Here is a 60,948-nt window from a genome sequence, read left to right on the forward strand (position 1 = left end):
TTTGGGAGGTGATTGAGTTTAGATGAAGTCATGCAGGTGGACCTTCTATGATGGGATTAGTGCCCTTATAAGAAGAAGAAGAGTCCCCAGAACTTGTTCTCTCTGCCATGAGAGCCACAGCAAGAAAACAACTATCTGCAGTCCAGGAAGGGAGACCTCACCAGAACTCAACCCTGATGGCACCATCTTGGGACTTCCAGTGTCCAGAACTGTGTGAAATAAATTCCTGTTGTTTAAGGCACCTGGTCTATGGTATTTTGTTATGGCAGCCCAAGCAGACTAAAACCATGATATTCTACTACTTCTGAAGCTCCACCAGGCAGTTTTTTGATATTAAGCACTATTAAAAATTACTGTGTCCACATCACCAGATCCCAACACTTTTTTATACAAAAGGGAAAACCAAATTAAAATGACTACTTAGGATACCCTTAAAAGAGAAAAAGCATCCTAAAAGGACACTGTGCAATTGAGGACTTTGGTTTGGTGACAGGCAAAGAAACTGACATTGACAATCATTATCTACCAAGGGTACATTTTCTTAATACTATTTGGAGCTACCTATTGTGTCATTGAAGCTCCTATCAGGAAATTAGACAAAATTGAGGAAGGTTTAGTACATTATTTACCTTAATGTACAGCACCCTGAGATTCTTACCTTTCCTAGGCCCCCTAAAATGAGGATGTGGCATGTTTAGTGCAATTCAGAAGTCCAACTTGAGACAAGCCATGACCATCAGCACAGAAACTCAAACATCTAGAGGGAAACCTATAAAGAGGGATATACTCCATGCAGCTCAGCCTCCCTTGGATTGGGAGTGAGGAATAGTAGACACATCTTTTTTTTTCCCCCTCCTTTAGATTGCCTGTCTGAGGCCCTACCAAGATTAAAATGTGTGTTCCAGTCTACAGAATATAGGGACCACAGTCAGCCTAATACTTACACAAGTTCCCTTTCCCAATATGTTTAGAGTTGACTTTAGATCAAAGTATTTCCAATCGCAGTGGAAAGAGGAAAAGTAGGAGGCAGAAACAGTGCTAATCTGGCTTAATCTTTGACCACTACAAAGTCCCTGAAATTCCAAAGAAGCAGTAAGGACTATAAAGAGAAGGGGGTCTTCATCCAATGACTCGAGTATCGTCAATCCTGTAACAAATACAATCTTTGTGATAATTGATCAAGTTACTCAATCTCTTTGAGCCTCAGTTTCTTTATCTATAAAATTAGGATGATTGGAGGAGGAGTCAAGATGGCGGAGAAGTATCAGGCTGAGACTACATCAGGTAGCAGGAGATCAGCTAGACAGTTTATCTAAAGATTGCAAACACCTACAAATCCAATGGGAGATTGAAGAGAAGAAGAACTGCAATTATGGAAACAGAAAATCAACCACTTTCTGAAAGGTAGGACTGGCGGAGAAGTGAATCCAAAGCAACAGGAAGATAGACCCCAGGGGGAAGGGCCGGCTCCCGTCAAGCAGTGGAGCAACGGAGCACAAAATCAGGACTTTTAAAAGTCTGTTCCACTGAGGGACATCACTCCAGAGGCTAAACCGGGGTGAAGCCCACGCGGGGTCAGCGTGGCCCCAGGTCCCACAGGGTCACAGAAGGACCGAGGGTGTCTGAGTGTCACAGAGCTTGCAGGTTTTAGAACGGGGAAGCTGGCTACAGAGACAGAGCCTCAGAGTGAGCTCTCAGCTCGGGGTTACCTTGAACCGGTGGCAGGCTCGGTGAGCTTGGAGCGCGATCAGAGGCCAGGGACACAGGATTAATTGGGCGCTATTCTCTGAGGGGGCACTGAGGAGTGGAGCCCCGAGCTCTCGGCTCCTCCGGGCTGGAGACCAGGAGGCTGCCATTTTCATTCCCGTCCTCTGGAACTATACTGAAAGCATTCAGGGAACAAAAGCTCCTGAAAGCGAACCCAAGCTGATTATTCAGACTAGCCCCTAGTAAGGGCGGTGCAATTCTGCCTGGGGCAAAGACACTTGAGAATCACTACAACAGGCCCCTCCCCCAGAAGATCAACAAGAAATCCAGCCAGGACAAAGTTCACCTACCAAGGAATGCAGGTTCAATACCAAGGAGAGCAGCAGGACTCCAGAAGAGGAGAAAGCAAAGCACGGAACTTATGGCTTTCTCCCCATGATTCTTTTTTTTTTTCATTTTTTTTCTTCTTCTGCTAATTTTTTTTAACTTTTACCCTTTTCTAAAGATTTTTAACTAGTTTATCTAATATATATATATTTTTTCTTTTATATATTTTTCTTTATTCGTTTTCTTTTTTTAATTGTTTCTTTTTTTTTCCTGAACCTCTTTTTATCCCCTTTCTCCCCCCCACAATTTGGGATCTCTTCTGATTTGGTTAGAGTGTATTTTCCAGGGGTCTTTGCCACCCTTTTAGTATTTTACTTGTTCCTTCATATACTCTTATCTGGACAAAATGACAAGGTGGAAAAATTCACCACAAAAAAAAAGAACAAGAGGCAGTACCGAAGGCTAGGGACCTAATCAATACAGACATTGGTAATATGTCAGATCTAGAATTCAGAATGATGATTCTCAAGGTTCCAGCTAGGCTCGAAAAAGGCATGGAAGATATTAGAGAAACCCTCTCAGGAGATATAAAAGCCCTTTCTGGAGAAATTAAAGAACTAAACTCTAACCAAGTTGAAATTTAAGAAGCTATTACTGAGGTGCAATCAAAAATGGAGGCTCTCACTGCTAGGATAAATGAGGCAGAAGAAAGAATTAGCGATATAGAAGACCAAAAGACAGAGAATAAAGAAGCTGAGCAAAAGAGGGACAAACAGCTACTGGACCATGAGGGGAGAATTCAAGAGATAAGTGACACCATAAGACAAAACAACATTAGAATAATTGGGATTCCAGAAGAAGAAGAAAGAGAGAGGGGGAGCAGAAGGTATATTGGAGAGAATTACTGGAGAGAATTTCCCTAATATGGCAAAGGGAACAAGCATCAAAATCCAGGAGGCGCAGAGAACCCCCCTCAAAATCAACAAGAATAGGACCACACCTTGTCACCTAATAGTAAAATTTATAAGTCTTAGTGACAAAGAGAAAATTCTGAAAGCAGCCCGGGAAAAGAAGTCTGTAACATACAATGGTAAAAATATTAGACTGGCAGCAGACTTACCCACAGAGACCTGGCAGGCCAGAAAGAGCTGGCATGATATATTCAGAGCACTAAATGAGAAAAACATGCAGCCAAGAATACTATATCCAGCTAGGCTATCATTGAAAATAGAAGGAGAGATAAAAAGCTTCCAGGACAAACAAAAACTGAAAGAATTTGCAAACACCAAACCAGCTCTACAGGAAATATTGAAAGGGGTTTGCTAAGCAAAGAGAGAGCCTAAAAGTAGTAGATCAGAAAGGAACAGAGACAATATACAGTAACAGTCACCTTACAGGCAATACAATGGCACTAAATTCATATCTCTCAATAGTTACCCTGAATGTTAATGAGCTAAATGCCCCAATCAAAAGACACAGGGTATCAGAATGGATAAAAAATGGATAAAAAAACAAAACCCATCTATATTTTGCCTACAAGAAACTAATTTAGACCCGAAGACTCCAGATTTAAAGTGAGGGGCTGGAAAACAATTTACCATGCCAATGGACATCAGAATAAAGCAGGGGTGGCAATCCTTATATCAGATCAATTAGATTTTAAGCCAAAGACTATAATAAGAGATGACGAAGGACACTATATCATACTCAAAGGATCTTTCCAACAAGAAGATCTAACAATTTTAAATATCTATGCACCTAACATGGGAGCAGCCAACTATATAAACCAATTAATAACAAAAAACAATCTGAGGGGTTTGAAGTGGCGGGGGGGTGGGAGGTTGGGGTACCAGGTGGTGGGTATTATAGAGGGCACGGATTGCATGGAGCACTGGGTGTGGTGAAAAAATAATGAATAATGTTTTTCTGAAAATAAATAAATTGAAAAAAAAATCAAAGAAACACATCAACAATAATACAATAATAGTAGGGGACTTTAACACTCCCCTCACTGAAATGGACAGATCATCCAAGCAAAAGATCATCCAAGGAAATAAAGGCCTTAAATGACACACTGGACCAGATGGACATCACAGATATATTCAGAACATTTCATCCCAAAGCAACAGAATACACATTCTTCTCTAGTGCACATGGAACTTTCTCCAGAATAGATCATATCCTGGGTCCTAAATCAGGTCTCAACCGGTATCAAAAGATTGGGATCATTCCCTGCATATTTTTAGACCACATGCTCTGAAGCTAGAACTCAATCACAAGAGGAAATTTGGAAAGAACCCAAATACATTTAGACCAAACAGCATCCTTTTAAAGAATGAATGGGTCAACCGGGAAATTAAAGAAGAATTGAAAAAATTCATGGAAACAAATGATCATAAAAACACAACGGTTCAAAATCTGTGGGATACAGCAAAGGCAGCCCTGAGAGGAAAATATATAGTGGTACAAGCCTTTCTCAAGAAACAATAAAGGTCTCAAGTACACAACCTAACCCTACATCTAAAGGAGCTGGAGAAAGAACAAGAAAGAAAGCCTAAACACAGCAGGAGAAGAGAAATCATAAAGATCAGAGCAGAAGGCAATGAAATAGAAACAAAAAAAAAAAAGCAAATCAACGAAACTAGGAGCTGGTTCTATGAAAGAATTAATAACATTGATAAACCCCTGGCCAGACTTATCAAAAATAAAAGAGAAAGGACCCAAATAAATAAAATCATGAATGAAAGAGGAGAGATCACAACTAACACCAAAGAAATACAAACAATTACAAAAACATACTATGAGCAACTTTACGCAAACAAATTTGACAATCTAGAAGAAATAGATGCATTGCTGGAGACATATAAACTACCACAACTGAACCAGGAAGAAATAGAAAGCCTGAACAGACCCATAACCAGTAAGGAGATTGAAACAGTCATCAAAAATCTCCAAACAAACAAAAGCCCAGGGCCAGACAGCTTCCCAGGGGAATTCTACCAAACATTTAAAGAAGAATTAATTCCTATTCTCCTGAAACTGTTCCAAGAAAACAGAAATGGAAGGAAAACTTCCAAACTCATTTTATGAGGTCAGCATCACCTTGATCCCAAAACCAGACAAGGATCCCATCAAAAAAGAGAATTACAAACCAATATCCTTGATGAACACAGATGTGAAAATTCTCACCAGAATACTAGCGAATAGGATTCAACAGTACATTAAAAGGATTATTCACCATGACCAAATGGGATTTATTCCAGGGCTGCAACTTTGGTTCAACATCCGCAAATCAATCAATGTGATACAACACATTAATAAAAGAAAGAACAAGAACCATATGATGCTCTCAATAGATGTTGAAAAAGCATTTGACAAAGTACAGCATCCCTTCCTGATCAAAACTCTTCAAAGTGTAGAGATAGAGGGCACATACCTCAATATTATCAAAGCCATCTATGAAAAACCCACCGCAAATACCATTCTCAATGGAGAAAAACTGAAAGCTTTTCCGCTAAGGTCAGGAACATGGCAGGGATGTCCATTATCACCACTGCTATTCAACACAGCACTAGAAGTCCTAGCCTCAGCAATCAGACAACAAAAGGAAATTAAAGGCATCCAAATTGGCAAAGAAGAAGTCAAACTATCACTCTTCACAGATAATATGATACTATATGTGGAAAACTCAAAAGACTCCACTCCAAAACTGCTAAAACTTGTACAGGAATTTAGTAAAGTGTCAGAATATAAAATCAATGCACAGAAATCAGTTGCATTTCTCTACACCAACAACAAGACAGAAGAAAGAGAAATTAAGGAGTCAATCCCATTTACAATTGCACCCAAAATTATAAGATACCTAGGAATAAACCTAACCAAAGAGGCTAAAAATCTATACTGAGAAAACTATAAAGTACTCATGAAAGAAATTGAGGAAGACACAAAGAAATGGAAAAATGTTCCATGCTCCTGGATTGGGAGAACAAATATTGTGAAAATGTCTATGCTACCTAAAGCAATCTACACATTTAATGCAATTCCTATCAAAATACCATCCATTTTTTTTTCAAAGAAATGGAACAAATAATCCTAAAATTTATATGTAACCAGAAAAGACCTCGAATAGCCAAAGGAATATTGAAAAAGAAAGCCAAAGTTGGTGGCATCACAATTCCAGACTTCAAGCTCTATTACAAAGCTGTCATCATCAAGACAGCATGGTACTGGCACAAAAACAGACACATAGATCAATGGAACAGAATAGAGAGCCCAGAAATAGACCCTCAAGTCTATGGTCAACTAATCTTCAACAAAGCAGAAAAGAATGTCCAATGGAAAAAAGACAGCCTCTTTAATAAATGGTGTTGGGAAAACTGGACAGCCACATGCAGAAAAATGAAATTGGACCATTTCCTTACACCACACACGAAAATAGACTCAAAATGGATGAAGGACCTCAATATGAGAAAGGAATCCATCAAAATCCTTGAGAAGAACACAGGCAGCAACCTCTTCGACCTCAGTCGCAGCAACATCTTCCTAGGAACATTGCCAAAGGCAAGGGAAGCAAGGGCAAAAATGAACTATTGGGATTTCATCAAGATCAAAAGCTTTTGGGCCAGCTTTTGCACAGCAAAGGAAACAGTTAACAAAACCAAAAGACAACTAACAGAATGGGAGAAGATATTTGCAAATGACATATCAGATAAAGGGCTAATGTCCAAAATCTATAAAGAACTTAGCAAACTCAACACCCAAAGAACAAATAATCCAATCAAGAAATGGGCAGAGGACATGAACAGACATTTCTGCAAAGAAGACATCCAGATGGCCAACAGACACATGAAAAAGTGCTCCACATCACTCGGCTTCAGGGAAATACAAATCAAAACCACAATGAGATATCACCTCACACCAGTCAGAATGGCTAAAATTAACAAGTCAGGAAATGACAGATGCTGGCGAGGATGCGGAGAAAGGGGAACCCTCCTACACTGTTGGTGGGAATGCAGGCTTGTGCAACCACTCTGAAAAACAGCATGGAGGTTCCTCAAAATGTTGAAAATAGAACTACGATCCAGCAATTTCACTACTGGGAATTTACCCTAAAGATACAAACATAGTGATCCAAAGGGGCATGTGCTCCTGAATGTTTATAGAAGCAATGTCTACAATAGCCAAACTGTGGAAAGAACCTAGATGTCCATCCACAGATGAATGGTTAAAGAAGATGTGGTATATATACACAATGGAATACTATGCAGCCATCAAAAGAAATGAAATCTTGCCATTTGCGATGACGTGGATGGAACTAGAGGGTATCATGCTTAGCGAAATAAGTCAATCAGAGAAAGACAACTATCATATGATCTCCATGATATGAGGAAGTGGAGATGCAACATGGGGGGTTAAGGGGGTAGGAGAAGAATAAATGAAACAAGATGGGATTGGGAGGGAGACAAACCATAAGTGACTCTTAATCTCACAAAACAAACTGAGGGTTGCTGAGGGGAGGGGGGTTGGGAGAGGGGGGTGGGGTTATGAACATTGGGGATGGTATGTGCTATGGTGAGTGCTGTGAAGTGTGTAAACCTGGCGATTCACAGACCTGTACCCCTGGGGATAAAAATATATTATATGTTTTTAAAAAATAAAAAATTAAAAAATATATATAATAAATGAACAAAGTACACTAAAAAAATTTAGGATGATTATAGTACTTGATTAGCATTATTATAAAATTATTGGGAGAATGAAAAAATATATACGTAAAAGAACATTATAACATGCAGAGAGCCATAATGCTTTCCATAAGCTCTGAGAGATACAAGCTCAAACGTACTTAGTTACACCCGCTTTAGGAGGAAAAAAGGAAAAGGCACAAACATATATTGAGAGTCCACTGTGCCTCAGACATTACTAAACGCTTAACATATATTATCTCACTTAATTCTTTGAACACCAACTATAAAACTAATGTTAATATTACTATTTTAACATCAATATTACATTGATAGTAATATTAATATTTCTAATTAATATTAATAATGATGTCAATATTATTAACATTAATCTTTTAGCATTAATATTACTATTTCTTACCTATTTTGTATGTAAGAAACTGAGGCTCAAAGACATCAAATAATTGGTTCTGGATCACACATCTTGTAAGCAGCAAGGCCTGGATTTATACTGAAGCCACATGAAGCTCAACCCAATGCATTGTGTTTGTTTTTTCCTCCACATCATCAATCCTACCTAACCCTACACCAAGAATACAGAAAAACTGTATTCTTCAGAGTTCACCTGGGCATGAAGAAGCAGCTGATCCCCACCTGCCTCTCCATCTCTGTCTGCGGTCTGGAAACTGCAGACACTGCACTGGGTAGCAGCTAGGTCTGGGGCCCCTCTGCCTAGCCCAAGCTTCTCACTGCTGGATTCAACATGAAACGGTGTTCTGCCCTGAGCTTTAAAGTCCAATACTCCTGCTCATGTGGGAGCAGGCAAAAGTACAACCTGGATCTCTGCCTTCCCACCTCAGGGCCATGAAGTCCCACACCTAGAGCTTAGGCCCTCTCCTGGGAACCGTAAGGATCATCACCCTGTGCCTCACCAAATGCCATTTGTTTCCAGAAAGCGAGTGGAGTAAATAGCCCTTTGATGTGTTACTTCTCAGCTTCTTCAGAAAGCTCTCCTGAGACTAACTCAGGTGTGTCTAACACACACAGGGTAGATGGATGGCAGATCAGGATGGTAAACATCTGGTTGTATTTTGGTCTGGTGGGGTTGCAGGGGCTCAGCAGAAGGTTAATTCATGTAGATGAACTAGGCATGAGTTCTCTAAAGGGGGATCATTTTGCTAAGTGCAGTAGTGACATGTTGGGTCAGGGAACTCAGAGCAGAGCATCAGTAATGGCGCAATGACTAAACCGGACGACCCTTTAGGCATGCCCAGAATCAATACTGGCCAGGTTACCTCCATTGTACACATCAGATCTTATAGTCAGGGATAAGTATTATTTGCCCTGATGTCTTTGCATGAAGAGTTTTGGCCAGCCCAATATCATAGCTTTTCCTCTCCCACAAGGATGTGAAATTTTCTAATTGCTTTTCCTCAGTTTCAGAATGGTAGTGGGCTCAGCACAATGGAGAATTTCATGAATTTAAGGACTCTATCTGTCCCTCACTATGGAACTCACTATGCATGGCATATAGAAGGTCATCAGTAAACTTCTGTTAAACAAGTGAACTAATCACACCTGTGATTTCACCTCTCATCCAAACTGGCAGATTACTATGTGTTAAGTGCTTTACATTCAGTTCCAGACCAACTTATGTGGGAGATATAAATCACTTCCAAACATATCAGTGGCTTAAAACAACAAAGATTTATTTCAGATGAGCAGGAGCTCAGCACCACACCACCCTCCCTTTAGGTCCCCAGTGGATGGAGAGGCTACCATGTGAAATACTGATGTTACTGAAGCAGACAATGAATAGGTAAAGCTACAATAGCTGTAAAGGCTTCCTCCCAGAAATAACATGTTCATATCTCACTGGCCAAAGTCAGTTACTTGCACTATAAAAGGGGAGAATGACACCCTACTTAAAAGGGGAAGAGAGTGACAGTATTTTGCACGTCTCTATGACTGTCGTCCCTGCGGTAGTTCATTTAAACCTTATTCAACTAGATATTATTATTGGTCCCACTTTAGGGATCCTATTAAAGGATCTTGAGGCTTTGGGTTATTAACTGAGTTGATCAAGGAAATCAGACAGTGGAACCTGAACTCAGCTTGAGTCACTTGACCAATATATTAAATGTTGCTATCATCAGTCTGGTAAGTTCTGTAATGGGAGACAGGGTAAAGTCACAAGGTATCTAGGACCAGATTCTGTGCTTGAAATTATGCAAACCCCATAGACCTGAGACTATGCAGGCAGTGCATAGATTCTGCTCTCCAATTCATCCTTCCTCTCTACTGGAAGAACTTGCTATTCCTTAGGCAGGATGATAGCTATTATTTAAGGCATCATACATCTGCCATCATCCTGTCTATGGCTATTTTCAAAAGCTAACCAACAAAGACAAATTTCCTTATTTGCCGGTGGTAGATAATACTCATGGAAATTATTATGAAATTCATATTTATAACAAAACTATTCTTTCCATAACAAATTTTAGTAGTTCAGACATCAGAAGATTGCAAATGCAGTCTGTGGCTCACATTTTTCTTTCCACATAGAGAAAAATATTTCCCAAATGTCGAGATTAGGATGTGGACTTAGCTTGTTGGGGACAAAACATCACTTGGTTAATGACCTGCAAACTATTTCTGTGGAGTAAAATGAGCTTGCTAAAAATAAATTGTTGGTCTGAAACACCATCACAAAACTTGGGTGTCATCAGAGGACACTATCAATTGACGATTTAAATAATTTACTAGAGTGGCCATAATAGCCAGAGGAATACTCTTGCCAATTTGCATAAACAAAGGAATTTATCATCAGGACCTGAGTGGTTCAAAAAATCAAAAGAAAAGCAAATTACTAAACCTCTGGACAAAATGGAAACAGGACAGCTCTGGGGATCAGGTGAACCACCATCAGAATTCATCAGCTTCAAACATCTTCCTTCTGGTGGGGCGGGGAGTGTCGTGGGCGGTCTCTGCACTGCACATTCTAATTCGCAGGGTCCTAGAGAAAGGTTCTGAAAGGCATGGCGGGACTTATATGCTTCCTGTTAATGGTGTCTGACAGATGTTAGCAGCTCAACAAATTGTTGTCGAATCAGTGAATAAATGAATGACCAAGCTTTTTGGGCCTGCTGGAAATAATACCATCCTTAATTATCCAAGCCTGTAATTTCTGGATGTCATTTTATGGTACCTTAGGGTTTTATCGACACCATTAAAAGGGACTCTGGCATTCTCAATGCTAATATAATTACTTAATTAAAATATGGGCTCAACATTTATAATACCACAGATCTGAAATAAAAATCCTGTTTTGGATCTCAGGTTTTTAATGTTCTATCTATGAAACAAAACTCCTTTATTTATAATCATTCATGTTTTCATTTTTTAGATCAGACATACTATTTAACTAGGCTGAGCCTTTGAGCAGCCTGAGATAACATCAGTCGACACTATTTGAACAAACACTTCATGCCAGTCTATCGGCAAATACGTTATCAGTTTTCATCTTATATGTAATACATAATTTAAGCCCCAAAATTACTGCCAGGATCATTATTATATGCATTGTAAGAAAAATGAAGGAAGGTCTACAGTGACTACTTAATTTGATGCAGGACACACCACGGAGCAGAAATAGAATCCGGGGAGTTGGTCTCCCATTAGCCATTGTCCTAATGTCAATTCCCAGGACAGCCATAGTGGTTAGCTATCATGATAATCAGATGCAAGGGCTGGCTAGGCAAACTTCATTTTTCTTTCTATTTCTTCCTTTTTGTCTCTTTTTCTTTCTTTCTGGTAGGTAAATTTATGATTTGAACAGACTACGAGTTCGAGCCAGACCTGTACATCAGAATAACTCAAAGAATTGTTTCCAGATGGTTTGCCAGGCCCAACCATAGAGATTCTGATTCAGTGCACCGGGGCAAGTAGACCCCCATGTGAATTAAAGGCTCTCTGTGTAACTCTAGCACAGACTCCTGAGAAAGAACCACTGCACTAGGGTATTTTTTGATGCCGAAAGAAGAGCAGAGATTGCATCGTTACCTTCAAGGACTTGGAAGAATCTAGGAAATCCAAGGGATGGTAGAAAGTTGATCAACCAAAAGCATACCACAACTCCAAAGAGATTGTGAATCCTGGCTAGTTGGGAAGAAAAATGTACAGCAAAAGTGTGGTACCTGACTTGACATATCACAGCAAACACGAAGAAATGAGAAACATTTAATATTTTATTTATTTATTTGACAGACAGAGATCACAAGCAGGCAGAGAGCCAGGCATGGGGCGGTGGGGGAAGCAAGCTCCCTGCTGAGCAGAGAGCTCCATGCGGGACTCGACCCCAGGACCCTGAGATCGTGACCCAATCTGAAGGCAGAGGCTTAACCCATTGAGCCATCCAGGTGCCCCAGAAATGAGAAATATTTAAAGATGAAGCAGCTGCCTTGGGTTCTGTGTGGTTCTTTTCCCTGTGTTAGGCTAGGCCTTCGCATCCGTGAGAGGCTGGGCTGGAGTGAAGCAAAAGAACTGAACTCCAGATGGGGGAAATAAAACAAAACAAAACAAAACCCAAAGTATATTGTGGTTAGAGTTAAATAGACTCAGTCATTTAAAAATGGAGCAATCTCTTCCAAGAAAGATCAATGGGAAATAACCCCATATCTTTTATTCATGTCTAATGCTTTCCAGTCTCTAGGCCAGCTCTCACTATTTTGCAAAAGGGTTTAACAGACTCAAAAAGAAATGCGAGAAGTCATTTCAAAGGATCAGTGTGCTGTGACGGACTCATGCTAATTTTGAAGTCTCTCTGTATGTCTTCATATAAATTATTTAAAATAATTCACACTCCTTTAACAGGATGACTTGGGTCTTCTTTTGGTCTCTATGTCATATTCTTTCTTGTTGTTGTTGCTCTAGTCCGAAGACAACTTTTTGGCTTTCTGCTTTGTTTGTACTTATGAGAAAGGCAAAGGAAGTTTTTAAAATGTGTTAATGTCTGCTTGTTTATATAGTCAATATTTTTTAAATGGACTAATTTCGTGCCCTCTTCTTCCTTGTTGTGAGTTTCCATGTGTAATCAAGAGACACTAAGTACTTTATTAGGACAGAACTGGATTTTTTTCCATAGCCCTGGGGCCATGTTACACTCTGTTTTCTTCTTTTCATTAGGATTCTACACATGGTGTTTTCGGTAAACTTTTATTTCCTAAGATCTGGTCTTTTTCCATCGAACTCGGGTTCTTCTCTGATTTGCTTTTAGATTATATAACTGTTGCCAAATTCGACAAGGTTTTATAAAAACCACCACTACCTCTCCTGATGTTGAACTAATATTTCAGTTTATCCACCCAGGAGAAATACCAACAGTCACCCATTCAAGAAACAAATTAATTTTTTTTCTCATCCAGCCATGGACTGGAAAGAATAACTAATTTTACTATTCACTTGCTTGACCTGTCATTGATTTTCCATTCCCATGACAATGATCCCATAATCAACAAATATCAACTGAATGCCTACAATTCAGACAGCAATGGACTATGCCAGGGCCTGAGCATGAGATCCATTAATAACTCCACACTCCTTCTTTTCCTGTTTTGAAGATGGTGTTGAAAGCTGACCCAGCACCATTTATCACCTTCCTGCTTCACACATACACTCCTCCTAGCAGACAGAATCTGCCATTCAACATGGAGACTGCAAATGTCAGGTACATACTTTCCCAGCTTCCCTTATAGTTGGTGCATGGACTCATGGCCTGCCATGACCACTGGGACCTGAAGGGAACTCGACTGAGACTGGGGTGAGAAATAGGGCAAGAAGAACATGGTTCTTCTCTTTAATAAAAAGGATTTGGAGTACAATTTTCCCTTTCGGCCTTTTTTTGTACAGTTATTTAAAATAATATGCCAAGTGATTTGGCAGCCATCTTGCAGTCATGAGGGGGAAAAGTTAAGAACAAAAACCAACATTCTGAGGAAGACAGAGCAGAAGGTAGAAGAGCTTGAGTCTTCAATGACATTCTGAGCCATTGAACTAAACCTGGAATATCTCTGCCTCTGTATTTTATGTTATGTAGACTAACGATTGCATTTCTTACAAAATCCATCTTTAGTTGGGTAGTCTATTTTACAACTGAAGGTTAATATATAAGGTAATTAGCCAACTAATATGCCTCCTTAATTATTATTCTTACTTTAAAATCTGAGACATTAATGGCCTCTAAATTTTCCTCAATAGTGTCTTTGACAACGCCCAGACCAGCACTCCCACTCATCCTCTGCCAGGTAGAACAAAGCAACCTTTACTTTCAATTCCCATGTTACCCTGGCATACGGTCACTTATTTTCCTACAAACAACTTAGGTTCTCAAAGCTCCCTCTCACCGAACAGCTCTCAAATCCAAAGCAACAGTGTCTAGTTAATGTGACCACTTGCCCCACCTGTTGGTGGCATGCAAGTTAAGTGCCTTTACTAAGAGGGGGACTTTGCTCATACCTGGAAAGGCAATAATAGTGGTTTAAAGTTCAAAAACAGAGGGAATTCTATGCTGCATTATACTGAAGTCATCAATGTATCAGTCTCCTCCTCAAGGTCATAAACCCTTTAAATGAACGGATTGTGCCTTTTTCCACTCCTTTCATCTCAATTCCTCAAGTGCTCTGCAGAGACATTAGCTGCCTAGCTAATAGTAGCTCCTCAGTAACTGTTAAAATGGGCTGGTAACAATAGAATTGAAATGTTAAAGCTTAATAAGGCTTTAGAGATCTTCTAATGTAAACTCTTACTTTTACAGGTAAAGGTGCTGAGGTCAGCAGAGTTTACATACCTTCTCCGTTATGGAAAGTAGGAGCAAGGCTAGAACTACCACCTAGGTTTACTGTCTCTTAATCCAGTGCCCTCTCTATTCAACCAGAGGATGGATATATTTGTAATCTAGGAGAACAGAAAGGATCCCTGCAAAAATATAATATAAAAAAGTACATTATATTACATATAATATATATATTATATTATATATATTACAAATAATATAAAAAAGTACATTGCTGATGCACTAAGTGCCATCCATTGTTGCAAGAGGGGAGAAAAGGTTTTGAACTGGGATGGTCAAGATTAGCTATTACATGTGGCTCAGACGGTTAAGCCGCTGCCTTCGGCTCAGGTTATGATCTCAGGGTCCTGGGATCGAGTCCCGCATCGGGCTCTCTGCTCGGCAGGGAGCCTGCTTCCCTGTCTCTCTCTCTCTGCCTGCCTCTCTGTGTACTTGTGATCTCTCTCTGTCAAATAAATAAATAAAATCTTAAAAAAAAAAAAAGATTAGCTATTACATGTGTCAGATTTCACATCAATCTTCATTCTTGACTTTATTGCTTTCACCCTTCTGACATCAGCTTGGAGAGGGTGTCTCTGAGTTTCCAGTCTAAATTTGGAAAGCACCCCATATTTTCTTTCCAAGCACCTTCAACATTTTCACTTCTCTCAATCCCTCACTTCACATTGCACATTTATTTGTGTCATTGTTTGTTTGTTTGTTTCATTTGAATCTCTTGCTGGAGGGCAAGGGCCATGTCTATTTCATTCCCTATTCTATAGCAAGCACCTCACACAGCTATGGATACAGGGTTGACACTCAACATCTAATCGGCCATTAATTAATTCAACAACATTTCAGGGGATGGGAGTACAGAGATAAAAAAGGCAGACAAAAGTCCTCTTCTCTTAGAGTTTATAGTCTGCTGGAGGAAGACAGAAGGTAAGCAATATAACATAAGCACAATACTGCATATTTAAGGAATTTCAGATGGCATCAGCGTGAAGATGCGCTGTTACTTTTATGTCTAAACAAAGAAGAAGATGTCACAAACTTTACCATGCTCTTGATGAGTCGATGCATAATAACTTCAGAGATATAAAAATATGAATGAAGGGGATCTCAGAAATGACAAAATATAGTATATTGTATGTTAGATAATGACAAGGGTTTTAGTAAAAATAAAGGCATGCAAGATGTGTTGAGAGAGATTTCCTTGAAGTGATGGATGAATTAGGTTGGAATTAGATATACAGGGACAGTGGGATATCAGAGGAGCAGGTAGCCATAAACAATTGATACATTAATTTAGAACCAACCTTGTATGTACACAGTAGGTGGGTAATAACTTCAGTGGTAGATATATCTTAACCCCAGCCCTAGCAATCATTTGTTATGTGGGTTTGAGTCAATATTTTGAGTCTCGGTTCCTAATTTGGAAAATGGGTATTATAAATGTGATAATTGAGATAATGTATGTAAAAGAACTTGAATTTCATGGATACCTAATAGATTATAGTTTGTAATACTTTTATCATTTTATTCAGTAACTTCTGAATTGAATTCTAGTCGATTTCCTGTTTGTTCTTTATTTGTTTATTTGTTTTAACTGTTGGATCCTTGTCTTGTCTTGCAGGGCTGGGCTTTCCCCCCTCCACTAACACCGTGTTTGTCTTTACACATTCTGTTTCAACTTGTCCCTTGTCTGTCTTCCCTACTGGAGTATAAATTCCTTGAACAAGTGAACCCTGATTTATTCATATCTGTGATATCTAGAATAGAGGGCTTGGCAACTAGAAGGTTCTTATAATATTTCTTGACTGAATGTAGGAATAAATGTGTTGGGTAATGGTCCTTCCAGACAAAGGGAAAATTTCCAGTAAAGCCCTGGTGATGAATGCACGGAGCATCCATCCGTCACTCAAAAAACTTCTTTTGAGAACAACTCACAATAGTTTCAGAGGACACTACTACTCCTTGGACTACATAGGAATATTCCATGGACTATATAGGCCAGTACTCACTCATCTAGGGCTTTCCCCATCACACTAGTTAATCTCTACCACAGGCAATTACTCCTTTCAGTTTGATTTGTATGAGCCTTTCCAGCAGTTCCTTCCCATGGTCAGTCAGCTATTAACTTTACACGGCTCTAAAGAGATTTCAAATGTTTCTCAACAATTCTGTATGGGTGTCAGAGCTTACATCCACCACTGCTCCGTGGGAGGCTTCCCTTTTAGGAAATGCAAAACAACAGGGGGATGATTGGCTTCCTTGCATCATTTAGACGACTACGCCCTGGACAGCACGGCCTCAGCTGTCAGCCCATAAGGTGACATGCCAACTGCCAAGTCACTTCTTTGAAAATGGCTTAGCTTTTCTCATTTCTTAAGAAGCGAATAGGACATTAGAAAACGTGTAAAACCAAACTCCCCATTGAAATGTTGAGGTCTCCAAGCAAAAACAACCTTCTTCTGGCTTCGTAGGTCAAGAAACCATTAGAAAGAAATTATCTCAGCTGCCCGAGGACAGTCTCAAGTCCAGCCACGGAGGCGCCAAAACCAACACCACTTTGACAAAGACGGGTATTTAGCCAGAAAAGGTTGAGTTTCAGTGTCAGATTCTCTCTGCTTCTCCAGCCTGGGAGTGAGTGAAGGGAGTGGAAGACAGGAGGAGAGGAATGTGGGCTGGAGAACAACAAAATGCAGCAGATCTTACGGTCAAGTCAGCAGGCAGAGTTCTTTAAAGCTATCAAACAGCCTTTGCACCCTGTAGAGAGCCAGCCCTCATATCGGATGAGCCACTTGTAGTCTTCCATCCTGGCACCTGTGCACAGGCCTCAAAAAAATAGGAAAGAAAGAATTCTATTATTAGTTGAGAATCACCTTTAGTCTACAGAAGCTTACTGTCAAACGATGAAATTGAGTTACACAGAAACAGTTGGCAAAAGAATGTGATGTAGGGGTGCCTGAGTAGCTCAGTTGGTTAAGCATCTGCCTTTGGCTCAAGGTCATGATTTCAGGGTCCTGGGATCAAGCTCCCTGCCTGGGGAGCAGGGTCTCTGCTCAGTGGGGAGTCTGCTTCTCCTTCTCCCTCTTTGCCCACCACCCTCACTCCACCACTCTCTCTCTCTAATAAACATATAAAATCTTAAAAAAAATAATGTAATGTACATCCATATCAAATCATTACGTTGTATACCTGAAATAAATACGGTATCGCATGTCAATGACTCTTCAGCAAAAAGTAATAAAAATATGATGGAGTATGCCAGTTTTGAGGGTAATCTGGAGGTCAAGCTCTTTTTTATATTTTTATGTATTTGTTTATTTGAGAGCAAGAGAGCACAAGCAGGGGGAGCCACAGAGGGAGAAAGAGAAGCAGACTTGCCACTGAGCAGGGAGCCCAATGTGGGGCTCAACCTCAGGACCCTGAGATCATGACCTGAGCCGAAGGCAGCCGAAGAATTCAAGCTCTTGATTTAATTTTTAGCCAATTTCTTGTTAACTGGACTGGTCACTAGTCCTCTCCGTGCTACTTTCCTCATTATTGACTAAACTACAGTCCTAGTTTAGCCAATCTACCTGTCAATTACTGACAAAATGACTAATACTATTATAATTAAAAATTTAAATATTGGGGCGCCTGGGTGGCTCAGTGGGTTGGGCCGCTGCCTTCGGCTCAGGTCATGATCTCGGGGTCCTGGGATCGAGTCCCGCATCGGGCTTTCTGCTCAGCAGGGAGCCTGCTTCCTCCTCCTTCTCTCTCTGCCTGCCTCTCTGCCTACTTGTGATCTCTCTCTGTCAAATAAATTAAAAAAAAATATTTAAAAAAAATTTAAATATTAATGATTAATCATTATTGACTAGATGATCTACTGATGTTTTGTTGACTTAGAAACAGTGTATACATGTTGGTTTTGGTCTTACGGCTTAAATGATACAATGACAGAGTATATTTCAAGGTACAGTGACAGTATCGATATCCTTTATGAATAAGAACACCACCCCTATTTCAACTTTGACACAGTTTGAAACAAAAGCAGATTCTGTTTCCAAAAGGGTCACTTGGCCAAGTGGTCCCCGGGCGGTCCCCATCGTTTCTTCACCTTCTGCCTAATCTTCATCTGGGTGCGGACAGGACAATCTCTGGAATGTCTGCATTATTTGCAATGTGTGCAGCATGGCTAGGCAGATATGAGGCAAATAATGGCTCTCTTACATATTGCACTGGCTTATGTTAAGTATTAAATGAAATAAAGGATGTAAAGTACTTTGAAAAAAATAAAGTGGCTTACAAATGAGGTCTTCAGCGATATCTCAGAAAGCCTGAGCTTCCACTGCTCATAAAGCAAGAACAGCACCGGGCATTCAAAATCACCCACATTTCTCCTTGAGCCCCTCCTTCCCTGCAGCATCAGCGCCCATGACAAGGTCCTCTCCCAGCTGTGCGGCTCACCTTCCCCCTGCTGGGACCAGGCACCCTGCAGCGCTGGTCGTCCACCACCAACACGCAACAGCCCTGCCTGTCCCTGGGTCTTCAATAGCGTGGTGTTTCCTGCCTGGAATCCGCTTCCTTCTCCTATCTGCCTCCAAAAGTCCTGCTAATCTTTCAAAGCCCGTCTCTTTCGGGAAGCCATTCCAGGTGTCCTGGCAACACACATCCCCAATCCAATTTCAAGTGCATCCTTCATATCCCCCAGCCCCTAAAGACTCATCCCGTGTTTATATCACTACGCCTTCTGACCTCCTGCACCACCTCCTTCTTGTAACTTTTTTTAAAAATCACGGGTTTGATTAAGAGACCAAGTTATCCACTCCTCGAAGACACAGGGACATCTGCCCCTGGTCGGGTTTCCTGGTGCTCCGTGCACCGCTGAACACACCATAGGCACCGCTGGACTCGGGTTTCAGAGGTTGCCCCAAGACTGTCTATTTGGGGGGCACCTGGGTGGCTCAGTGGGTTAAGCCTCTGCCTTCGGCTCAGGTCTTGATCTCAAGGTCCAGGAATCGAGTCCCACATCTGTCTCTCTGCTCAGCAGGGAGCCTGCCTGCCCTCCCCCCGCCGCCTGCCTCTCTGCCTACTTGTGATCTCTGTCTGTCAAATAAATGAATAAAATCTCTTAAAAAAAAAAAGACTGTCTATTTTGACTATCTATGCTTTTAAACAGGGAAGACCAATACTCTTTGGTACTATAAAATCTCTTCATTCAATGGCCTCCACAGCCATGATACCCAGCCCAAGTGCAGTTATTCTAAAGCAGTCCATGCACGGATTTGATTGTAGGAAAGTGCTGACGTTTGTGGAGAGCTCCCTGCTTGCCAGGCATTGTTCTAAGCGCCTTGCACATATTTGTCCACTTAATAGTCAGAACCATTCTAAGAAGTAAATAATATTATTAGCCTCCCCGTCGTATAGGTGGAGAAACCGAGATGCAGAGAAATCTAAGCACGTTGAGCAAGGCGGCAGGTTCTCAAATACAAGAAGTCCGGCTTCAGAGCCAGAGCAGTCCTCGGCTATTTTTCTTTTCATCTAAAAGGGCCCCAGATGACTTGACCACATTCGTTACTAAAAACTGCCTTCATCCTACACTAGCTGAACCTTATCTTACAGGTTTTGTTTTGTTTTTTTAAAGGTGACCAAAACCCCCTCTTCCACACTTCTCACTGGGCCTGCCCCTTGGGACTTCTGCTTTTGTGTTCTTTTCTACCCCCCTACATGACCAACCATGAAAGGAACAGCAGAGTTTCCTTCAAATGTAAACTGTGGTAAGTACCAGGCTGTTTGGGAATCAAGGAGCTAGTGAGTCAGTCGCTGTCTGCAGCTCCCTCTAACAAATATCTCTTTGAGATTCTAAGATGACTCAGCTACACATTCCGCATGGGCCAAGCAGAATCAGCTGCCCCGTGATCTACGCTGCTCTGAGTGGACACGATCTCCAAAGGAGAGTCAGTAAAATTCTGTCCTAGGGAGGAGAAAACAACCGTCATTTATTTAAAATTGAAAATTCAGGATCAGTATCTTAGACAAGCGCTCAGCAAACATAAATGTTGAAATACTACAAATGATAATACAACAGTATTGTGAGTAACCAAGGTACCAACATCTCTTCATAACTGGGCAGCAAAGAGTTTCATCATACTCCAAATCAGTCTCCCTCCTGGAGTCAGAGACCAAAAAGCTTCTAAAATTCAATGAAAAGTTTACATGAACCGATATATGGTTCTTGGGGCCAGAAAGCCCACAGCTTTCATGAACTTGAAAGTCCCCAGATGAGACTAGCTTATGAGAGCTTAAGAGAGCATCCCTGGAGGGCACTGGCCGGAGTGAGAACCACTAAGACATCATACCTAGGTCTGGCTTTTGGTCCCACTGTGCAAAATCCTCCCAGTTGGTCTGGTTGCGAAGTGTAAGGGAGCCTTGGGCTCTACTGGAATTCCTCCCAACAGGAGCAATCCGCCTCTTGAGAGAAGAGATCAGAGCACAGAAAATGGCCTTCCCACTGGGACCCAGAAGGTGACCTTAACTGTTCCCTGTTCCACTACTCCCACCCGCCTAATTCCCACTGACTGCCACTGTGGCGCCTACAGAAATAGGAACCATCAAAGGCCATTTCACGAACCTGAGGGCAAATGGTAGTGACAGGATTTGGGCTGCTTTTCATTCACACGTTGTTTATATTCCTCCAGAGCCAAACCCTATCCTTTCTCTCCTGTGTTCTGAGCTACTCCCTGCACAGGACTCTTCCCTCTGCCTACTCCCTTTTTCTGGGTTCTTGTTATTACGTCTGTAACTTATTTTAAACTATATCTGCGCTGTATGATGTTATACACGTTAGTCAGGTTAACGTAGTCTCTACAGGTAGACAGCTGACTTAACCAGGATTCCCACTTTCCAGGAGGTAAGCTAGCATTTCACGAGAAGGTCATGTTGCAGGAATTCGGCCCTATCCGTGTCCTGGCACCATCAGACTTTGTTACTTAGCATGATGGTGGTATAATGCGCTCTTATTTGGTGAAATTATGGGTATTCAAGGCACTGGTTGGCTAAAGCATACATTCTTAGCTGGAGCAATATATTCCACGGGGGGTACAATTTGTTACAGGGGGTGGGGTGAAAAAAGTCTGGGGTATTGCAAGGTTTTTATGTTTCTCAAAAGCACACCACTCCCTGAAAAAATCATGCTTCAGTATCTAATTTCTGTCTCTAATTTGAATTAATTTAACTTAAACTTTTCTCCTTTGGGGGCAATAATGAAAAAATAAGTGGAGAAATCCTGGGCTAAAGTATTTTAATGCCCTCTCTACCCTTGTAGGAATACAGAATACGGCCAGTTCTTTGTCCTTTCTTTTTAGAATTGGTGAGTACAATGATAGCTTATGTTGAGATCCTTTCCTTCTATGCCTAATGTGTTGAGAGTTTTTTTTTTTAATCATGAAAAGATGCTGAATTTTGTCAAATGCTGTTTCTGCATCTATTAAAGGATCATATGGTTTTTATTCTCCTCTCTGTTAATGTGGCTTATTGAGTTGCATAAGTTGAGACATTCAGGCGTTCCAGGGATGAATCCCACTTGATCATGGTGTAGGATCATTTTAATATGCTGTTGAATTCGATTTGCTAATATTTTGTTGAGGATTCTTGCATCGGTTTTTATTAGGAATATTGGTCTATACTTTTCTTTTCTTGTACCATCCTTTTTGGCTTTAGTATCAGGGTAATGCTGGCCTCCCTAATGAGTTTGGAAGTATTCCTTCCTCTTCAATTTTTTGGAAGTCCTTGACAAGGATTGGTATTGATTCTTCTTTTAATGTTTGGTATAATTGACCCGCGAAGCCTCCTGGTTCTGGGCTTGTATTTGTTGGGAGATTTTTTTTTTTTTTTAATCACTGATTTGATCTACTTATCAGCAATTGATCTATTTAGACTTTCAATTTCTTCCTGATTCAGTCTCAGCTGATTGTATGTTTCTAAGAATTTTTCCATTTCTTCTAGGTTGTCCAGTTTTTTGGCCTGTAGACTCTTAGGATCCTTTGTTTTCTTTCATGCCAGTTATCATACTCAAAGGTTCGACTTTTCTTTAGGAGCAGGAACAAGGCAGAGATGCTCGGTCTCACCACTTCTGTTCAACATAGTAACAGAAGTTCTAACTGCAACAATTAAGAAAAAGGAAAAAATGGGAAGGAAGAAGTAAAATGGGCTGTTTACAGGTGATATGATCTTATATACAGAAAACCCTACAGAATCCACCAAAAATCTGTTAGAACTAACAAATTCAGTAAAAGTGCAGGGAGCAAAATAAACATGCAAAAATCAAGTGTATTTCTATCACAAGAAACCATCTGAAAGAGAAATTATGATAGCAATCTCCTTTTCAATAGTATCCAAAATAAGAAGATATTTGGGAGTAAAATACTTTCAGGATCTGTGCCCTAGGTTTGATCCTTGAAATGTACTATATTCTGGGGACTGCCTCCTTCCACTGAATATTGCTACAAATACTTCAGGTCAACCTATAACACAAACTGTGGTTAGAAGACTAAAAATTTAATGAGATCTGAGACTTCCTCAAAGTATAAATTCATATTGTGTGACCATTGGGGGTCTTCTTACTAATAAATATATCTATACATATAGCAGATTTTTTTAAAGATTTTATTTATTTATTTATTTATTTTTCAGTTTATTTATTTTCAGAAAAACAGTATTCATTATTTTTCACCACACCCAGTGCTCCATGCAAGCTGTGCCCTCTATAATACCCACCACCTGGTACCCCAACCTCCCACCCCCCCGCCACTTCAAACCCCTCAGATTGTTGTTCAGAGTCCACAGTCTCTCATGATTCACCTCCCCTTCCAATTTACCCAAATTCCCTACTCCTCTCTAACGCCCCTTGTCCTCCATGCTATTTGTTATGCTCCACAAATGAGTGAAACCATATGATCATTGACTCTCTCTGCTTGACTGATTTCACTCAGCATAATCTCTTCCAGTCCTGTCCATGTTGCTACAAAAGTTGGGTATTCATCCTTTCTGATGGAGGCATAATACTCCATAGTGTATATGGACCACATCTTCCTTATCCATTCATCCGTTGAAGGGCATCTTGGTTCTTTCCATAGTTGGCGACTGTGGCCATTGCTGCTATAAACATTGGGGTACAGATGGCCCTTCTTTTCACGACATCTGTGTCTTTGGGGTAAATACCCAGGAGTGCAATTGCAGGGTCATAGGGAAGCTCTATTTTTAATTTCTTGAGGAATCTCCACACTGTTCTCCAAAGAGGCTGCACCAACTTGCATTCCCACCAACAGTGTAAGAGGGTTCCCCTTTCTCCACATCCTCTCCAACACGTGTTGTTTCCTGTTTTGTTAATTTTGGCCATTCTAACTGGTGTAAGGTGATATCTCAATGTGGTTTTAACTTGAATCTCCCTGAGGGCTAATGATGATGAACATTTTTTCATGTGTCTGATAGCCATTTGTATGTCTTGATTGGAGAAGTGTCTGTTCATATCTTCTGCCCATTTTTTGATGTGTTTGCCTGTTTCGTGTGTGTTGAGTTTGAGGAGTTCATTATAGATCCTGGATATCAACCTTTTGTCTGTACTGTCATTTGCAAATATCTTCTCCCATTCCGTGGGTTGCCTCTTTGTTTTTTTGACTGTTTCCTTTGCTGTGCAGAAGCTTTTGATTTTGATGAAGTCCCAAAGTTTATTTTCGCTTTTGTTTCCTTTGCCTTTGGAGACATATCTTGAAAGAAGTTGCTGTGGCTGATATCAAAGAGATTACCGCCTCATTTGGCAGATTTTAATCTAAGAAGAGAAGCTAATCTTCATCTACTTTTAACTATTGGCTATTACCAACATTTACCAAATACCTAATTATTCTGTAGGACTGAATTTACTTCCAGCTTTAGAAAATCCTCAAATTTATTATAAGCAGCAGAACTGGTAGTTAAGGTCTGGAATTAGACTCTCTGGACTCAAATCCATTCATTAGCTACTGATCTTGTGAAAGTTACTTAACTTCTCAGAGCCTCAGTCCTCAATGGGAAGAATAGTTCCATATCATGGGTGTTAATAAATATAATACACTTAACACCGCATCTTCAAAATTGTAGGCATTCAAAAATGTTGTCATTATTATTATTCATTAGTTATATTACCATTACTTTGGGGAACAAGGAAGCCTCCAGTATCTACAAAAATATTTAGAAACTTAAAAAAATGTAAAAGTTTATGTATGTACTCTTAGCACAAATGCTTCTTTTTTTTTTACCTATTTGCTCATTTTGTCATTTAGCTCTCTTGTATCCTTCTGACATGTTAGTCACTTACTCCAATCACGGGATTCAAAGAAAGATCCTTTATTAGTAGTCTTGGAAATTTACACAGTACTTTCAGACTTTCAGACTAAGCTCTTTCACAGACATTATTTGATTCTCCTGGTACCCTTAGGAAGTAGGTACAACTTCATTAGGTAACTAGAATATTCATTTCACAGATGATGAAACCAGAGGCTCAGAGAAACTGAAGGACTTGACCAAAGCCACTTGGACATAAGTAAGGAGCTAAGGAGTTGTGTTTTCTCCTTGAAGTGCTGAGAGCAATAGGCACTCTCTTATGGTCTGTTGAGATTTTATTCCTTTTTCCCAACTTCCCCACCCAGAGATATCAGGAACTTGGCACAAGCTTGGACAGACATTTCAATAAGGGAATTGTGATGTGTGTTGTATGGCAGAAAAGGCTTGACATAGGTTTTCCTCTGCTCAGGTGGGCAGGGGATACTATTTAATGTAATTGAGCTCTTTTATTAAAAGCCTTATCAAAAAATGTACATCTCAGGACCTAAGGGTTTGATGGTGATTATCCTGGCGACAACTACCTTCCTACTTTCTGTGGTCCTCCTTCTGTTCTAGCTGCATGACCACCAACAAACCACAGTCCTTTTGCATGTATGTGAAATCACTTCACCCACATCTTTTTTTTTTTTTTTAAAGATATTTATTTATTTGAGAGAGAAAGAGAGCACAAGAAAGAAAGAGCATGAGTGGGATGAGGAGCAAAAGGAGAAGCAGACTCCTCGATGAGCAGGGGACCCAATACAGGGCTCAATCCTGGGACTCTGGAATCATGACCTGAGCAGAAGGCAGACGCTTAACCAACTGAGTGACCCAGGCGCCCCTCACTTCACCCACATCTTATGGTAGGTCAGTGGCTTCCCTGCCCTTCAACTAAAGAGCTCGTCTTTACTCTAATCCTCTTGACACTGCGTGGTTTGGTCCTGTCTGCCCCTCCAGCTGCCAGTGGTTTAAATCTCCCTCTGATTCCCATAACTCTGGCCCACCGACATCTCTCATCACTTACTCTCATCTGGAAGACTTTGACCCCACCACCTGGAACAGGCCTCATCATTCCATTGTCCAATCAGAAGATGCTCCTTCAGAGAGCTCTTTCCTAAGCTCAGCTAAAGGGGGACCCTTCTCAGCTACACACCACTATACTAACTAGTAGGGACTTCAACTCTCTTAACTAGTCTCTGCAGTTGACTTACCTGGTGTCTGAAGAGTTTATTTCCAGGTTTACTTCACTATTCTCTTACCTTAACCTGACCAGAAGCTTCAAATGTGTAGGAACTACCTCGGTCTGTATCAGGGGTACCATGTCTCGCAGCCACTAGGTACTAAGTAAATATTTGTTGAATAAATGAATGATATGTTTCTTTACTTGTACTGAAATAAGTTTCTTTCCCGGTTTTGTTAATGGTGCTCCTTCAGCTGAATGTTAAATAACCATATTTCCCTCTTTAGTTTGTCTTCACCTTGAGAGGCTCCATTGGGCTAAGGCTTTCAGAGGCGATCTCCTGTTTCAGGAAGCAATTCTCTCTTGCAGACTAGCTTCTCTGAAGACTATCTCATCAAAAGCTTTGTTTCTCAAGGTTTGTTTTAGTTAGAGGAGGGGAGTTTCCCAGATAGAAGCACCTAATTGACTATCAAGAGAATAGTTCTGAGGGTTCTTATCTATCGTATTTGTAGGAGCCAGGTGCAGCAAGTATGGGGGTGTGAGTAGAGGGGGTAGGGGAAGTGGGGGGGAGAATCCTTGCATTGATACTAGAGGTGACCGAATTTCCTGATAGATGTTTGAAGAGGAATTCTGGGTGTATAAGCAGCTTTCCCTAACACTCTTCGGATATAAACATTTATTTGTTCAGAAGCCTCTGGGTGAGTGGTGGTTTGTGCATCCCTTTTGAATTCAGGAACCAGATTTCTCGGGAATGAGTGGGCACTAGATGGATATCTGAGCTTCAGGAAACCCTCTTGAAGTGACTAGGGTGATTGGCAGACAAGGTCAAAGTATTTATAAGCAGGGGGTTATGTCCCCTCCTCAGGCTGCTGAGAACAACAGACACACACTGTTATGGTCTGTTGAGAATTTTGTTCCTTTTTTCCCAACTTCCCCACCCAGAGGAATCAGGAATTTGTCACAAACTTTGACAAAGAGGAAATTGTAACGTGGGTTGCACGTGTAGAAAGGCTTGACATATGGTGCTCTTCTACTAACAGCCTTTATCAAAGAATGCACAAGATTTCCTCCCAGCAAGGAGTTTCCCAACCTCATATGGTCAGAGATGCCAGAATTCGTAGGTGGGCGATGCATTCTAGAAAGTGATGCAGGCATAAATCAGAAAGCCAGAACCATGGAGGCGATTTCATTAGATGGAAGAGAGGGAAAGAAAGTCAAAAAAGGAGGAAAAAGAAGCTGAAGGGAGAGAAAAGGACTGACCTTACAGTTTTATATCAGTACCATTTATGGAGTATGTGGCAAAAGCCCAACTTCCCTGGGAATTTAAACATGGGATCAGGAGTCTAGAAAGACAAGGGTCGATCTAAGTTACAAGAGATCGGCTGGAATAGCATCCCCCTTCAGCACCTCCCTCACAATTCATAGATTGAAGCCCTAATCACCAACATGCCTGAATTTGTAGAAAGGGCTTCTAGGAGGCAATTTAAAATAAAAGAGGTCAGGAGGGTGGAACCCTAGTGCAATAGGATGCCTGGCCTTTTAAGAAGAGGAAGATAGATCTCCCTCTCCAAAGAGGAGCCAAGAAAAGCTTCTATGAGCACACAGGGAGAGCGTGGCCACCTAGAAGCTAGGAAGCCAGGATTCACCGGAAGCTGGCACCCTGATCTTGGACTTTCAGCCTCCAGAACTGTAAGAAAATAAGGTCTGTTGTTTACATCCCCCAGTCTATGGTGTCCTGATGCAGCAGACGGAGCGACTAAGACATATTTCTCCCCTCCACTTCCTGATATGCTGATAGCCCCTACTTGAGCGCTGAATTGTAAATGACACAGTTCTCCTTCTACATCTCATTTTTGAAAGGCCAGGCTTCCCTCTTAAATGTGCAGGGCTCCTTCCAATGCCATGGACAGGGGATACAGGGAATAATTTTACTGGTTTTACTAATCCTCCCACCTCTGCCAAAAGTGGTATGATTAAGAAGTGGTATAGTGACATCTTTGGGGGACAATGTGGCAGCCCCTCTCAAAAGCAGCTTTTGTCAAGGGGTGGGGACATCTGAAGTGAGGTGGAGATTGACCCTCCATTGTATATGTGTCCATACTATTTGAATTTTTGCAATATGCAAGGGTTTAAAAAGTTGAAACCTAGTTAAACCAATACAAATACTTTTGCATTTACGCTGCGATTTTTCGTTTCAGAGGACTTTTCCGAGCACGTCTGTGTTTGGATCTATAACCCTAAGAAGTTGGCAGAGTGAAGTTCAAGGAATTCCTTCTGTTCCGACACTGTCAAACCCTTACGTCACCGATGACCTACTCAGAAGTTGCTTCCGCTCTCCTACCTTGCCTTTCTGTAGTTCTGGTTGTAAAACAAGGACACGCCTACTCCTGCCCATAGTCTAAACACCTTAAAAGCCAAATATTTGTTGTCTGTAATATTAATAATGTCAAAATCATATTTATTAGTGAAGAAATTGGCAACCATGAATAAAAGAAAAGAAAATCAATAAGCGAGCTGCAGTTCTTTCTCCTACGAAATCAGAAAAGTTTTCCTTTCAATAACAACGAAATAATAGGAATATGTTTTTGTTCTTCAAGTTAATAACCTTTCATTTACATAATCTCAGAGCTAGTATTTCCAGTTGTCAGATGAGGGGACTTCAGGGCAAGATAATCTAGACACTCAATCGGTCATTTCACAGTCCCCGGGCCTGCCTCGTCTCCCAAATGACCTAAATCAATTCCTGTCCCGAATTTCAGGCATTTCCATGACCACGATGATGAAAGCGGCCTTCTTTACCAGGGGCTTTGCTACCGTGCTGAAGAGGGGAAGTGCTTTCCTGGTGGGAACTCCCACCATTCAGGTCCTGTTTTTTTCAGCCTTAGGAGGGGCAGACCTGGAGGCAGGGACGATCAGAAACTCAGGGAGTGAAAACGAGTTCAACGCGGGGCCCAAGTAGAAAGGGTTCCAGCAAGAGAAGATGAGACTCATCTGATGGGGTGTCTCTGAGAAAGTCGGCATCACACATTATCTGGTGACCAGGAACCGAAGGTTAAATGTATGGAGCACTCCATTTAATGTCACCAGTGGGCTCCGCCAACGAGACCTATAACAGGAAGATGAATGTAGTCTGTGAAGTTGTTGTTCGAATGTCTCCCTTTGGGTTCAGTCCCAGATCCCTGGGTCCATTCCAATTCAAGCTTCAGAGGGTGCTGGGGCCACTGCCCATCGTGGTGGGTCACATGGGAGGACCCAGGGGGCATCAGCCAGGTTGCCCCAAGAAAATAACAAATGAAGTGACCAGTAACTCACAGTGTTTATCCGTTTCCCGTCTGTCCAGTGGTTAATAAATGACTCATATTCAGACCCTGAAATACACAGTCAATAGACAGTCGATTTTTGTGATTCTAGATAAATGGTGCCCAGCTTTTGTCAAGATTACAGGTAATTACACACCCCCAACACATACACACACCAACCACCACTACCACTACTATTATTATTATTATTATTCATAGTAACTCCCGATAGCTATAGAGAGCCAGACATTGGGCTAAAAGCTTCAATGAATACTAGAGAAAGAGACAGGATTTCTGCCCTTGGGAGTTTATAATCTCGACTCACCTTGTGTTTATATAAACATCCCTATGAGAACCTGAAATAAGAATAATAATAATAGGGGCGCCTGGGTGGCTCCATGGGTTGAGCCTATGCCTTGGGTTCAGGTCTTGACCTCAGGGTCCTGAGACTGAGCCCCACATGGGGCTCTCTGCTCGGCGAGTAGCCTGCATCCCCCCACTCTCTCTGCCTGCCTCTCTGCCTGCTTGTGATCTTTGTCAAATAAATAAATAAATAAATAAAATTTTTTTAAAGAATAATAATAATAGCTAGCAGGTAAGTTGCACTTTTTCTGTGCTAGACATTATTTTGAGTGTTTTAGATGTTTTATTCAATTTAATCCTCATTAACAGCCTTTATAATCCACTGAGGGAGGTGTGACTTTTATCCTCATTATACAGATAAAGAAACAAAAGAGAAACGTAAATAGGTAGAGGAAACTTGCCTGAGGTCACAGAACTGGGATGTAGTAGATGCGGGCTTCAAAGCTAGGTGTCTGGCTGCAAAGACCAGTATCTAGGTAGCTCTAGAACAATCATAGTCAATACTTCCTAGTCAACTTAGTCAATAATTCCTAGAAGCCAGGCATTTTGCTAAGTGATCCTCCATGTGCTTCTTTATGTAATGCTCACCACTAGTGATGAACTTCATTTATGTTCTCCTTGTGAAATGCTTTCATTTGTTCCTCTTGCATTTCTGTAATATTGGTATCATTTTTCTCTTCCCCTTGAGGGAACTGAGGCGTAGAGAGACATGGAATTTCCCCTGGGGGGGGGAACATGGCAGGACTCAGCGCCTGTTTTCTCCAAGCTCTGGCTCCTGCATATTGGCAATCTATGACGTTTCAGGAAAACTGCCTTCAAATAATATCCTAGACACACATCCCCCTAATAAAAACCATACTACTGTCATTGATAGAGTGCCTTACTACTAACATGTGAATTGACTCGTGTCCCACGGTAAGTCCGCGTTAGCTCAGGCTGTAGATGTCAAAACTGAAATTCAGAAGTGGGAGGGCAGGTCTGGAGTCCCAGCGCTGGGTCCCCACTCGCTGGCCTTCATTCATTTGCAGTTCACTTAGGAAACCTTCATGCTGTTAAGCTCCAGTCCCTGGGGGAGGCAACGCTGAACAAGATGCTCTGTGTTTTGTGATTACAGAGCAGAGGAGCTGACATTCTTCTCCTCTGAATATGTTCTATTCCCTCTCTGGATCCCCTGTGAGCTCCTGGTGGAAGCATGTCCATTTGAAGGGGCGGATCTCTGATCCCCATGGATCTCTGATCCCTGTGGGCAATACCTGTGTGTGTGTGTGTGGGGGGGGGATCTCTTCTGCTTCCATCCTAGAACTCTGGCCACAACTGAACCCTGGGCCCTGATGGGGAAGTGAGTGAGAAAACCCAAGAACTAATGGGTGATGGCAGGACTTCCCAGGACAGGACGAACCCTTCAGAAGTGACCAGGTCCAGCTTTCAGAGGAGCAGCTTGTGGGAGTGAAGACCCTTTTATTCAAGCCCCAAACTCCTGTCAACTGCTGGGAGGCAGAGGAACGACCTTGGAAAGGTAATTCCGGAAGTTCAGGATGGAAGGCCCTCCAGTCGGTCCCCAGGGCCCTTTGATGATGAGAGTGTGGATGAGGAAAATAGGGGACAAGACAGCGCCCAGCACGCCTTTTTCCTGCCCTAGGGAGGAAGTTTTTCTTGGGCTGCTTCTCTCTGGCTCTCACCACCCCAGACAAGGAGAAGTGAGGGGTGTGGGGGGTGGGCGGGGAAGCCCTGGCTCTAGAACCAGACAGAAGGGAGAGAAGTTCCTTGGGCACGGGCTCTGTAACCTTGGAGATTCGGGATCGCGCCCAGCGGGGCGCAGCGACAATGCGGTGCAGAAAGGCCCGGCCTTGTTACTGGAGCTCTCAGAAGCCGCCGCCAAGGGGTCAGCCGAGAGGGGGTATTAAGGGTGTGGGACACACGCCCGGCTGCGCCCCGATCTTGGCTGCAGCGGCCGCGCAGGGCGGAGGAGGCCGGCACCGCAGCTCCCCAGCGTGCGCCCGGCCCCCCCCACCGCCGGTGGCGGCTGCCAAGGAGGCCGCCCGCTGGCGGGAAGCGGCCAGGAAACCTCAGGGCCGCGCAGAGACAGTAGCCTCCTTGTTCCGCAGCCCGGTGGCTTCTTCTTTTTTTTTTTTTTTTCTTTTTCCCCTGGGAGGGCCAGACATCCCCCGCCCCACCCCCAGCCCCCACCTCTCCCGTTCTTTCCACCCCGGCTGTGAAAGCGTTAACCCCCGGGCTCTGCGCACCCCTCCCCCACCCCCCCAGCCAAGCCGCTCCCGCCCAAGTTCCTAAAAAAGAAAGGTGTAAAGTTTGGTCCAGATAGAGAATGAATGATCAAAGGCAAGCCGATACTTCCTGTCGCCCCCGACGCTATATATAACGAGATGAGTGCACGGGCTGCGGAGACGCCGCGGAGCGCTCGCCCAGCCGCCGCCGCCGCCCAGCGCCTGAGGTTTCCCGGGGACCGCAATGAACCAGCTGCTGTGCTGCGCGCTCGTGGTAAGTGCCCGGCCGGACGCGGGCGCCTGCGAGCCTGCCCGCCGCGGCCCCGCGCGCTCCCTGGCCCGGGACAGAGCTGGGGGCAGCTTGGAACCGGAGACCTCCTTCCGGAGCCCGTCGCGCCGCTCCCGGCGTGTCTCTTTGCACTGGAAAGTTCCTGCTGGGTTTATGGAAAGGCGAGAGGCGCTCTAAACCCTTTTCGTTGGAATGATTTGTATCCATTTTATTTACTTTCCTCTTTGCAGATGATCTGACGCCCTCCAGGAGTTCATACCATCTTTGCTTAGTTGGATATGACTATGATTATTCAGAGTAGCCTCTTAGAAGCAGAGTTAAGTTGGGAGTTGTCAGTCCTCTTAGAACTATTATAACTAGAATAAAATTTGGATGGGGTGAACATGAGAGAATACATCATTAGGCTCTTTCCCCACTTAAGCAAATGTAACGGGAAATTTTGCGAAACTGGCACCTGAGAAAAGATCATACACACACATGCGCGCACACACACACACAGGTACACGGGTTTCATAACTGCATAATTTAGCATCCTAATGCAATTGTATTATTAAAATGGTTTCTTTCCAGTTCTCAACTTCAATATAATGTGGAAGATATTGATGGACTAATGTTAGTTATGTTCTAAAATAGATTTCAAGAATTGAAGATCCGCACTAAAGAGGGCTACAAGGTATTTTTAATGTGCTGTTTGGAAAGAAAGGAGTCTTTGACTTAGCTTACCTTTTTTTTAGTTTAGATTTTGACCAATGAAGTTAATAAGATTTGTTTGTAGATTATTGTATGGCTAATGACTTATTTCCTTTATGTCACCAGAGTATACAGTACATTAAGATGGGAATCAGACATTTGTGAGACTTTAAGCCCCATATGTGTTTCGAACACGTTGGAGTAAATGCTTGAGTTTCAACATCCGACCCACAAATAGTGAGTAGTAGGCTAGGAAATCTTCCAGGTAGTTCCCAGGATACACAAGCATAAATAAGTAAATAAATAGCAAAGTCACTAAAGAAAATGTAGGTTGGACAGGAGTGCGCAAGTAGGTATAATCTTATCTACCTCTACCTAATGTAAGATAAAATATATAAAATAGCTCCACCAATATGGTTACCATGGAGAACTTTTTGAAAAGTAAACCTTTATTAAAACATAACACACACACAGAGTTGCCCAACTCCTAAGTGCCTAATTTAAGTTTCTCAAAGGGAACACCTGTGAGCTAGCAGCCAGATCAAGAAATACATGACCAGCACCCAGAATCTCCCTGGGCTCATTCTTCTCACTACTACGTCTATAACCAGACTAATCAATATTCTGACTTCTAACATCATAGATGAGCTTTGTTTGTTTTGGACTTTATATAAATGGACTTTATCACTTTTCTATATCTGGCTGCTTTCACTTAAGCTCCATTTATGAGGTCATTTTTTTAAACTGTTGGATGTACAATCGTTCATTCATTTTCATTGTATGGTATTCCATTGTATGGATGTACCACAATTAATTTAATCATTCTAGCGTTTAGTTAGTTTACATCATTCTGCTATGAAAGTGGGGACATTTTATTCTTCCTTGCCTTTGTATTCTGTTAAAGATTTAATTGATAATAAACATATTATCAATGACTTTTAAGTTTCAGAATTTCCACTAAATAATGTATGTATTTAATAATAAGTGCTCCAAAGCAATAAGTAAATGTATGTTTTGATATATAGTCTATCTAGAGAGCTTGATGTGTGTAGAGATAAAACTAATTATAAATGATGCACCAGTATCAAAAGAGAAGACTTTCTATGTGTTTTGAACCTAGGAAATACTTTCACCAGGAAAGATTTTCCTTTTCCTTTCTGTTGCTCAGATTGACTTTATTTAAGAAATGACTGGAGATGGATACTTTGTACTTAGACACAAGGAGTCCAGATGCCCTTTCGTAAGCACCCTCGGTGCAGTTGTAAGGAGTAGAAGCATCACAGGAAATTGTCCTCTGTAGCAGGCACGCCCCTAGGCATGAGCGAAAGTGGAAAACAAGATGGACACCACTCCTGCCCCCGTGAGCCTTGTAGCCTAATGGAGAAGGCAGATAATGGACAATTAACTCTGTCTAATGAGTGTAACAAAAGGGCAGGAGCTGGTGACTTGGGCATATAAAAGATTCTGTCCTCGTGGTCATTACAAAGGAAGCCGCAGAGCAGTGGTTATCAGTCAGACCAAAATTCAAATCCACCAGCACCGTCTACTTGACACATGACCTTGGCCAAGTTACATCTTTCTTGAGTTTTCATTTTCTCTTCCATAAAACAAAGATAACATTAGGCACACCTGCCATATCACCACATACAATCCCGCTCCATATGAACAGCAGCTTCTAGCATTATGCAATCAGCTCACTGTAGGTAAATCTAGACCCAAGGGAATTTTGTAAAGGAAATGCTGATAACCCTCCGAGGAGGGAGAGAAGGCTACACTACTTATTACCTTGAAGGAGGACTAGAATGTTTTCATTGTTGGGGATAAAATCCAGGTGTCCCGAACCTAAGGCACGGGAGAAAGTATAATGGTGTGGCAAAGTAGAATTCTAGATTTTTCTGGGAGAACACAGGATATACCAGGAGGCAAGCCATGCGGGGGTGTGGTCTCCAAGACTAAGGCCATAGTCACTGGCTCTTTGGAATGCTAACTAAAATGTCCAGGGGAGGCCTGCAGTGCAAGGTGAGGTCACTGTGTCCCCAGACCCCTTCATTCATGGGTGCTCGGGGCCACCTAATACTCTGGGAACATCCCACCTGGGTCTAGATTTTAACTGGTGGGTGAAACTTCCCATTGTGTTGTGCCCAAACCATCTGCTGGCCTTCTCAAAGCTGATTCATGTCATGGTGACAAGACTTGGATGGAGTGTGGGAATAAAGGGGTTTGAGGGCAAGAAGGGGATCTTGACAGCTTGATCCCCCTGTCCATTAGGATAATGCCTTTTCTGGTTTGTTCTGTTGTTTTGTTGTTTATTTCGGTTTTCTTCCTCTCGCCCAGTGATTGAGAGTTTTTGTCTCGCTTTTACTTGTTGGCTTCTTTACTTATTTTAAGAGAACGATCACTTTGGAGTTTGTAGGGGAATCTGACATATATTCAGTCCCAAACAGTCCTGATCCCTGCCCCTAGCAACCTTCAGCACAGTGCCCTAATTTGAATCTGATCTTTAATTTTACTTCTAGGCTTAAACCACAGTTGTCCAGTTCCCCCTGGCTGGGGGAAAGAAAGCATCTGTGCCAGATGTTTTATGCACTTAGTTCTAGAAGGAGAGCTGTGGCAGCGTCTATCAGAGGGGCACTAAACACACACTCACCTCTTCTTGCCTTAGATTCCACTAACTTGCCTGCTGGGTTTTGCCCCATGGAACCCTCAGCCCTCCTGCCGGTATAGTCCCTATTCTGAAAACTTTCTGTGAAAAGCATTATTCCTTTCAGCATCTCATTAACCAGTAGCATTTTCTTTAGCTAGAGTTTCTTCTTTGTAGCCCGCCGAAAAAAGAGGACTGGGAAATAGAGGGCAGAGAAAGAGTAATTTTATAAAAAATTATATTTGCCTTATTCAAGGCTTTGACTAAGGATGCCTGGATGCCCCTCGTGTTGCTGCAATGGAGCCAAAATGTCAAAGTTACCAGTGTATTTGTAGGTCTTACCCTGTAGGGCAGTAACTCGCAATCATATCCCTTCTTCCACGCACTCTGAAAATAAATCCTTTGTAACAACTCTCTTGCTCCCCTGAAACGAAATTTAGAGTACCTATATTTTACTTATGTACATAATTTTTAAAGTCAATATACCAGCATAACTACACTATAAAGAACAAATAAAAGGAAAGTAGCTAAAAAGAAAACAAAACTTCGCTGGAGACATCATGAAGCCGAGATATGTTAACGTCTTTATGTGAAATTGCCATGAACACACGGCTAGGAACAAAGGTCGGAGCCCATGCCATCTTCTGGGGTTCAAAACAACGATCAGTGTTGGCTTTCATGTGGCGCTTTTCTGAAATGGTCAACAAACCCCGCCAGAGTTTTAAACAAAGCAAAATACAACCTTCTATCCAAGTTTATGTTGTAAAATTCCTAGAAAGTTCAGTATATATAAAAATCATGCAAAAACCACTTTGTGTATATATAAAATGGAATCTGAATCCAGGCCAGGATAATGATAAGTAGGGGTGTGTGTGTGTGTGTTGTGTGTGTGTGAATAGAACATCTTGACGTGGGTGGGACACGAGATTCTTCTTGATGGCCCAGGATGTCTAGCAGTCACAGTGATAACAGAAATCCTCCACAGATTTTTCCAGAACTTGTAGGGGATAGCACCACCACTTTGTGGGAAACACAGTACAAGCTCTTTGCAAACACAGATTTCCATTTTCTTCACATTTGTGGCTCCCAGGTTTCCACGGTGCCTGACACTAAAGGTGTGTTTACGAAGTCAGAGGAGCCATAGTGAGATCTGGTAGTGTGTTCCATCATCTACCGACAGTTTCCTTACTGCCGGAGAGTTAACATTCTAATGTTGCCTTTGATCTCTTTCAAAATACAGATGTGATACCCTATCCACCTGACCAATATTTTAGATATTCCTTTGCACATTTCTACTATGATGGTTCATATCCATACCTTCATGAAGACCCATTCTTAAGTGAGGAACAAAAATGAACTAGATTCATATAGTGACCCGTGGAGGGGCAGCCTAAGCTCAGTTGAACCCACTTCCTGACCTCCCCATCAGGTTGCTCTGGGCATCCAGAATACATGTTTGGTTTGATCAGTCTTACGTGTTTGTAAAATGTGCCAATGGAGAAGTCAAGTAGACATTTGGATTCAAAATGGCGGAGTGTAGGAGAAGTCTGGGCTTAAGATAAAAATACGTCAGGTCATCAGCGTACAGCGGGTTTTTAAAGCCCTAAAGGGTGATGGATTGCACAGGGCAAGAGATGCAAATGCCCAGGGCGCATTTGTGATAGTGAAAGTCCAGTAAACAAAATGCAAATATGAACAGTAATAGCAGGCGTGTTTAGAAAAGAAAACAAAAATCAAAATAAAACTGAACAACCCACAAGAGCAGGAACTAGTGAATCGGAACTCTTAGCAACATCTGTAAACTATCTGTGTAAGAAGAAAGACGGAGGTATGGCCAACTTGAAATAGATACAAGGACAGCATTTTTATGTGACATGTAATTAGTTTTTGGAACTCACTGCCACAGAATATTTTGGGGTGACTAGCATAGAAAGTCTAAAAAAAGGATTCTTTTAGACAGTTGTGAGGGATAAGAATAGTGTTACAAGACATTAGGTATGAAGCTGTGTGCCCCCACACCCCCTCACAGTTACCTGGGCTTCTCTAAATTAAGGTCCTGAAGGCCAGAACCATCTGCAGACACACCACAATGGTTCCTCCGAACTCAAGGTGACATAACTTCCCAGGTATGGCCTGGATAGGTCACTTTCACCCCAATTTCTGGGAAACACCTGAATCAGCCAGACCATAATGGACAGGCAATGCAGGAGAAAATGAAATATCTTTCCTAAAGCCTTGCTAAAAAAAAAAAAAAAAAAAAAAAAAAAAAAAAAAAGTGATGTGCTCCTAATGGCCTTGATTTATGACTTTCTTATTTGGATTTTTTAAAATTTGCCTCTCTAAAATTATGTCTTAATACTGTGAAGACATTGTTTAATTTTGTTGGGACAACTTCTCTAAAAATAAAAATAGTCTTAGGATATTCACTTCAATTTAGTCTGTCCCTTGGAAGCATTTTCTGTAAGAACTTCTTCAATAATCAACTATAAAACAGGAGAATGGGTGTCAAGATGGATTTAGATTTAAAACAAGACAGTAATTCATCTAAACCTCCTGACTGCCTTTGGTAAATTCAATTTTCTTCCCTGGCCTATGACTCAAAAACCTCAATTCCCTTCCCATCTAATGTTGCTTTCATGTTCAAAGAAGTGAGTTCTTTTATTTCTCTGCAAATACAGATATCAGGAACCTATTCTTTAAAAAGATGCCCCCACCATCAATTTGCACTAAGACCACCACCACCAACAACAACCAAAATGTGATTTAGAAATTCAGTTGGACACAGGACGGTGAGATGGCTGAGGTGCCTGGAGGCAAGATTCTGTCTTAGTCTGAGGTCCAGTTGGTGACACCGCACTGTGGGTCTTAACTTTACCCATGTCAAAAAATTACTGGACCCTTATATTGGACACCTGAAACGAATTAATACACTGGGTGATAATTATGCTTGAATAAAAAATCACAATCATAAAAATAAATAAATAAAACAGGGCTATTGGACCAGGTGATATGTGGGAGGTCTGCTTTAGTTTTGAGCTTTTGTCGTTAAAAAATAATAGTAACAAATCGACGACATACGATTTAATACTCCAAACATGCAAAAATCAAAAGGACTTATTTATCTGTGAAAAAAACGATCTTAAAGGACCATTTCTTAACAATCTACTCTGTTGCACTTGTCAGTTTCTTCTGCCCCCACCCCTGGTTTCAGGTATAAGAAATTCCATTTAGTCAGTGAGATCCCAGGGGAGGCAGCTTTGGAAATGTCTTCTACTTTTAAGTAGTAAGACTTATTTGTTTTACGACCACAGATTATTCTTTTAAACCATAAAACATTTTCTCATTTGGAAATAAGTCCTTCTTGTCTTTAGCTAGTATGCGTAGAAGTCTTTAATGTGTGCATTTTCCATATTCCATTTAGTTAGAAGTCAGGTCCAAGACATTCCCTCAGGACTTAGGAAAGAGGTATAATTTTGGTTGCTAGCCATCTCCCTAAACTCATTGCAGAGTTTTCTTTGTATTTATCTTCACAAGGAAGTACTTGACAGCTGCACGTGGCTTTTTGGAATAGATGTCAAACCGTAGGGCAGAATAAGCTTGGTAATGGGTTAAATACTTCCCTTGAGTACCACACCAGGCTGGTAGACAGAAATCTCTGCTCCCACATTTTGTTTTCTATCATTTCTTTTCTTTTCTTCTTTCTTTTTCTTTCTTGCTTGCTTTTCTTTCTTTCTTTCTTTTTTTTTTTTTTTTTAAGATTTCGTTTTTCAGTTATCTTTACACCCAACATGGGGCTCAAACCCACAACCCCAAGATCAAGAGTTTCATGTGCTTGCCTACTCCTACTGAACCAGTCGGGTGCCCTCTGTCCCTTCTTTTAATATTGAGTGAAAAGAAAAGAAAATTGACCGGATTGTGCTCAAAGGTCCATAAGAAAGTATGAGTAATGTTTATTGAGCAAGGATGTCGCTGCAAGTGCTATTTGTAGACCATTCTCCATCCTCCCTTCCAGAAACATGGTAAGACCATGCTTTCTGGTCTTTTGGTAAGGGGGACCGTGGACGGTGGGGACAGGACAAATAGCTCTGGCCTTGACTTGTGAGTTAAAATGGTATGTCACTCCAAATTAGAGCACTTAACTATGGGCATATGACCCTCTCCCCCAACTTTTTTTTTTCTCCCTCTTTTCCTCTTCTACAGCAAACCAGCCACATTCTAGATATTAGTTGTGTTATCATCCTAGGTCCTGGACAAAGGACAATGTTAATTAGGCCCCACTAGGAATATAGCATGAGTGAGAAATAAACCTTTGGTATTTTTATTTTTATTTTCTATTTTAATTTTTTTTAAAGATTTTATTTATTTGACAGACAGAGATAACAAGTAGGCAGAGAGGCAGGCAGCAAGAGAGGAAGAAGCAGGCTCCCTGCTGAGGAGAGAGCCCAATGCGGGGCTTGATCCCAGGACCCTGGGATCATGACCGGAGCCGGAGGCAGAGGCTTTAACCCACTGAGCCACCCAGGCGCCCACCTTTGTTATTTTTAAATCACTGAGATTTTGAAGTTGTTTATTAGCACAGCATAAAAGCCAGCCAGTGCCAATGCACTCAATACCCAGACCCCAGGAATATTAGATCACTGAGAGGCAGGAGCATTTAATCACAGTGCTTGATCTATGATTTTAGATTACTAGTTGAAACTATTAGATGATCAGTTGAACTATTAGTTGAAACTCCCTCATCAAAGATACTGTTAGAAGTGCTCATGAGGAAGGACCTCTTCTTTCTTCTGTTGCTGGAAAATTCGAAATTCAGGGAACTAAAATTATGTAAAAGCTCAGTCGGGCTGCAAAATGGAAAGTTCAAAAGGTACTTAACAGACACCCTATTACGTGAGAATAAGAAAGAGGGATCGTGTTTTTTCTCGTCATTGCTTTCAACTGACCCTCCTTCATAGAGGGTCATCTTTCATCAGGACAACATCTACACATTGAAGCTGAGCTAAAGAAGGAAATCACAAAATAGGAAGAAACTAAGGATTCTTAGGATATGTGTAGTATGTGGAAGACACACACAATATTTCACTTTATTTCCATAAAAAATGCTATGATGTGGAGATTAATCTTATTTTACAGGAGAAACTGAGGTTCCGGGAGGAGAAGAAATTTTCCCTAGGGTAAAAAACCCAGCTGAGTTTTTTTTGTCCTAAAGGCACTTCCTTCTAGTAGCTGAGGCCAGTGGGAAACAAAATATCCTTCAGCTGGAGTCCTGCCTCCGTGGGTGCCTTCAAACTGAGAGATCTCATCTTGGCTGAGGTTAAGAGAACCCCAGATGGGGCTCGCAAGGGTCAAATCTTTGGGCAAAGTGAATCTAATGTATTTTTTTATCCTTCTGTAGTTCCTCCTTTGGCTTCAGTGAGAGCATCATGTCGTTTTCTTTTGAAATTAAGTGCCTTGGCCTCCTTACTGGGCATGAGTTCAAAGCCCAGATGCCTTAGGAAACACAGCATGAGGCAAACACACATGTTAGTACCTTCCTGGAAAGTGCAACCCTAGGGAAGGAGGAGTGAGTGAAAGCAGAGTAAGGCAGAAAAGGAAGGAGAGCACGTTCAAGAGGGTGTGTACCACTGAGTTTCAGGGAACCATCGTCCGGAGGGCCTGTGTGAACCACTGTATTTCAGGACAAGGGAGGGAGAAGAATTTACTCAGCAGCATAGATAGATGGTGAGATGGATGATAGATAGACAAGGAAGGAAGGAATGGAGGGTAGAAGACAGATAAGATGGGTACACAGATAAAATGGATAGATCTTATTGAATTTTATATTGTGTTCAGTTGGTTATTTATGTGCCTAGCTCCTTCATAAGGCTGCAAGTTGCCAGACACAAGCATATCTTGTTAAAGGCTTAGATTTGGACAGGGTTAGATGGAATCCCAGCTCACATGTGTGCTAGCTCAGTGACCTTTGACCTATCACTGACCTTCTCTGAGACTATTTCTTTATCTATAAAAGAGGGATCAGCCTATCTCATCAGATGTTGGCGGAGGGGATGGATGAAAATAGCATGTGAAGGAAGGGCTTAGAATAGAGCCTGGTAGATCATACTATAAGGCACTAAGCTATTATTATTCCCGTACCACCTGGAGCTTCTGGAATTTCCCATGTTGGAGGCACATGGTGAATCCCTCCATGTTTAACTCACACTCTGTTTTGTTCCATTTCTTTTTTTTTTTTTTTTAAGATTTTATTTATTTATTTACTTGACAGAGAGAGAGGACAAGCAGGCAGAGAGGCAGGCAGAGAGGCAGGCAGAGAGAGAGGAGGAAGCAGGCTCCCCACTGAGCAGAGAGCCCGATGCGGGACTCGATCCCAGGATCCTGAGATCATGACCTGAGCCGAAGGCAGTGGCTTAACCCACTGAGCCACCCAGGCGCCCCTGTTTTGTTCTATTTCTATTTGTAGTTTCTGTTCCATTCACTACAGCTTCTCAGTCCTAAATTTTTCTCACCAGCTGCCCTTAACCATATGTTGATTGGACCTCAATCCAGATCATTAACAACCCAAAAAGATGAATGAAATGATGTGAGTAATGTAGTACCTTAGAAGAAAAGCACTATAGAAATAAAAAGGAATTTAAAATACTGATGTTCAAAATTATCAACATACTAAAATGTCTTGCCAGTTCTGAGCCGCAAATGCCGGGACCATAGCTAGAACACCTGGAAATTACGCTCATTTGGTGGACCTGAACAGACATAATTATAGAGAAAATTGCCGCCAGCTCTGCTGTTGAGTTGAACTTTTCAGAATTGATAGTCAATCTCAAATCTGGTGATTAGCAGAAATGCAAGAGAAGAACTATTAAGATATTAAGCCGGCGGGGGGTGGGGGGTGCCTGGGTGCCTGGGTGGCTCAGTGGGCTAAGCCGCTGCCTTCGGCTCAGGTCATGACCTCAGGGTCCTGGGATGGAGTCCCGCATCGGGCTCTCTGCTCAGCAGGAAGCCTGCTTCCTCCTCTCTCTCTGCCTGCTTGTCATCTCTCCCTGTCAAGTAAATAAATAATAAAAATATATATATACTAAGTCAGGGGCCCAAGCATGTGAGCTTTCTACATAACTTTCTTGGAAACTTTTAAGTTTACGTGTATTGCTAGTTCGTTTTCCTCAGAGATTTTTTTCTTTTCTTTCCATTTGTTCATCTGTCAAAGTCAGCTGTCTTTAAAACAACTACAAAACACCAAAGACAGGGGCACCTGGGTGGCTCAGTGGGTTAAAGCCTCTGCCTTCGGCTCAGGTCATGATCCCAGGGTCCTGGGATCGAGTCCCGCATCGGGCTCTCTGCTCGGCAGGGAGCCTGCTTCCCTTCCTCTCCCTCTGCCTGTCTCTCTGCCTACTTGTGATCTCTTTCAAATAAATAAAATCTTAAAAAAAAAAAAAAAGACATCATCAGCAAATCTGTCCAGATAATTTTGGATGATTCTATATATAAACAAGGTACTGCTCACTAACTTAAAAGGCTTTAAACAGCCAAAGGAAACTTCTGACGGCAACAAAAAATTGCATTTCAAGTTAAAGTTTACCTGAGACTGTTCTTCAGCCCCCAGGGAAGCCAAATAGTGTAGAATGTGGCTCAGCGATTCATCTCATAAATCGTAATTCCTTGGGTTTCTTTTCCCGTTTTCCTCGCATTAGCTGTTGACAGCAAATCAGTTCTGTATAGATGAACAGGTTTAATTCATTTGCTCCTGCTTCTGACATAGAGACCTAATCCTCCACCAAACAACTGGCTATTGTGAAAATTATTAAGCAGTGGGAGAGCCTTAGGTGGGGAACTTGCTGCAGCAGATAAACCTCTCAGATGAACGACCCATTTTGTTTCTACATTTGCCTTGAAAATGGAAGCTGCGTGCAAATGGACAGGACCTCAAAATGCCACGTGAGATGAAAGATGCTTTGGATATTTCTTTCCTTGAGGCAACTTGTCATCAGTATCATTTTACAGATGAGAAAATTTCAGATTTTGTGCTTGTTCTTGCAAATTTACATGTTGAATATTTGTCTGTGGGCATATATCATCCCCAGGAATCCTAATTACACATAGTAGGCATTCAGTGTATCTGTTGAGTTTAATAAAATTAAATGTGATATATTGAATACTTGATATGCGTAAGGTACCATGTTAAGCATATGAGGGCGGAGACAAATACTTTTCTCTTTGGCCCCTCTAAGCAGCTCCATGAAACTGCCTTGCAAACATTTGATATAGACCAAGAAGATGATACCAGTTGGGACGATACTGAAACGAATTACACAAGAAATCAGAATAGGGAAAATAGTCAATTTCTGGCGATCATAAGTGTGTTACTTCCTACTGAACAAGAAATGTCAAAATGTCTTCAGAAATAAGTCTGGTTCAAAATACTTCCCATTTCCCACCTTTTATGTATTTAGTACATGTAATAATGCTTCCTATTTGTCTGGAAGTTTATTCTTTACCAAATTTATCTGTGTCCCTCCTTTTATTTGACAGAGAGAGATCACAAGCAGGCAGAGCACCAGGCAGAGAGAGGGGGGGAAGCAGGCTCCTTGCTGAGCAGAGAGCCCGATGCGAGGCTCGATCCCAGGACCCTGGGATCATGACCTGAGCTGAAGGCAGAGGCTTAACCCACTGAGCCACCCAGGTGCCCGTCTCCTTTTATTCATTCAACAACTGTACAGGGATAGTTCAAATAACGATTATTGTCATTTTAGAGGTAAGATAGTAGCTCAAGGTTATGAAACCTGGTGGTCCAACTGAGTTTGGAAACTTGGTATTCATAGTCTAAATGCAAGTTCGAGCTAAAAGCGCTCTTCTTAATTAACATTGAACTAATGGCGAAGCTATATACTCTAGACTTTATTAAATTACCCATTTAGCATTCTTTCCAGAACCCTGTGATATTCCTACCTTTTTTCCTTCCTCTTTTTTCATCCGATCTTGTGTATGTTTCTAAGTTCTGGGGTTAAGTTTTGTCTTTCTGTGCTTCCATGCAGTCTCCCTGGGTAATGCCATCTGAGCTCTCTGCTTCTAGAGCCGTGTGTGTGCTGCTAACCCTAGAACCCGTGTGTTTCGCTGCCTTTCTGTCCTCAATTCTCAATACATATATCCGGTCATCTAGTACACACCACTTGAGTCTCATAGACGGAAGATGTTCCAAGCTAACTTCATTTTCTTTCTCTGTAACTGTCTTCTCCTCCTGGTGTCAGTAATTAATGGCAACACTACATCTCTAACAGTTCGAATTCATGGGCACGTTCTTCCCTTGCTTTGTCTAGGACACCCTCCCCATGCGGCCAGCCAGCATCTCTCTATCCCTTCCTCTCCTCTGTCACCAGTACGGTCTTCAGTCCCTCGTAATTTCTGACCTGTTTCTCTGCCAAGTCTTTTCTCGGCCCCCTCTCTCCTCTCTTCTGCTTCCAATTGCTTTGCGGTGATTTATGAGATTTTTACATCAGGCTGGGGTTTTAGATCAATGTTCAACTCCATCATTTAGCACTATTTCTAGAGCAGAATAATGGTGTCAGGAAGTGTTTGCTGAATGAATCAATGAATTATTTAAGGAATGGAGGAGAAAAGGAATGGGCTACTACACTATAAGACTATAGAAAATCAAATACACTAAACTTCAGAGGAAAACATTTTTTAAAAAAATAACATTTAGGGGCACCTGGGTGGTTCAGTTGGTTAAGCCTCTGCCTTCGACTCAGGTCATGATCTCAGGGTCCTGGGATCGAGCCCCTCATCGGGTTCTCTGCTCAGCAAGGAGCCTGCTTCCCCCCCTCTCTCTGCCTCTCTGCCTACTTGTGATCTCTCTCTCTCTCTGTGTCAAATAAATAAATAAAATTTAAAAAAAATTAAAATAAAAAATAAAATATATAGTTTATACTATATGAGATCTTTAGGAAATTCACCATGATACGTATCCTGAATGTCTTCCTTCTTGGCCAAGATGAACTGTAAAATGGCATGGTTTCTAAACGGACCAGAAGTTTACCTAACTCTGGATAGTCCTCAAATAGTTCTCTGTGGCAAAGATCATGACGAGAATCACAAAAGGAACTCCCAAACCAAGTAGTTATTTCAAGCTGTGCATGGGCTCCTTTTAATGAATTTTCCATAAACGGAAACCCACTGGGTCACTCATGGTTCTGTATACCAGAGAGTGAGCCTAGTAGTATGGAATTGGCTGCATTGCATAATGAAAAATACACTTGTTAGAGAAAAGCGTATTCTTTTGCCCTTTAGGACGAAGCCTACACCAGTAGAGTGCTCTAGTCAAATCATCATCTGAGAAATTTCTGTCTCAGTAGCTTTGGACCAGTAAATGCTAGTCTTCATAGAAAGAACAAAAGTCAATGTCAGTTCATTTGGACTTCAGGAAGGCTTTGGTTCAGGAAGGCTTTTGTTGATCTTTTGTGATCTCCTAACTCTATGCTCTTCAGTCTAAATGAAAAATAAGCACATCAAGTCTTACTTCTAGAATATGCATGAAGGTTACAGCATAAGTGAGAGTACTTGGTAAATGTTAAAGAATGTGACTAAAAACAATATTGTATGGCACATGCTCTGGGTTTGAAGTCTGTTTCCATAATGACTGGGACCTGGGACAGTTATTCACTCATTCTAAGACTCATTTTTATAGCTGGTAGAAACTTAATGATAATAATAAAACATTCTAATGTAGGTACAAACCTTCTAATTTGAAATTTTATGTTTGGGACTAAGAGTTAAACAATTAACAAGAAAATCAGTTAAAACATTTAACAATAAAAACTATACACATTTGTTATAAACTAAAACATTTAACTAAACTTTCATTCACCTCTATTTTGAGAGTTCTCCAAGGCTTTTCCTAGAATCTGTGTTTGCTACCTGAAGTTCTATGCTGTCTTTCTTACAAAACCCTGTTCTGTAATGTATGGCCCACCCATTTCAATTTTGGCACTTAAAAACATTCATGAAACAAACTAATTATTCTAGATGTTTACCCCATTTTGTTTTTATAGTTGTCTCAGCGACTCCAAATTCTATAGCACATTTTTTGTTTTTTGCTTCTTTGTGGCTCATCTTTATCAAGCCATTCTCGAAGCATTTTCCTAAAAGAATAACAATTTTTTCACACCCATGTTGATTAATTTACATAATATTTAACTGAATTACCTAAGGATTGTTACAACTGTAGCATATACAGATACATATATACAAGTAGCATAAACAGATGCAACAACAAACACAACTTTTCATGAAGGACCCACTCTATGGTAAGCAGATACAAGATGGCATGTCAGAGGAGGAGGGGTGGCTGGGAATTCAGGTCACTGGGGCATCTGCTGGTTCTACAGAGGGAGTAGAAGGCATGGGTGAGTATGAGACGTAGAGATTGGAAAAGAGGGTTCTGCTCTCCACTCCAAAGTGGTTTCACAAATAAAACAGTGGAACAAGAAGTAGAAAGGGAGTTAAAGCAAGACATTTGTTTCCAAGCCTATTAGCTAATCAGATGCTGTCAAACCACAGAATATTTTTTTAAAGAATTTATTTACTTATGTATTTGTCAGAGAGAGAGAGAGAGAGAGCAGGAGTGGGGAGAGGAGCAGAGGGAGAAGCAGACACTCCGCTGAGCAGGGAGCCCAAGGTGGGTCTCCATTCCAGGACCCTGGGATCATGACCTGAGCTAAAGGCACCCAGGCACTCCAAACCACAGAATATTATAATGGTAGCTAGAAAAAAGCTTTAGAGAACAACTAAAGTGATTCAACCCATTCACCACCATCCTCTACTAACATTTGATAGATGAGGCAAGATGGTTGGGTTGAAATAGAAAATTCTTTAGTCCACCATTAAAAATGGGAGGAGAAAGACAAAGCCATCATAGATGGTGCTTAAAGTGTCCTTTCAAGGAAAGGTGCACTGGGGCGTCAGGAAAACGAGGGGTGGGAAACACTAGACAGGAGGACTCCCAGATGCTCTCAAGCACAAGCAGTCTACACCAAAGGATGGACACATAGGGAATGGAAGGAGAAAGAGAGAAAAAATAAAGAGGAATGGGGCACCTAGGTGGCTCAGTGGGTTAAGCCTCTGCCTTCGGCTCAGGTCATGATCCCAGGGTCCTGGGATCGAGCCCCACATCGGGCTCTCTGCTTGGCAGGGAGCCTGCTTCCCCCTCTCTCTCTGCCTACTTGTGATCTCTGTCTGTCAAATAAATAAATAAAATCTTAAAAAAAATAATAAAGAGGAAAAATCCCATTTAATTATTCTCTAAAAGCCAAACATAAAACACCCCAAACAGAGGAGCCCCTTCTACAGAAAGCACTTCAAACTTCCGCAGACACGCCTGCACATGTGTCCCAGCTTTCGCCGATGTCCATCAGTGGTTATTCCTTTTACACAGAAATTCATTTTTGGACTCTCGTGGATTTTAAACACTATCAGCTGACAAGGGAGATGGAGCCGATGTTAAGATGATGCGCCCTTCTGTGGCGTCTTTTCCATTGCTTTTTCAGGAAATGCTGAAGAAAGTGAGAGACGGGACTGAGATGAACAGCTCTATTGATCTTGCCCATCCTCTGTCCAGTAACTGGTTCCAGAAATTCTGTGCGGGAATTGGGGCTAACCAAAAACTGAGACCTCACCGTCCAGTTTTGGCCTCACAGTCCTGTCTTTTTACCAAAGTGGAAAATTTTCAAATAAAACACAGAGGCCCAATGGAAGTTGCTAAAAACAAGTTATTTTGCAGTTCCTCAAGGCTTTCTGATTTTTTAAAAATATATATGAAAATCCCATGCGGTGGCCTTGGAGAAATTACCTTCACTAATATAATTGCTCTCTAATCCTTAAGTCAACCTTTTTTATGTCTCTGTGGATACCTTTCACCTCAACTTCCCTGTATTTTGAAGAAATGGCAACGGATTTCCAAAGCATGGTTTCTGGAAACCAACAGTGTCATGTCCAATTGCCTCGAAAAATATAAATTGCATCAGCTTTCTTGGTCAGATCTTCAATTTGTGTGGCTCCCTCCAGTGAGGAACACAAGCACCATCTGGGGATGGGGGTGGGTGGTTCCCATCCCATGCTCACCACTTCTTGGTAAGGGAGGAAAGAGGCAGTTGAGGAGTAAATGGGCACAACTGAGCCATGTTGAAACGGGAAAGGGGGACAGATGGGGAGTCAGGCTGGAGGAAGTCTTAGGATTTCTAGTCCTACCAAGATGGGACTCACTCAGCAATAGCACAGAGGACAAAGGCATCCTTTTGCACCTCAGAGTCAAGGCTCTTGGAAGTGACATAACCTTTGAAAATGATCTTTCAGGAAATAAAGGGGAACAGCAAGAGAAGAAATCATTCCTCCTTGCTTCCATGTGTCTGCAAGTTGCATCGGGAAAACTTCCTTCCCTAGCATTGAAGATTTTAGAAATTTTTAAGTCAAATCCACACAAAGGGCTTTGAGGAAGGTAGCATAATTTTTTCCGTCTTGCTCAGTTTCCTTCGAAACATTGATTGCTCCTTGTAATTACTTCCTTTTTTTTTCCCCCCAAAGATTTTGTTTATTTGAGAGAGAATGAGAGAGATAGAGTATGAGGGGGGAGGGTCAGAGGGAGAAACAGACTCCCCACCAAGCAGGGAGCTTGATGCAGGACTTGATCCTAGGACTCCAGGATCATGACTTGAACCAAAGGCAGTCGCTTAAGCAACTGAGCCACCCAGGCTCCCATGTGATTATTTATTTCTTCACTTCTTTACCATCTACCCCTTGCCAGACTGTGAAGGCAACAACCATCTTTGTTCTGTGTCCCACTATACGCCAAGTTCCTTCTACAATGCCTGGTACACAGTGGGTGCTCACCAAATGTGTGTTGAATGGATAGACTTCATACTTCTGTAAGATTCAGAGCAAACCAGCTTCCAGCCACTACTGGTTTATTTCTTCTTTCTCCAAATGTTGATGAACTCTGAGTCAATAGAAAGCCCCAGGGAAATTCAAGAACTTATTTTCCCTAGAAACCCTCAGGTCATGAGGTTGTCTTGAGAAGACCCCCCGGGGCAGCCCTGATTTTGTGTTGTATTCTTTTTGTTGCTTAGAAGTCCCTTACCTCACAGGACTCTTGGTTCCAAGATCCATAGTCTGAAGTGAGATATTTTGTTCTTTTCTTCTGGTTTATCAGCTCATATTAGGTCTGGTCAGGCTTGACACTTGCTGGGTTCCAGTAAGACGTGAATGCATTATTAATTAGATGAAAATGTTTATGAAAAGGGCCATTCTTTACCATTGTCACTCTGAATTCAAAAGAGAGTGCTGTTTCCCTAGCTGTGCATGTTTTTTGCAGGTCAAGGGGCTTCTGTGAGATTTCCTGTGTTCCATAAAGAAGAGAAGTATGGAAAAAATTATCGTGTTTGGTCTGGCACTCCCCACAACCTGAAAATAGTCAGTGTTGATCCCCGTACCATAAACAAACAATAAAAACCAAATAAACCACACCCTACACCCAAACAACACTGTTTCTTCTGAGCGTGTGATTTCTGTAATTAGTGTGAAGAATGAATTCCGTGTTCCCTTGAAGATCTAGAATACGAGATGGAGCACCCCGTGGGAGGTGCTCTCCCAAGAAGCTCTCTCACCCACGAAATAGGAAATTCTATTCTAGAGAGTTCTATTCTAGAAGTATAGAAACTTCGGTAACCCTGCCTGTTCCCTGAGGTTTTTCTCAATCAATGTGAAAAGAGGTGGTCCTTTTATTTTCTTGGATGTGTAAGAGTCAAGACTCTTACATCATTTACCTTTTAAGAGTCAAGACTGGGCCATATGATGTTCTGGAAGAAATATCCGTCTTAAAATTCTAGGCATCTTTCCGTGAATTGCAGGCTCCCTGAGGACAGGGCACACATCTCACTCACCAGCATATTCCTGGTGCACTCCTGGTAGGCATTCAGTGCCCAGCTGCTGCATGGCTGAATGAATGAATGAATGAACGGCCAGGATGACTGTTGATGTAATCATGATGCATCTTCACACATCACCAACTCTTTCGCTCTACACCAACTCTTAGAATGGAAAAGGTGAAAGAGATAGCATCTAGTCCTAAAGAGAGCTACGGGGGATGTCCCCATTGAAATGTTGTTAGTCTCCTCCCGTGTTTCCAATCTCGTTGTCTTGCCTTTTTTTTTTTTTTTTTTTTTTGCATGACACTTACCTTCTAACATGGAATTTCTCTGTAATTTGTTATTTATTCTCTTACCCACCACTACACCAGAACAGGGGTTCTTGACTGTTTTACCTACTGCTGCATTCTAATTGCCCAGCACAGATCTTGGCTCATAATTAGGACTCGGTACTTGTGAAGCAGATAAACGAAAAAATAGTTATTGAGTATGGATTCATGCGTTGGAGTCACTGCAGGAGTTTTTTCGTTTTTGTTTTTGTTTTTTTAAATCCCAAATCCCAGCTCCATACCTGTGGAATCGGAATGGGTAGAGGTCTGCATTTCGATCAGGGAGCCTAGGAGACTCTGGTATAGCTTCTGAGAACCACTAATTCATCCCACTCATTAATCTAGACATAATCCTGAAATCCAGGGAGATAAAGTGTCCTGTCATCCTTGAGCCTGGGTTTACTTAATATGATGTGTGTTGCCACCCACCCCATTAAGCTGCTAGATACAAGAATTAGGGCTTCTGGACTTCCTTTCTGTGATGCAGCCCTGTAGGCAGGAAGGTAACGGGGCTTCAGGTAGTAAAGGACTTTTTGAGTCGAACGACACTTTTGCACGGAAGAGACACCCTATCTCCATGCTAACGTGTTCCCCATTTCCATCTCTCCTAGTTCCTGGACATCTCCATCAAATGGACCACCCAGGAAACCTTTCCTCCGAAGTACCTTCATTATGACCCAGAGACCTCTCGTCAGCTGATGTGTGACAAATGTCCTCCCGGCACCTCCCTAAAACAGCACTGCACGGCAAAGCGGAAGACCGTGTGTGCCCCTTGTCCTAACCACTACTACACAGACCGCTGGCACACCAGCGACGAGTGTCTGTACTGCACCCCGGTGTGCAAGGAGCTCCAGTACGTCAAGCAGGAGTGCAATCGCACCCACAACCGGGTGTGCGAGTGTGAGGAAGGGCGCTACCTGGAGGTCGAGTTCTGCCTAAAGCACAGAAGCTGTCCCCCCGGGTTTGGAGTGCTGCACGCCGGTACGCATCAGCTTTCGACGTGCGGCAAAATTAATGCAATCGTACAGAGTCAGGTAGTACTGAGAGCTTAAGGGAACGGTTTTGTCCTGATGATATTATAGGATAGCAAATTGCAGAAGTAATAGAACCTGCTAGGTGCATCCTATGTGGCTGGCTTGCTGCCCAGGGACCATTTCTAAGAGGAATACTTTGCCACTGGGGGCAATTTAGTAGCAAATCTCCAACGCAGCAAATGGCTCTCTAATGAGATGCGTGATGGAGTGCCCTTTTTTTTTCAAAGGGACACACTCTGAGTCGCACTGTTTATAGTTGATACATACTTCTGGGCTTCCCTTCAGCACGGACAGCTTCAATCTGCAGTGCTTTTTGACAAACATCAGAAATGATAATTGATACCAAGAGAGTAATTAGGCTGATATTAATGAGGCTCTGGAGTGCTAACAATGAGGAGTTATAATTAATTATGTAAAAAATGAAAATGGTTAGGGGAAATGCATCTCATTATTAAAAATGAAGCTGGTTCTTCCCTTGGCATGGGCGTCGAGCGTCTGCGAGGATAAAGACCGGCAGCATCTCTAGAAGGAGCTCATTCTTTATCTTAGACAAAACAGACTGTCAAGCCAACAGCCAGTACTTGTCTACAAACAAAGTACTTTCTCTTTTGGCATTTTGAACAGCTGAGGCTAAGGCCAGTGTGCATGGAATCTTTTAAAGCTGCAACCCACATTTTTTCCTACCACATTCACGAAGCTTCAGTGTAGTCTGTATCCTCCTGTGGCCTGGGAAAATTCAAAATATTCACTTCCTTTCCTTTTTCTTTTCTTTTTTCCACCTTTCTGGAGGAAGTAGGAACCGGTATAGATTCTGATTACTCAGTAGGAAACAGTGTTTCTCACCCCCAGTGCTGCTGACATTTGGGGCTGGATAATTCTTGCTGTAGGCAGCTGTCTTGTGCATTGTAGAATGTTTGGCAACAGCCCTGGTCTCCAGCCACAAGATGCCAAGAGCACTCCTCCCCAGGTCATGACGACCAAAAATATCTCCAGACGTTGCCAGTTGTCCTCTGGATGCCAACATCGCCCCTAGCGGAGAAGCACTGGTTTAGGGGACGCTAATTATTTGTAATTATTTTAGCGTTCAGAAGTTGTGATACACAGAGCCTAAATTATTCGATAACAAATACTTTAGGTTTAAAGACATACCAAGGTAACACTCAAAAGTTGAAGTCTATTCTGTTTCCTAAGTTGTGAATCATGTAAGAATAATTACAGGAGGTGCAGATTGCATGAGTGTCCCTTAAAATGTCTCTGGTATGAGTATTTCAGAGAGAAATGGGTGATACTTCCTAGCGTTTATTGGATGATGCTTTGGGTTTCAAAATCTAAACCAAATTGTAGGAAGTCAAACTCACCCAACATAACCAAATCCATATAATTCAATTCAGTCATTGTATATGCAGAAAAATTAACTAAGCAGGGACTCTACAGTTTGGAAACTAGAAAAATTTGGAAACTAATGGAAATGGGAAGGAATCGTCTCACAGCAGCATGAGAATTTGTGTGGGGAATGAAGCCAGCAGGCAGCCAGAAGACAGACAAAGGGATACATATTATTTTGTGGTATCACAGTGGGGCTTACTTACCTCTCCTTCCCTAAAAACCCACAGAACAGAGTTTCTCATGGAAAATAAGAAGTTTCCAGTCCAAAGAGAAGGAAGGACTATGTAGTGTTATTCCAAAGAGTGTTAACCATTCCTTGCTGCTGTTGTTTTGAAGTCAGGTTGTCTCCTTTCTATGTTTCACCTGCTCCATTCTGTGTGTCTTGTCATTCCGAAGTCTTTTTGTACGGCTGGCATTGTGGCATTCTCAACAGGAGAGCAGAGCGCCTCTTCTCATTATGGTATCTCCCATTTTGCCTGACAGGTTATACCGTTTATGTTTCCACGGATATTAATAAGGGCAAACTCATGCACTTAGATGGATAAATCTTTTTTTTTTTTTTTCGCGGAAAGTTCTAACAATGCTGAATGAGGGAAGTCCCATGCAGAAGGGTCATCGTGAAAACCTCCCGCCTATTTTCAGAAACTTCACCTTCCATTATTCTTCGATTCTGTTTGTTAAAGAACTTTGCAAGTTCCATTACCTGGAAGAATGTCTTAGATCGTTGACCTTCTCATGGGATGTATGGCGAGACCCAAGCCTTCAGCATGTATATGAAGAATGATAAGATTCTTCATTGTGCCGTTGGCTTTCCAGAACATGTGGTAGTTGGCAGAGGGAGACTTGGATCCAGATGGCCAAGTCCACTGATTCCCAACGTGTTTGCAGTGGGAGAATACTATGGAGTCCTCGCCAAATACCTCTGCTTTTGATATTGTAGGACCTGGTGTGCAGCTGGATCCCGTTGAAGGAGGGAGGTGTAGGAAGAAAGTATTAAACAAAACAAGACAAGAAAATTAGACTTCTGTGTAAAGTCTTCCTTAACATGATGTCACTGCTATGCCAGAAATAGCGTGGGAAAGATTTAGAGCATGTTTTGCCCCTTCCTCTTTTTTTTTCCTGCCAGTCCTTTGTCATTTTTACTGATCAACGCATCATCCATCCCTTTAGAAGAAGCCGGAGCTGAAATTAGAACCAAACCATTTTTGCTTGCTTTCTTTCTTTTTTCTGGTCTTAATACAATGAGATGAGAGGCTTGAATTTTTAATAAATGAAGTTTATTAACTTTCTGTAGCTTTCATTTGTCCCTTTTGTATTTGTTATCTCGCCTGAGCCAGAATTGGCTGGAAAAGCTACATTTGAATATTGAAGTCTGCATCTGTTCAAGTAGCTTACACTAGATGGAGGTATTTTCATATGCAAATACACTGTACTGTAAAATGCAGCCACGCACAATAGAGTCAAGGGTTTGAGGGGATTTATCTTCAGTTGTTGACTGGTTCAAGTTTTTCTTACCAGCCAGTTCTCCAAACTTATCAGGTCTCTTTCCATCATGAAATAAAATGCCCTTGCAATCACCCTTCCCTGAAATTTTAATGACCCTGCTCTTTTAAAAACTCAATAGTTTAAGCAAACAGTATATCATCTCCCATTTACTGGTAGCTTAACGGCAGGCTTACGCTTTTGAATCGGTGACCAACTTTATTGCCACCTTCAAAAGTTTATTATAATGTTGTAAATTTTTACTTCTCAAGGTTAGCATACTTACGAGTTGCTTCACAATTAGGATTCAGGAAAGACAGGACTTCGGGAGGCACCAAATGAAATTTAACAACCCAGCGTTCTGTGGGTACTGATTGCAAAGAATGATATGACAGCAGACAGGCAGCCCTTATCTTCATGATTTTCCAGAAAAAAATGCATGAAGAATCTAGCTGACAGTGAGGCCTCACCCATGCTACAGCAGAGGCTGAACAAACTTACTCTTTCCTTCCCTCTCATTTCGTGTTCTGTAGGTAACGGCAAAACACACTTGTGTGTGTGTTCCAGGGAAGGGAGACTGCCTGGGGGGCTCCTACCTGTAGAGGTTTCGGTCTCTAATGAAGTGAAAAATGCATGAAGTTTTGGGCAACATAATAATAGTAAAAACCAAGTGAAAAGTCTTTCCAAATCTTTCTTAAGAGGAACTGTCTGCTGTGAAAGTGTTTGAGAAGAAGGTGCTAAATTGCTTGGTATTTTCTGTAGGAACCCCGGAGCGAAACACAGTTTGCAAAAGATGTCCAGATGGGTTCTTCTCGAATGAGACGTCATCTAAAGCCCCGTGTAGAAAACACACAGACTGCAGTGCATTTGGTCTCCTTCTAATTCAGAAAGGAAATGCAACTCATGACAATGTATGTTCTGCAAACAGTGAACCAACTCAAAAATGTGGAATAGGTAATTATATTTTAAGATGTCAGCCTTTGTACCCCCTCTGAATTGAATGCAAGACCCTCTGGCTACCTTCTTAGTGAAACTCTCATTTTTCCATTCTTGAATGTCTGTCGGCTAAGATTGTTCTCGGCATCACTAACGCCACAAGTCAATACCTCTCCGGAGGTCTCACCGAGTCGTGATCTTGCTCCCAAACTTGACTTTCTCCCTTTACACCTGAGTCAGATCTTACCCACTGGGAAAGAGGTGGTGTCAAGATGACGTCTAAGGCCACATTATCAGTCCGAATTACAGAGTTTTTGGTAAATAATGCATTTTTATTACTTTTTAAGATTAAAAACTGGCGCCCCCTCCCCCCATAAAATCTGGCAACTAAGAAGCATCATGACATTAACCGGTAACAAACCAGACAAGGCAAAGCTGGCTTTGTTCCCTGTGGTGTCACACTGCCTCGACTGCATGGAAGCGATTGATTTCTCTGGTTGTCCTAAACTCTGTGTTCAGGAAGCATCACCAGCTCCACACTCATTCTGTGGATCCTTCCGACAGTGGTGTCGTTCGCGCCACTAGAATAATCTCAGACCTTCCATCAAGGATGCATCTCACCGAAGATGACCTCCCTTTTATCATTTAGCTAGCTTGACTCCCCCTAACCATCTTCACGTGTGACATAGAAGAATCTGAAACATAGGAATGTGGGCTGAGTTTTTTAAGTTTCACACCCAGTTCCAACGTGTTTTCATCCCGTAATCAGAATCTTCATCCAGTCATTTAGCCTTTCCGCTTTCCTATTCAAACAATGGAATGAGGGAAGGAGTGGTAAGAGGGGCGAGTTCTAACTTTAAACATTCTCTTTACTTAATTCATTCTTAGTTTTATTCTTCTCATTCATTAACCACTCACTATGAGCTAGGCACCTCTCCTACAGGAACTTCAATATTCACAAAAACACTGTGAAGTTTGCTCAGGTTCAGTGTAGGTGGTGAAGTGACAGTCAGAATTCAAACCCAGGTCTGATGAATCTGAAGACAAACTCTTGATCCCTGAGATAAACAGACTCTACCCAGACACTCAGGCCATTGTACCTCTTTTCTTAACGGTCTATTTTTTGTGTTGATTATTTCCCCACTTAATGTATGCTTCTACAACTATATCCACCCTTGTTCTCAAAGGTAAACTCTGTGTTTACATGTGTGCAGAAAACAGTACACTACTCCAGATGACTTTTTTTTTTTTAAAGACTCTATTTATCCATCAGAGAGAGAGAGGGCGAGAGAGCAAGCACAGGCAGACAGAATGGCAGGCAGAGGCAGAGGGAGAAGCAGGCTCCCTGCTGAGCAAGGAGCCCGATGCGGGACTCGATCCCAGGACGCCGGGATCACGACCTGAGCCGAAGGCAGCTGCTTAACCAACTGAGCCACCCAGGCATCCCCAGATTACTTTTTACACTCCTCAAAAGACAGTAATTATATTTGTTTTGACATTGGTAAAAAAAGTAAGTTATGGATGCTAGGCAACCCTCTAAGAGGATGTTTAATATTTACATTAAAATATGTAAATATGTACATCGAGTCATAGAATTTTTGCCGCAGTTTGTTTATAGCAATATTTCCATTAGACATTCATTAAATTCTCTCCCTTCAATGCCCTAAAAGAACTTTAGAGACGACATAAGCGCAATTGGGTTGACAATCTGCCACTAAGACGAGCCAACAGAGAGTTGATTTTATCTGAACTTCACGTTCTAACACATTCAACTTGGGAAAACTCCCTATTGTGTTGCTATTATTTATTTATTGGCCACCAGACCTCGCGGAATCCAGTTGCTAAGTAAATCTTGGTTTTCCCACCTTTAGATGTTACCCTATGTGAGGAGGCATTCTTCAGGTTTGCCGTTCCTACAAAGTTCACCCCTAACTGGCTCAGCATCCTGGTTGACAATTTGCCAGGCACCAGAGTAAATGCAGAGAGCATGGAGAGGATAAAACGGCAGCACAGCTCACAAGAACAGACTTTCCAGCTCCTGAAGTTATGGAAACATCAAAACAAAGATCAAGATATGGTCAAGAAGATCTTCCAAGGTAGGGTAACCTGAAATAAGCAAATCAAGCAGAAATCAAAAACACCCAATTATCATAATCAAGAAGACGTGCACCTGTTTAGTTGTGTGAACAATGTTTCCCTTTGGGAATTATTATTGAACTAAAACGTTTCCACCAAGTGATGGTGTAGAAGCTATCCCTAGAGCGGCCTCAAGGTTTTTCTTCTCATCTCCTCCATACCCGGACCGCTCTTTAAAGTACACTGAACACTCTGAAACAAGAGACAGTCCATTTCAATTATGGGACTACACCTCGGGAATTCCACCTCTAGATCCCGTAGCGGTTTCATTAACATCCTCCCTGGCCTACGTAGATGTTCCTTACGCACTTTGGATCTTATCTTGCATTTCCACCAAGAAGCTCTGTTGTATTTATTTGTATTTATTTGGTGATTCTCTCCAGAGACCTCCAAGTGTCTTACGGATGTCCTCTCATTAATCCTCACAACATAGCCTATTTTAAAATTACCATTTTAATAGCCTGTAGTGTGAGGATTAATGAGATGAGGTCTGTAAAGAGTTTCTGAGAGAAAAGGGCTAGTTGAAACCAAGGATTCTCATGTTTTAGAGTTTTATTTTAAAAAGTCTCCTTTAGAAACTGTGTGTGTGTGTGTGTGTGTGTGTGTGTGTGTGATGATGATGATGATGATGGGAAAGAATCCAAGGGGAAAAGGAAGTTTCTTCGAGTGTGGACTGGACGGTAAGCTTTAGGATATACAGTGCAAAGAGTTCTGACTTCAGTTAGCACTGGGAGCACCTGCCAGAAAGGGCAGGAAGATTTCCATAATGCAGACAGTATCCGTAAGAAACCCATCTGCTCTTTACCTGTAGTTGGATAACTGAAGTATCTTACACTTCCCCAATTCCTCAAACATCTGAAACTGAAGCCTATTATTTTAGGAGACTAAGATTTTCGACTTTCACTTCTGCAGAGTAAAGTTTTCTTATGTCCTTGGCAAACAAAATGTATTCTTTGAAAGTATAATTAGCCCTGAAGCAGGAAAAAAAAAAAGGTGGGATAGAGAAACAGAGACTGTTAGAATTGGAAGGGGCCAAACTCTCTATTTTATAAATAAGGACATTTCTGCCCAAAAAGATGAACTGACTTGCCTTAGGGCTTACAGACAGTAAATGACTCGTGTCATTAATGAAAATGTTAGATACCCCCTCTTACGTTTATGTCCCAGCTCATTATTGAAATATTCTCTAGGCCATATGAATCCTACCATTGTTTTTCCTCATTCTGTTGGGTTTTCAGATCTCCTCCTCCTCCTCCACATAATTCTCTGGCCCTATTTATTAAAGACCATTTGTCACACCTAACTCTTCAAATGGGTTGTATATCAGATATCCACTAATGAAAGTTCATAATTCAAAATGGCTAAGTCGAATACTTTATTTCTATTTTTCTGAAATGTTATGGTTTTAATTTTTCCAATTTTTCTTAGAAAACTGAGAGTGATGTGTCTATAGTTTTCTACTGTTCATTTCCAAAATTAGGGCTTTTCACAAAGCTCTGTTGGATGCCTACAATACATAAAGCACTTTACCCTTTCTAACATGAAATAATATTCAACTCAGGTCTCACAAATACCTAGCATCCCTCAGCCTCCCCCTCCCTATAAAAAGGAAGGAGAAAATTATCCTTAAAATAAATTTATGAAATTCTGGGAGAACCTCCTTCTGCCTCATGATCATTTTGTGGTGGTGGCTTTAGAATACATATTATGTGACTGTCTCTTCGGGCTTTTGCTTGATGCAGATATCGACCTGTGTGAAAACAGCGTACAGCGGCACATTGGACACGCAAACCTCACCTTCGAGCAGCTCCGCAGTTTGATGGAAAGCTTGCCGGGGAAGAAAGTCCCAGCAGAAGACATCGAGAAGACGTTGAAGGCATGCAAATCAAGCGAGCAGATTCTGAAGCTGCTCAGCCTGTGGAGAATAAAAAATGGCGACCAAGACACCCTGAAGGCCTTAATGCATGCACTGAAGCACTTGAAAACCTACCACTTCCCCAAAGCTGTCACTCAGAGCCTGAAGAAGACCATCAGGTTCCTTCATAGCTTCACCATGTACAGATTATATCAGAAGCTGTTTTTAGAAATGATAGGGAACCAGGTCCAATCAGTCAAAATAAGCTGCTTATAACCGGAAATGGCCACTGGGCTATTTCCTCACAATGGACCAGATCCAATGAATGAGTAAACTGTTTCTCAGGCACTTGAGGGGGATGCAGTGATTTCTTTCTCATCACCAAGGACTAGATTTGGCCACAAGGCGCAAAAAGAAACAATGGTGTGGAGAAAGAACGAACATCTCCCCTAAAATTTCAATAAACCCCAAATAGTTTATCCAACTGATAGATCTGGTCTTGTATCTACTGACTATATTTTCTCTTATTACTGCTCACAGTAATTCAACTGGAAATAAGAAACGAGATCCATTGTGCCTTACTAAATATGGGAATGTCTAACTTAAATAGCTTTGAGATTTCAGCTGTGCTAGAGGCTTTTATTAGAAAGCCATATTTTTTTTCTGTAAGAGTTACTAATATATCTGTAACACTATTACAGTATTTCTATTTATATTCATTCAGATATAAGGTTTGTACATATTATCATCCTAAAGGGAAATCGTGTAAGACAAGTTTAGAAAGAAAAATATATATTCTGTTTATTATTATGACAAATGAGAGATAAAATATATTTTTTAATGGAAAGTTTATAGCATTTCTTAATAGGTACTGCCATTCTTCCTGTGTGGAGTGTTTTTGTGATATACTTTTACTGTATAAGCTGTAATATCATTTTATAGAAAACACATTATTTAGTCAATTGTTTAATGTTGGAAAGTGTATGAAATATAAATTATCTGAATATTAGATGCTCTGAGAAATTGAATGTACTTTATTTAAAAGATTTTATGTTTTTACTATCTAAACAACATCATTAAAGTTTTCAAGTTATTTTTCATTGGTTTTCCTCTTGCTTTTGTTTGAAAGGGATGTTAATGGGTCTGAGCTTCCACAATTTTCCCTGTTCTTTTATCATTGGGGCCACCTGAGAAGTGTTAAAAATGCAGATTCCTAGACCAATTTATTGAGAAACTGAAGAGGAAGGTAGAAATTTGTATTCTTAATAAATTCCAAAGTAACTCTTACTACATTGAAATTGGA

General features: G+C 41.5%; 1 protein-coding gene across 1 annotated transcript; it reads left to right on the forward strand.

The window, feature by feature from the left end:
* Positions 1–32,147: 32,147 nt before the first annotated feature.
* On the forward strand, positions 32,148–60,745 carry TNFRSF11B (TNF receptor superfamily member 11b). Its single transcript, XM_044245052.1, has 5 exons — positions 32,148–32,232; positions 51,428–51,797; positions 55,481–55,672; positions 57,526–57,750; positions 59,533–60,745. The coding sequence occupies exons 1-5, from the start codon at positions 32,203–32,205 to the stop codon at positions 59,919–59,921; spliced, it is 1,206 nt and encodes a 401-aa protein (XP_044100987.1). The 5' UTR covers positions 32,148–32,202; the 3' UTR covers positions 59,922–60,745.
* Positions 60,746–60,948: the final 203 nt, after the last annotated feature.

The sequence above is a fragment of the Neovison vison genome, chromosome 4 (assembly GCF_020171115.1).
Source record: "Neovison vison isolate M4711 chromosome 4, ASM_NN_V1, whole genome shotgun sequence".
NCBI lineage: Eukaryota > Metazoa > Chordata > Mammalia > Carnivora > Mustelidae > Neogale > Neogale vison.

Bases quoted from the DNA above. Each gene is read 5' to 3' on its own strand.
- TNFRSF11B (XM_044245052.1), top strand. From the start codon at position 32,203: ATGAACCAGCTGCTGTGCTGCGCGCTCGTG. The intron at 51,798-55,480 runs GTACGCATCAGC...TATTTTCTGTAG, and splicing joins GTTTGGAGTGCTGCACGCCG to GAACCCCGGAGCGAAACACA. The intron at 57,751-59,532 runs GTAGGGTAACCT...TGCTTGATGCAG, and splicing joins GGTCAAGAAGATCTTCCAAG to ATATCGACCTGTGTGAAAAC.